The sequence below is a fragment of the Phocoena sinus genome, chromosome 17 (genome assembly GCF_008692025.1).
Source record: "Phocoena sinus isolate mPhoSin1 chromosome 17, mPhoSin1.pri, whole genome shotgun sequence".
In the NCBI taxonomy this organism is placed as follows: Eukaryota; Metazoa; Chordata; class Mammalia; order Artiodactyla; family Phocoenidae; genus Phocoena; species Phocoena sinus.
In genome coordinates, this window is record NC_045779.1 from 61,953,973 (window position 1) to 62,026,061 (window position 72,089).

The 72,089-nt window shown below is 40.0% G+C and overlaps 1 protein-coding gene and 1 long non-coding RNA gene across 2 annotated transcripts; one reads left to right on the top strand and one right to left on the bottom strand.

Annotated features, from left to right (window-relative positions):
- Nucleotides 1-5,027: 5,027 nt before the first annotated feature.
- Nucleotides 5,028-33,682, bottom strand: HAS2 (hyaluronan synthase 2). The gene is made up of 4 exons (XM_032610033.1): nucleotides 33,137-33,682; nucleotides 20,008-20,634; nucleotides 8,923-9,024; nucleotides 5,028-6,672 (listed from the first exon to the last, which is right to left on the bottom strand). Exons 2-4 carry the CDS (start codon nucleotides 20,632-20,634, stop codon nucleotides 5,743-5,745), a joined length of 1,659 nt encoding a protein of 552 aa, XP_032465924.1. The 5' UTR covers nucleotides 33,137-33,682; the 3' UTR covers nucleotides 5,028-5,742.
- LOC116742408 lies at nucleotides 6,942-21,319 on the top strand. Its single transcript, XR_004346453.1, has 3 exons — nucleotides 6,942-6,966; nucleotides 17,409-17,413; nucleotides 21,166-21,319. It is a non-coding gene; the product is annotated as an uncharacterized LOC116742408 (long non-coding RNA).
- Nucleotides 33,683-72,089: the final 38,407 nt, after the last annotated feature.

Below are 72,089 nucleotides of genomic sequence, written 5' to 3' on the forward strand. Positions count from 1 at the left end.
AGTCCATCCTTTATTCCTTGTTCTTTTATGTATTCATTTGCTTATTCACCAAATTGCTAGTCACTAAGGAGGATTCAAAAATGATGAAAATGTAAGTGTCACCTTCAGAAACCTTTTGGTCTACCAGGATATTAGGATGTGCACCGATATTCATAACACAAGGCAGAAGAAAAAGCCTGGACTGCATGACAGAGATAAAATGAAATATGAGAGTAAGGGGGAGCAAGAAATCCCTTTAAGTTGAGGCATTTGGGGAAGAAGATGGTAGTAAAATTATGCCTTGAATGAAGAATATAGAAGAATTTTGACAAATAGATATGGGGAGGGAAAAAGCCATTTCAGGTTGAGAGTAAAATGCAAGCAAAGATAAAGGACAAAGTGTGTGCAAGAGGGAGCAAAAAATCTAGTTTAGTTAGACAGCAAAAATAGGAAGATGAAGGCTTGCAAGAGAGGATATAAGTAGATAATCATCAACCCTGAATCTTTTTTTTTTTTTTTTTTTGGCTGCATTGGGTCTTCATTGCTGCACATGGGCCTTCATTGCTGCACATGGGCTTTCTCTAGTTGTGGAGAGCGGGGGCTACTCATCATTGAGATGCTCAGGCTTCTCACTGTGGTGGCTTCTCTTGTTGTGGAGCACAGGCTCTAGACACGCAGGCTCCAGTAGTTGTGGCACGTGGGCTCAGTAGTTGTGGCTCGTGGGCTCTAGAGCACAGGCTCAGTAGTTGTGGCACACGGGCTCAGTACTTGTGGTTAGCGGGCTCTAGAGCACAGGCCCAGTAGTTGTGGTGCAGGGGCTTAGTTGCTCTGTGGCATGTGGGATCTTCCCAGACCAGGGCTCGAACCTGTGTCCCCTGCATTGCCAGGCGGACTCCTAACCACTGCGCCACCAGGAAAGTCCCCGAGTCTTTATTAAACATTTAATGCTTTTATCTTGTTGACACTGAGATTAAGTTAAACCTTTGTATTCAGAGTTAGACCTTAGAAGGATAATTTTCACAGAAATGTAGAGAATCCATTGGATGAAACTGAAGTGGGGGAAAACGAAGGATTTAGGAAGTGTTTTTAACAGTTCAGGTAAGAAATACAGAACATCTTAACCAATGTGAGAGATGAATTTGAGGGACAAGGCAGAGGTGGAATCAAATGGTCGTAGTGACCTGCTGGTTACAGGGGGTATAAAAGAAGGCAAAGATAATATTTGGGCAACTGGAAGGTTGTGATGCTATTAACTGAGGATGTGAAACGAGAGGCAGATTTGGAGGAAATATGATGAGAGTAGCCAAGGAAGTGACTGGAAGAACAATACCAGTTTATTATAAGCACACTTGAACGAAATCATGTTATAACCATAATGTTTGTGTGGGATATTCAAATCCAAAACACCATAAAGTAGTTCAGTTTACAACAATGGTAGCACCCTATTCAAAAATATCTGCATGCACTACGATCTTTCAAATTTAAACATCACATTCTAGTGTTCCTCCCAGTTGGATTATTGTCTTCCATGACCCATCCTGAAATTTACTTTCTGTAGTTAAATCTCAACTCTTACATAATACACAGCCTATTAATTAAACTTGTCAATTCTGTTTTAAAATCACATATCAGAATCACACCTCTATTGTCCATATTAATTCCCATATGATTCTTTTCATCTAAAAGTCCCTAGTTCCCACCCAACTTTGCACATCTTTAAGAATCACCTCAATACCGTGCTATCTCGAAGCCTACCTTTACAGAACTAATTGTACATTTCATTCCTTCTTTTTTTATACCACTATTTACACTCCTATTATTTCCTTTTGTGTCAAAAGCTCATATAATTATATCACTCTTGCACAGTTATAAGCTTTTGGGGTATAGAGAAAATGTACACCTCTTGATTATGACAGGTGTTCAGTAAACTTAATTAAAACCAGATATCTACCAACATACATATATGATAATAAAAGTAGAAAAGTTCAATAGGAAAATACAAATTTTTGAATTGAGTTATCATAGAAATTATACTCAGTCTAAGGGAAACAATATAAAATACTAGATTAAAGCAACACTTCTCAAACTTGAATATGAGTAAGTTTTGGGGATCTTCCTAAAGACAGATTCCAGGGCCTAGCTTGAAATTTTGATTCAATGGGTCTGGGGTGGGGTCACGAAGTTACACTTCTAACAAATTCCCAGGTTATGCTGATGATTTTGAAAGAGGAAGACGTTTGAATAGCGCTAGTTTAAAGGGTCAGTCATCAGAATGCCTGGACTTAAATTCCACCACCACAATTCACTAGCTTTATGATTTTACGCCTCTCATTTAATTTTATCAGTGAGAACTATTGATAAAATAGTTGACCCATAAAATGTGTTTCTGGCAGTACCTGACACATGACACATGCTCAAAAATTAGGTGTCGGTGTGAGAATTCAATGGTACAAAGAAGTCAACAGATTCCTAAAGACCAGAGTGGTTAAACTGTGGCCTGCAGTCCAGATCTGGCTCACCACCTATTTTGGTAATGCTAGTGAACTAAGAATAGTTAAAAATTTTTTAAATGATTGAAAAGTACCAAAAGAAAAATATTTTCTAACACGTGGAAATTATACAAGATTCAATTTTAGTGTCCATTAAATAATGTTATTGGAATACAGCCACACAAATTTGTATACATATTGCCTATGGATGCAGAGTTAAGTAGTCACATGACAGACCATATGGCCAGGAAAGCCTGCATTGTATACTATCTGGCTCTTTACCTTAAAAGGTTGACAACCTCTAATATAGCACCAAGTGACTTTTATCAGTAAATTACTGGGACTAGAACCATCACTATTTTGGTGTCTAGAGTGGCAATAATGGTCAATGGCTATAGTGTTCTGTTCTTAATGTAACTGTACCGAGGTAATAAAGGATTCTTAGGAACCGAACAATAAAAAGGATTGGGAAATAAGATGAATTTGAGGGATAAGTAGTAAAATGAATTAATTACCACTAAAGCTCCTCAAACCAGGAAATGCTATTAGATGCCCCAACCCACTTTTTAAAGAAAGCAATATTTATTATCCTTTTCTGATTATAAAAGCAATACATGATTACGGTACTTGGAAAATACAAAAATGTATACAGAATATAAATCGGTCATATTCCCAAGAGTTGAGATAACCACGTTTAAACATTTTTGTTTTTACAAAATTGGGATGTTAACTGTACAAAATGGTTATATATTTTTAATGTAACATTTCTCCAACAACTTCATATTCTGAGAACATTATGTTTAATGGGTAATAATATTCCATTGTTTGGAAATGCCATAATTCATTTATTTATTTCCCTCATCATTAAATCTTATTTTAAGTTTTTGTTATTATTTGTAAATAATGCTATAACAAACTTGCCTATGACATCTCTGAAAAATTGGTGATTTTTTTCCCACTATGACAGATTACTATAGTAAAGCAATTTTAGCCTAAATTTGGGCTGTTTTCAGGGAAGGAGAAGAAAGAGAAGATTAACGAAAGACAAGGGTTGTGTTAATTGGGACTCTCTCTCTCTCTCTCTCTCTCTCTCTCTCATTTTTCCAGATTTCCAACTATACCAACTTTGGAGATTTCTACCTCCTGATTAGTAACATTAAAAAACTTCCATTATCTTTGACCAACAATGTTTATTTTTCTGTATACCCCATTCTTAAATCCATACCCTTACAATCAAAATAAAACATTTTGTTTCGTTTTGTTTGAATTCCCCCTTCCCTTAGAAAAAAAGGCAATAATCTTATCAAAAATATTTTATTTACAAAAAAATTCAATTATACTATACATCCTATACTGGAAATACATTGAATAATTGCTAAAATAAATACAGGCAATTAATTCAATCTTTTATAAGAATGAGAGAATTTGACATTTGAATGTTATCAAAGCTTAACTTAGAACATAAATAGTTAAAAAGGCAAACTCAAGTTTTAGTTTCATTTAATGGCATGGTCTGTTTGTTTTCCACAAGCTCCCCAATCAGTGAGAGTCTAAGTTGTAGAATGTTATATACTTTTTTGTGCTCTGAAGGTAGAATGTGTAGGTTTTTTCTTAGACAGGATGGATGAAATATAGAAGTCTACATAAAAAGGAAGCAGAAAGGCAGGAAGCACATGGTTGAACACTTCACATTTCTGCTTCATCACAATACTTTTTTCCTGCAACTCTTCATGTGTTCAATTGTTTTTAACACAGGTCTACACAGCACCAGCTACAAGGCAAGATGGGTCATGTCAAAAGTCAAACTGGATAACTGAGGCCCCGGAGTAGCTAAATTAACCAGGCCGAGGGTCCATCAATTTTTTTTATGTGCCAATTCTTGATACAACTATTAAACCTTGATATCATGTCTACTATGTAAACACATTTATTTAGGTCAAGAACAGAAGAGATGAAGCAATTATCTGTATAATTCAGAAAAAATCTTCCCTAGAAAGTTAAAGAGTACACATGGAGCTTGATTTGGCCAATTTTGAATCTATATGCTTTATCCTTATTATAATTTATCCCACTCACCCGTATAAACCTCATACTAACATGTAAAGTGAACTGACAATCTGGGAAAAAAAAGGTAGGTAAAGTATGTTCAACATATAGACAGGATCCAGTGAATACAGGTCACAGAACAAAATGATGAACTGCAGTGTATTTGTCCAAATTATACCGTCAATTTTTCCCACTTTCCTTTTTCCTTAGCCTGGGAAAACACTGTGAGAATCTCCAAAAACAATCTTTGATACCCAGATTTTGTCCACTGCTGGATGCCTAGTATTTTCTTTTGAGAACTGGCATTCCCTTTTTTTTTCAATCTTATGAAAAAATTGCACTTTTCTACCCCTTTGGCCTTGATTTTCAATGACTTCTTTTTTGTACACACAAGTATGAATTTCTACTCCCGAAGTGTGACAGGTATATTGGCCTTTTCTAAAAGAAATGAAAAAAAGTTAAAATATTGAGACTTTAAATACTTTTTCACAGAAATAAACTATTCAATTTTAAAGGTAGAGAGAGAGAGAGAAACATTTTATTCTTTCTATCATGAACATCATCAGTCAACCAAGCTTCACATTTTGGGTAAGAATTTTTTAAGTATGAATTTTTTCAGAACCTATTTTATTAAAAAAAAAAAAAGGAAGAACAGGTGTATTTTGGCAGAGAAGTAAAATATAAAATATGCAAAATTTGTTTTAAAATTGGCATACAAAATTTTAAAACACAGTACAATTATATAAAAATACAGCACAGCCAACGGCCTGTAAATTTCCTTTGGCATTTCATTTGGTAGAGTTAAACAGAAAAACCTTTCTAAAAAAAAATTAGCTATCAACACAGTACATAAGTTAGGTTGTATATGTTGAAAGAACTTTTCCTTGAGTTTCCAAAATCCTTTTCTTACATGATAACCCACATAAAGCATGACTAGTGAGGTATATAGGGCAAAACACTTAGGCAGATGTACAATAAGGAAAAAGTGCATAAACAAAGAATTCTTCCCATTTTCATAGAAATATCAGGTTAAATCTGAGTTCTTCTTGATGTATCATTTTACTTTGGCAGAATTAAAATAAACCCATACAAATGTCTTTGTTCAAGTCCCAGCAGCAGTGATATGTCTCCTTTGGTGGCATTATCTGACGCCACAACCAGACAGTCCCTAGAGGAAGTAAGGTTTTGTGTGTGTCTGCATCTGTAACTGCAAACATCAAATGTAAGATCATACATCAAGCACCATGTCATACTGTTGTCCCTTCTTCCGCCTGCCACATTTATTGATGAGAACCACATACAGTGTCAAAAGCATGACCCAATAGCATGCATACAGCAACGTTCCAACAATTAAAACTGTCTGTTTGGATTCTGAGAATGGCTTTTTAGATTCCTTATAAATGGTGAAAATCACACCACCCAGGAGGATTGTAAACCAAACTGATACTGGAATGAGTCCTATGAAATTAACAACAATGGTTTTCCTTCCAGATGTGCCCCACCCAGCTTTGTTTATCGTTGCAATTGCAAACATCTTGGCGGGAAGTAAACTTGACATGTATAACACTGAGTAGAGGGACATGAAGACCATGACGATATTTCCTCTAAGGCAGCTGGCAAAAGATGATTTTATGAGACCCACTAACTGGACAGTTAACAAGAAGAGGAGGATGTTCCAAATTTTACCCCTGTAGAAAAGCTGGATTACTGTGGCAATGAGAAAGAAAGGGAAGAACCCAGTGATGACTGCTTCATAGGTCATCCACAAGTGATGTTTATGAAACCACATGGCATTGTACAGCCACTCTCGGAAGTAGGACTTGCTCCAACGGGTCTGCTGGTTTAACCATCTGAGATATTCTATAGGTGTTTCAGTAAGGCACTTGGATCGAGCTGTGTATTTTGTTGCATAGCCCAGACTCAGCACTCGGTTCGTTAGATGCCTGTCATCTCCAAAACTACATTGGCTGCCCATAAATTCTTGATTGTACCAGTCTTCCACAAATTCATGCAATAAGGAGTTTCTGTACATTCCCAGAGGTCCACTAATGCACTGGACACATCCAAAATAAGACTGACAGGCCCTTTCTATGTTAAAAGCCATCCAGTATCTCACACTGCTGAGGAAAGAGATCCAGGAATCATACTTGTTTAAAATCTGCAAGAAAAATAAAAGTAAAAATAATTAAATAAAGGTAAGCCCCAGCTAAAAATTCCAGCAAAATCTGCACCATTGTGAGGTTACTACCTAGAGTAATGTTTGTTTTTGTTGTTGTTTTTTAATAAATTTATTTATTTATTTATGGCTGCGTTGGGTCTTAGTTGCTGTGCGTGGGTTCTCATTGCGGTGGCTTCTGTTGTTGCGGAGCAAGGGCTCTAGGCACGCAGGCTTCAGTAGCTGTGGTTCGAAGGGTCTAGGGCACAGGCTCAGTAGTTGTGGCACACGGGCTTAGTTGCTCCATGGCATGTGGGACCTTCCCGGACCAGGGATCGAACCCATGTCTCCTGCATTGGCAGGCGGATTCTTAACAACTGCGCCATCAGGGAAGCCCATGTTTGTTTTTTTTATCCTTCTATTTAGCCTCTTTCCTTTTTTTAACACAATTTTACATTATTTTCTTTGATTTTATATACTATATTAATTTGATAAGTCGGGTGTACGTGTTGGGACTTCTTGACAATAATTTTTTTCTACTCCATCACGCTCTGTTCTCTTTTGTTATGTGTTTTTTTTTCTTTTTCTTGTTATGTTATAAGATTGAGATTTTTTTAGGCTTTGGTTCTCAGCCCTTAAATTATTCTCCCACTGGCAGTCCAGTGGTTAAAGATTTCGCCTTCCAATGCGGGTGGGGGGGGGGTCCATCCCTGGTCGGGGAGCTGGGATCCCACCCACACGCCTCATGGCCAAAAAACCAAAGACATAAAACAGAAGCAATATTGCAGCAAATTCAAAAGAGACTTTAAAAAAAATGGTCCAGGGCTTCCCTGGTGGCGCAGTGGTTGAGACTCTGCCTGCCAATGCAGGGGACATGGGTTCGAGCCCTGGTCTGGGAAGATCCCACATGCCGTGGAGCAACTAGGCCCGTGAGCCACGACTACTGAGCCTGCGCGTCTGGAGCCTGTGCTCCGCAACAAGAGAGGCCGCGACAGTGAGAGGCCCGTGCACCGCGATGAAGAGTGGCCCCCGCTCGCCACAACTAGAGAAAGCCCTAGCACAGAAACGAAGACCCAACACAGCCAAAAATAAATAAATAAATTTATAAAAAAAAAAAAAAAAAAAAAAAAAAATGGTCCACATCAAAAAATCTTTAAAAAAAAATTATTCTCCCACTTTCTTACTATCTAATATTTGAAAGTTTTTAAGTCCTATGCTCTTCTCTTTTCAACTCATCCAACTCTATTATTCTCCTTCCTCCCCAGTTTTAGCAATGCCAGTGATAAAAGGGTTTGCTCTGGCTTCACCCCAAATCTGGAATCCTGAAATAATGCTTTACACAAAGGCTATTAAAATTATTAGTTTTGGGGGGCAATATTTCTTAATTCTCTCCTCTGTCTCAATTTTGTTCAGTTTTCATCTGGGTTTTACATGCTTCCTTTTTATCACCAGGGTATTTCTTTGTCCATCTAGTGTACTTTCTTTGCCTTCACTATTACCATGCATATAAATATGGGTTATACAGCAACACAATACCTACATTTAAAGTCAAAATTCCATGTGCTTCTCACATCTTTTGCTAAAATCTAGTGCACTTTTGCAAAGGGCTCATTTTAATCTTCATATATTTTCACATATTTGTTTTCCCATTCCATAAATTTCAAATCACCTTCATTAATATTTGTTTCACTTATTGTTTCTCTATTGATAGCAAAGAATGGGAAATAAATAATAATTGGAAAACTCACTTAATTGTTCCCTTGACTTTCTCTCTAGTGTAAATTTGAGTTGCTGTTTCTCTATTTTTTCCTTTGTATTCCAATTTGGATTTTTGACCAACCATACATTGTTCAGCTTTTAAATACATAGTTATATGACATAGACTCCATCTCCTGCCATACCTCCATTTTTTAACCCTTGTACTAAATGAATTCCAACATCATTTTACCAGAACATTAAGTTGTGGCTCAAGAAGATATGGCAGAAATTATTACACATTTACATTATATTTTATATAACTTATCAGCCACTACATACTTGTGTCATAACCCAGGATTAAGCAAAGAAATCATAAGTTACTTCAATTTAGACAGCAGAAGAGGTATAAAGTGGGTCCAAGGCACATTCTAGTATGTCTCTGGCACCAGAAACAATACCGGGCACAGATTTGGGTGTATAATAAATGTATGTTCAAAGAATCAGTGAGTGAGGATACTACTAAAAGTGACTCATGCAAAAAGTGAACTCATGTACCTGGACATCTCCCCCGACACCTCCAACCATGGGATCTTCTTCTAAAACTTTTACCATCTCCACAGATGAGGCAGGGTCAAGCATGGTGTCTGAATCACAAACCTGCAAAGAAGAAAGTGAGAAATAAGTTAAAGAAGAGAAGATGATGAGTGTACTCCGTGTAGTCAAAAGTGGGCATATATATTATGCCTTCAGCCTATTGTCACAAGGCCTCAATAAGCGAGTAACACAGGGATGAGCGTTTGCTACATGATGGCCAATACAAAGAACCTGCAAACTCAAATATTTAAGCTAATGACATGGCTGGATAGAACAGCTAAAGTGATGACCTAGGCATGTCATGTAGGGTGACCAGGTTTGCCTGGTTTGCCATGGATGTACACAATTTTGGCAATGAAAGTCTCATGTCCCAGGTAACATCCTAGATTTCCAGGACGTGGAAAACATCTTGGGTTGGTCACCATAGATATCTCTTTTTTTAAAAAAATTGCCTTCAATAAGGCTTTTAGATATCTTATCCCTCAGGTCTGAATGATGATAGGAAACTCCTATGACAGTATTGAAAAAAAGGCATGTTTAACAGTGATTATTTTTCTCTATTTTAATATGGTGATTAAGACAGGAAAGCAGTTCTACTAAGGCTGGTTGTATAATTAATTCTGAAGCAAGAGGTCCATTTGACCTGGGCTTAGCAGATGACATTCCATTAGAAAGGAAGCTAGCCTGATGGTCAGACCACCTTTTTATTTTAGAGTATTAAGTATTCGTCTAGCTCTTTATATACAGAAGTAGATGTTAAATTATCTTAAGCTTTTCTAGAAGTGCTAATTATTATTCTTAAAAACAAACTTTATACAGGACAAAAAAACAATTTTGAAACCAAACCAACTACAACTTTAAGAAAATTATTAGGATTTGTCTATACCCATTAGCCGCTCCCAGAAATTTCTACTGGAGGCCAAAGGTACAGGGTTATAAATAGTACTTTTCTTCCCAAGCTGATTTATGAACTTATTGAATGAAACAGAAAAATAAAGGAGAGGAGAAACCAAAATATTACATGTATACTCGTAAAGCTGGTATGGAGAATAGGGCTTATATCAATGGAGCAGCAGACTTTGTAACTATGTTCCCCAGAATTAGACTGATGTACCAATTCCAAATAGCATCGAAGTGGGACTAGTTTCCTCCTGAAGACAGTTAATGCCCCTTCGAAAGGTATGGCAGATGCCTGCTCCTTCATGGCAGCTCACTTCTAGAAGAAAGGGGCAAGAAGGAGCTAGGCTACCCCTTACTCCTCCCGTACTCACCAATCAGATTAAGTCACTTCTCTTAGGGAGATATTAGGTACGTTACACCTGTGGATGGAGCTCCTTCCACATGATCAAAGAAAATCAAAAGTAGGAAAAGAGCTGTCACCTCTCTATTCCTGGTTGATATTAATAAAATAGTATCCTTTTCTGGAAAATGCAGCCAGGCCCAAGTAGACATAAAGTGATGAAAATTGACATGTAATGGACCAGTTTCACATCACCATCTAAGCAATAAATGATATGATTGGCAGAGACGGGAGTGTTATCTGCAATTCCACTGTTTTTCTATGTAGTCTGGCTACATTTATGAATTTAATCAAGATTTAGTCTCTTTATTTATATAAAAAGCAAGTATTTGTGCAGTTCTCAGAGCTGCTTCATAAAAGTAGTATGGATTTGGAATACCAGTTTTGAATGAAAATAGTATTTAGAAGTATGAACTCTGAGTTAAAGGGGATTTTATATGTCGGAGGAGTCCCTCACATACATAGCTAAGAAGTCTCAACATTTAAAAAAGAGTGCCTATCTTAATTTTATTAATAGTTTTTTTTCTGAAAAACATTAATATACATTAATAAAGAATGTTGGTGAAAAGAGCAATTTAAATGCCTTATTGTAACATGACTTAAGGAGTATATAGGGTATCCAATTATAAAAAGTGAAATCATCACCTCTCTGGACTCAACTAATTATAACAATTTTAAAGTTAATTTCTGAATTTTGTATATTACTTTACCTATTTAGAAACAGGCATTTTCTAAATAACCTACTGCCCCATTTTTTTGGGGGGGGCATTCTATTTTGGTCGGCATGGTCTTACTTATTTTAGAGGAAAAAAATAGACAGCAGCTAGGCATTAGTATTCCATTAAAAAAATAGGATTTTTCTAATACTTCAGTTTATACTCAAGGGTCCCAAGCCTCAGAAACCTAAGCAAATTCCTCCAATAGCGATATTTTGCCTCTCTCGTGCCTTGTCTGTCACTGTTTTGTATACGGCCAGTAACTAGGGTAGTAGAAAGTGAAGGCATAATTTCAAACCCACCTTTCAACCTCTCAGCATCCAGAGTTTATGGTCACACCCACCTCTATTGACTCAAGCTGGGAAAGGTAAAACCAGAAAGCTAAAATAAGACTAAAAACAACAGGAAGGGGGCAACCTAGAATTAATGTTCAAGTAACTCCGCCTGCTTGTAAGATAAGCAAGCCAAGGGAACCGCCTCTGTGAAATGACTAAACTTGAACCAAACTTCTGAGGTTCTGCATATTTAAATTGGCCCTGCCCCTCCCAGTTTCCAACAGCAAAGTGCCAGAAGTTCTCTGAGAGAGATTGTTCACATGGTGAGTTTAACTGTCAGAAGGGAAAGCTCTCAGAAATCTCCTGGGAGGGGTTTGTTCTAGTGAGATCAAAGAGTTTTCTAAAGAAGTTCAATTTCTGGATGTTCTTTGGTGATAGAATGCCAACTAGAAAACCACCATCGATGACAGTCTGTGAAAGCATGTATATTCATGGATATAACAGTATTAATTTGTTTGTGTGTAAAGGGTATAACTCTAGCCCTTCTTAAAATCAGTCTAGTAGGAACAGGATTTCTAGCTGTCTTCTCACCAATTAATGAGAAATGTGTGATTTCACGAAGGTTGGCTGTTTAGCTCTGGGCTAGAAACTGTGGGAGAAATACACCAGTTCACAAGGAGCTTAACCTCACACTGGGAAAAACCACAGGACTGATTTGCACACAGCAAACAACTGGAGAACAAATCAAAATGTCTTTCTGTCCACGCTGAATGTATCACTGTAATTTGTTTAAACTACATGATCGCCAGTCATAAGATTTCTCACTAGGAGATATGGAAATGAGGCAAAGTCACCAAATTTTGACTAAAATGAGTGGAAAATGTCAAGACAAGAAGACGTTATTGGGAGGAACCAGCCACCTCAGTCTTAACCACAGAATCATCAGCTAAATTGCTTAAGACCATGGCTCCCCCTCCTTCACTGTTCTAGCCAAGAGACAGTGCCGCCGTTTTCTCCGTATCTAAAACAGGAGTTGGCGAACTAAGGTCTACGGACGAGTCTGCCTTCCCACCAATTTCTATATGGCCTGGGGGTTTAAAATAGCTTTTACCTTTTTAAATAGCTGAAAAAAAATTGAAAAAGAATTTTTTGTGACACATGGAAATTATATGAAATTCAAATTTCAGTGGCCATAAATAAAGTTTTATTGGAACCCAGTCATGCACATTCAGTTTCATATTATCTATGGCTGCTTTCACACTAAAACAGCAAAGTTGAATAGCTGCAACACAGACCATATAGCCCGCAAAGCTTAATGGTTTCTATCAGGCCTTTTACAAGCAAGTTTGCCAACCCTGAGCCTAAAAGAATTGGTTGGGGAGCCGGGGGTGGGTCTCTTTCATAAAAAAACAAAGAACAAACTAAAAGAACAAGTTGAGATAAAGTATGTTCTAAGTCCCCACTTAACTCTACTAGAGGTTTTTACGATTGCCTCTCTCTCCTATTCTTATAATAGGCCAAGATTTGACTATTATAACAAATCAAGAGGCTTACTACTTTTATGACCTTGAACAAACTGTACCATCATCATGATACCAGAGTGACACACTGTATGTAAAAGTACTTGGTAAATTACAAAGGTTCACAGAAAAGTCATATATGCCATTAGTATAGGGTAATAATCTTTAATTGTTTATTCTTGCTAAGTAAACCCACTTATTACCATGAACAGGTGACTCAGTAAAGAGAATCACCAAAAGGAACATGAGAATGGATTACATATCAAGAATATTTTGGGCTTCCCTGGTGGCGCAGTGGTTGAGAGTCCGCCTGCCGATGCAAGGGACACAGGCTCGTGCCCCGGTCCAGGAAGATCCCACATGCCGCGGAGCGGCCGGGCCCGTGAGCCATGGCCGCTGAGCCTGCACATCCGGAGCCTGTGCTCCGCAACGGGAGAGGCCACAACAGTGAGAGGCCCACGTACCGCCAAAAAAAAAAAAAAAAAAAAAAAGAATATCTTATCACAATGAACAAGTTCCAATGTATCCAAAACACCTACAGCAGTTAGATATATAAATTGCTATAAATGTGTTAAATAAGCTGTTAGACTGTAAGTCCATTCCAATTTATCTCACTGATCTTAAAGTTAATCTACCTCACAACAATTTAAATATCCTGTAGAAATATTGTTAGTTATTCTACCATATGTTTTTCAACTTCTAAGACCCAAGTCTAAAATGCTGAGTATCCACGTTTCACCTTTTTTTAAACATATTTCCTTTCAGACTGACTGGTGGATTCTCCACCTCTGCCTGCCCCGCACCACTTCAAAGGGCTCTGAGAGCTACACAGCAAGAGGAAGGCTTAACTATTCTGGCTGCCTTCGATGAGGAAACAGGCTGAAGATAAATCAAGACTCATTCTGTTGCTACTGCTTTCACCCTTTGCCTGCTTGTAAACCTCAATCCTTTCTTAATCTTGACCCTTCATCTTAACCTGAACCCAGGGAGATGATTTATTTCAACCATGTTTGAAGTTTACTATTGGTCATGATCTCACTGCCCAGTTTCCCTTCCAAAGCTTAACCACATAGTAAATGGAAAGTACCCCCTACCCCCTCTTTCCCCCAGGACATTCCCCCTAGTGAAAAGAAGTCAGCCAGAATTTTAAAATTCACCAATAGTTATTTACTGGCAAACACAAGATGGTGCTAGCCCCCAGAACTCATAACAGTACAATGCCAGAGTAAACACACTACTGAAAGGAAAAGAAAGCACTATGCAAAACCTTGGAATCAGACAGATCTGAGTCCCAATCCACAACTGACCAGTTATATTCCCTTGGACTAGCTTTGTAACCTTAAACTCCTTACCTCACCTTTCTAAGTCTCCATCTCTCAGGTGAAAAATATGGATAAGCACATCCACCTCATAAGTTTGCTGTAATGGAGAATTAACTAGATAATGTATGTATAGCAGTTATAAGGGCTAGCTCATAGTAAATGCTCATTAAAAGGAAGACATATCTACTAAGAAGTGATCATCAAAACCAGAGGCACCAACTAAGAACACTAGTCCAATGAGGGAAGGGGTCCTTCTTATCTGTACTGCAAATAAACCATGACTCGCTCAGAGAGCAAAAACTAATGCCTTGTCCAATGCCCAACAAATTTAAATTAAACAAGCTGGATTATTGAGCAGGCAATATAAAAATCCTTAGATTGGGCTGTCTACTAGGGAAAAAGATTAGAGAGCAGTTTATGGCAGACTGTGAATGGCAAAAACAAAATCATAAAATGTAAGAATTTTAGGACTAAAAAGACCTTTTGAAATTAATCAGTGAAACCATTCCAGGAAAAAATAAATGCCCTCAAAGAAAAATACAGAAACTTTTTTGGGGGAGAGGGATGGGGGATAGGGAAGATGATTCTCTCATAGTAATTTTGTTTATGGTATAAGACCTCAAATCTAGCCAATAAAAAGCCTCTAAATCATAAAAACCTCAACAATTTGGCCCTTATTTGTTGCTCTTTTTAAAAGGAATTGGGAAGATATATACCTTTCTTGTTAGAATGTGTTACCCAAATTGTTATAAAGTGACATTTGCCTTCACGCAACCTAGAATCTTTTTAAGACATTAAGGAGTCATTTGGTTTTTCTCTTTTCTTTTTCAGGAAGGCTTATACGCAAGTAATAGTTGTAGGTGTAAAGCAAAGGTGACAAGCCAGCTGGAAAAATGAGAAACCAAATGTTGTCACCTCTAGGCTTAAGCCAGGAAACACCCTTATTCCAAATGGTTGGAAATCACGTAATGGTTGCCTTAAATCAGGGTTTACATTCAAGAACCCAACTTTGAGGGAAAGTGTAGATTAAAAATGAAAAGAAAATTCTAATGCTATACTCCCTTTTGTGTTGTTGCTGTTTGTTGTTTTTGTTTGTTTGACCCCAATCTTGAAAAGCATAGATATGTTGCTAGAAAGAAATTAAGACAGTCCTAAGTTAGAGTCTTTAGCTAAAAGTGATCTCAGAAATCATCTCTTCTACCAGTTGAGGCCCGTAGCAAGTAAACAGTTAAATCAAGAATTCAGATTTCTCCATTCTTATTTCAATGTGCTCAATTTCATCCTCTAAGATGAAGCATACAAAGTCACATTAACATTCTCAACATGACCCTTCAGAAATTTTCAGAAAATAGGAACCAATCAAATGTTATACGCAGTCAATCCTCATTATGCACGGTAGTTATGTTCTACAAAGCTTCCATGAACAGTGAGTTAGCAAATACTAAAAAATTGCTTCTAGCGGACATATAGAGTTAGGTTCCTCAAAGTCTCTGGTCACAGCATTTTTGTCTAGTGATCAATACCTAACCTTGTTGTATTTGTGCTTACTTGTTTATTTATTTATTTATTTTTTTCCTGCGGTACGCGGGCCCTCTGGTTGCGGAGCACAGGCTCCGGACGCGCAGGCTCAGCAGCCATGGCTCACGGGCCCAGCCGCTCCGCGGCATGTGGGATCTTCCTGGACCGGGGCACGAACCCGTGTCCCCTGCATCGGCAGGCGGACTCTCAACCACTGCGCCACCAGGGAAGCCCTATTTGTGTCACCTTATTTAACATGTATTGTTGATTCATTAACATTGAACTCATGTCCAGCAGCATTGTAGCTCATGCCTGAACAAAGTTCATCTAACAAACCTATTTTCTCCATGAGGCAATTATAGCCTTCTTGTGTTACTACCACTAGACAACATTTCAACACTACACTTGGGGACCATGTTAAACAGCTACATCAGCAACCAAAAGCACAAAAATGTGAAAAACATGATATTAAACAGACTAAAGAAGCTACTTGTTTACAGTATAAAAGGTAAAACAAAAAGGCAAAGCATAATCTTGTGTGACCTCAGCTGGGAACATGCACAGCAGATGACTCACTTTTTTTTTGCCATTCTGCACATGTCTGCAAATGATCCCAAAAGCACTGCAGCTACTGATTTTCGGGTAATAAATACATTTTAGTCAGTAGGTTAACTTGGAAATACAGAATCCATGAATAATAAGGGTCAACTCTACTCTTATGAATGATTTAGTCTTAGTTTCCTTCTGCTCAAAGAATCTTGGATAGCTATGGTACTGCCAGATTAAATTAGTAATAAAATTGCTTCCTATAATCTTCCCTTTTAGAAAATGTTCATACTTATTGTATAAATTTTACCTGGGAAATTCTTAATACACACACCAGATGATACTGTTTTTTTCCTTTGTTATATAGACTGGTGGCCACTTATGTGGAAATATTAATGTTCAGTGAAAAGAGATATGAATAAAGCAATTATCTAATCTAGATATCAAAAGACACTTTAAAAGTCTTCTGATATTGTTAAGTAAAAAATACAGAAAAGTAAACATGATATAATCTTAAAATTGTTTTTAAAATAAGGAAAAATAGAAGAGTACATGCTGGAAAGTATTAAATTTGATAATCTATATATGGGTCATGTATTCGCTTCAGATGATTTTTTTTAATTGAAGTATAGTTGATTTACTATGTTTCATGTGTACAGCAAAGTGATTCAGTTATACATACATACATATCTATTCTTTTTCAGGTTCTTTTCCATTATAGATTATTACAAGATATTGAATATAGTTCCCTACACTATACAGTAGCTCTTTATTATCTATTTTATAGATAGTAGTGTGTACCCATTAATCCCAAATTCCTAATTTATCTTTCCCCTCTCTGCTGCAGATTATTTTAATTTTGCTCATTGCACTTTTCTACATCTTTGAAAAAGTTTCTCCAGAAAATACTTTGATTCAAAATAAAGAAAATCTTCCTCATTCACCTCCTTATTTCTCATTCGCTGTATTTGATTTTCTCACTTTAGTTTTCTTCTTCTGCTTTTCTATCTTCTCTACCTCTGGAAGCAGCCACTAGCATCATAGATGAATTTCCTACCATGCTGGCTTCGTCTTAAACTAAAGCTTCCCTCCATGTTCTATGTCAGCATTTATTATTTGAGAGGCTACAAGGCTGAAAGAGTAATTACTATAGAAGACTAGAGATGAGAGAGGAGAGATATAAGAGGTGGTGATGGAGAAAGGCTTGCTCTGAAAGAGACCAGAGGGAACCAACCCAGAAGGCTCAGGAGTGCAGGTAGAAAGGTTAACCTTGAGATAGGAGGTGAGGTGTGGTACCCTTGAAACTGTAAGCAGAAGAGAGTCAGATCTTGACGGCCTTCACAGCCTGTACTTTTGCTGTTCTCTTCTGTAGAAGGCAAGATCATCTGTTTGTAGTTAAGCAGGGAGGAGTTTGGGTAAGGCCCTAGGAGAGTGATGAAGATCTGAAATAACAGACGCGAGAGGAATAAGCAAGACATCTATTCAAGATCAAGCGAAAAGAGTGCTGACTAGTGCTGAGGATCCAGCTGCAACTGGAAACCAATCATTTTGGCCATCTCTCTGCACAGTTAAACAGTGTTCTCTAGCCAGGTTAGCAAGTATGAGCAGATGGTCAATTTCTTCCCCTAGCCCCCATTCTCTCTTGGGTATTAGCACCTGAATTTTGCTTCCTTCCATCCCTAACCAACTTGAACTCCACATTCAATCACTTGTAATATTCAGGAGCCAACATCCTCAAACCCCTCCCTCTTTGTCTTTCTGTGGCTTCTGCTCTGTAACTCTTGGACCCTGGGTCAGTCAGAAGGAAGGATGAGAGTACTATATTGGATTGAACTTTATGCAATTTCTATTTTTACAGGGCATAGATGAGGCATGGCAGGATAGTATTTACTAGTTTCAGAATGCCAAAAGGTTTTTTTACCCCTGTTTGAGTGCTCTGAATGGACTGGAAGTCTCAAGCGGATTTGGGGCCCAGTTAACAGCTGCTGCTAGGGTCAGTCTATCTGGAGGCTTCAGCCTGAAGGAAGGAAAGTTCTCAAGCCTGATGAGGGCACTAGCAAAAAGCCTACTCTAAAATTTTATATTTTGTATTAGTTTTTCCTGGACAGGCACAAGTCAAGTCGTCAAGGATAAAAACAAAATTCCAAACAAGATGTTGGGAGAAGGGGCTTTGGGAGAAGCAGGTTAAAAAACAAAGAAGAAAAATCTCACAATAATGTCATGATTAGAAAGGACAAATGTAAATTGTTTTAACTAGAATTAAAGGCAAAACATCAAAACAGATGTTTTCTCATTTTAGGCCCAGAGCTTCATTTTTCAAATCCTCTGTAAGTTCCCTAGCCATTCCTTATTTAAAAGTTTCATTTCATCCTCCCATCTGGGCCTGAAGTTGCAATAGGTAAATATGTAAAAATGTCTTGGTTTAGCTAAAACAGCCTTATTTGTGAAAGTTCTAGAAATTAGGAGACACTTGGGGTTGAAACTCTAATCAACTCCCTTTTATGCAGATGGTATGAACTGAAGAAATACCTCAAAATTCTTCAGATATTAGCTAAATTAACAACATGTTAATTAGCAATTGACATGTAGTATCGTTTTCAAGTAAGGACTAGATAATCATATAAGAAATAATACTTTAACAGCAAACGCTTTAATAATATTAACAATGCCATTATCAACAACTTTCGCTAAGCCCCTTTGGATACAGAATTTGAAATAATTTTCTCAAATCCCTTGTGAGATTGGTTCCTTCTAATCAGGTAACTGAGGTTTGGGAGGTGGTCTTGCTCAAGGTCAACCAGCTACAAATTGTTAATTAGAACCTCAGTCAATTGACATTGAAGCCAGTGGCCACTGCCATCCCATTACACAGAGAGACACACTGGGCATCACTTTGCCTTGATAAATCCCCTAAAACATATGATGGGTCTTCCAAAAACAAGGATTTCACATTTAAGAAAAGAGGAAAAGTGTCCGGATGGATATTTGAAGCCAGAGATAGTTCTCCTTTCTCAATATCATCATGAATAAAATCTAACTAAAATATCTGCACAAAAGTACAACTAGAAAACTCACATGCACCCTATTAATGTTCTAAAGAAGAAACTTTCAGTGAGAACTAGAAGAGGAGAAACCGTAGAATTAGCAGTCAGGGAACTAATGAGAGACACAGCCTGTCTAATTTTCATGCAAGCAAACACCATCACAAATGCTTTCAAAGGTCAAGTTGCATGGAGTGAGGTAATGCTGTTTGGGGAGTGAAATAAACATGACTTAGATTTTGTTCTGGGAAGGTTGTTTTTTTGTGTTTGTTTTCCTTTTCCCTTTTTCTTTTTCTATGTGTTTCAGTTTTGAATCCCTACACTTTTAAATCAAAATTGTTTTTATCGCCCCCATTTTGCCTAGTCTCTGTGAAAAATATTTTATAGCTTTCCCTTGGCCCTGCAGATTTTCTCAAGCTCCTTCTGCTGGAGCAAACACTATTTTCTTACAACGCTGGAGATTTTAAGAGTGTGGAAAATGGGGTTGGAATTGATTTGGCAGGACCAAGGGGGCAGAGAAGGTAAGGGAGGGGAAAAGAAGGAAGGAAGGGTCTCATGTTCAAAATAATCTTGATTTCCAACCAATAACACTGCACAAGCTAAGCATTTTCATAGATAATTTTAACCGTTTTACAAGATTTTTTTTCTCTCTCTTTCAGAATGTGCTTTCAACAGTCATGCTGTTTTCAGATGAACTGAAAGAAGCACTGTGTCCAGAAGGGACAAGGATGGACTATAGCATATGACTGGAGAGATACAAAAGATGCTTTATTTAAATGTGTTTGTCCTGGCAGATGCGGAAACCTACCTGTACATAATCCACACTTCGTCCCAGTGCTCTGAAAGCCGTGTACATGACTTCTCTTTTTCCACCCCATTTTTGCATGATGCAAATACTCTTGTTGGACAAGACCAACTGGGTGACATGTTGTGAGCTTTCTTTATGTGACTCATCCGTCTCACCAGGACCTTTCACGTGAAAGTTGTTTTTCCAGATATAAGTGGCTGATTTATCCCTGCCCATGACTTCGCTGAAGATGTCCATCATGTAAAGGTCATCTTCTGAGTTTCCATCTATGACCATGACAACTTTAATTCCAGGGTAGGTTAGCCTTTTCACAGATTGCAAACATTTCCGTAAGTAGTCTGGATCTTCTTGATACGCAGCAATGCAAAGAGCAACAGTTTTGTTCAACTTAATGGGGGTTTCTAGAGATTTTTTCATTTTTCGGTGCTCCAAAAAGGCAAACAGGCTTTGGATGATGAGGTGTGATGCTAAAAAGGCACCATATAGTCCAAAAGAGAAATAGTAATTATCTGTTTGGATAAATTGGTAGCCAACAATATAAGCAGCTGTGATTCCAAGGAGTAGAGAAACTCCAAAAAGTGTGGTTCCAATTATTCTCAGGATACATAGAAACCTCTCACAATGCATCTGTAAAATAATCACATGATATACTTGGTTAGCCACTCTTGTCCCATACTTTTTGTATACATGGTATCTCAGGGAGAGCATTGGACTAGAAGCATTCCAGGTGTTCTAACCTTGAGTTTCTCACTTAACTAGTTGTATGACTTTCTACATCTCAGTTTGCTCATCCACAGAACAGGGATAAGGATGCCCTCTCTGCATACTTCAGAGAACTCTTTCAAACATCAGATGAGCAGCGTGCCATTGAAAACCGTAATGCACATATGCATTATTTTTAGGACGTTAGATCATTTGTCTAAGGACGCACTTTATGTATGTGGTCATAGCTAAGCGTAAAATCTAAATATTTTAGTGAGCCAGGCACTCTTTCTTCTTGTGCCATCGTGTTCCCTCACCCCAATACTGACCAGTGAAAAATCTACAGGTTTTGCTAAATTTCTTATGTGTAGTTTTTTTTTTTAATACATTTATTTATTTTATTTATTTATTTTGGGCTGTGTCGGGTCTTCGTTGCTGCGTACGGGCTTTCTCTAGTTGTGGCTCGCGGGCTCTAGAGCGCCGGCTCGGTAGTCGTGGCGCACGTGCTTAGCTGCTCTTCGGCATGTGGGATCATCCCGGACCAGGGCTCGAAGCTGTGTCCCCTGCATTGGCAGGCGGATTCTTAACCACTGCGCCACCAGGGAAGTCCCTCTCATGTGTAGTTTTATCTCATCTCCAGTGGAAATCCCTCAGCTCACACCTTTCCCATGCAGCTAGCCAAGGTTGAACATGAGGATACGTGGATTCTATTCTTCTAGGTCTTCCATCAACTAGCTGTGTGACTTCGAGCCAGTTGCTTTTCCTCTCTGGGCCTTAGTCTTTAAAAATCTGTTAAATGAGGGCATTTAGACTCAATTATTTCCCAAGTCTCTGTTGCCATTAAAATTTCTTTATGCATAGATATCCTACACAGACATTTATCAAAGCCCCTGAAATTCTGTATTACATTCCTTTGTTCAAATGGCTGTCTCCCTCATCCACCATTAATACCAGCTGGTTCGAACCTGGTAATCAGGAACTTTACTGGAATACGGTAGGAACACAATAAATGTTTGCAGAAATAAATCATACAATTAGAGAAGAAATAGCATCATGCTTCATTTCAACAGGTAAATTTTCTTTTGTCTTAAGAGCTTTAACACATTAGACCTAAAAACACGTCCCAGTTCTTAATGATATACGATTTTGTACACCTCCCTAGCCTTTGTGAATCTCCTGAAATATTTTGAACTAGAGTACAGGAGGATCATATATTTCGTATTTCTCAAAGCATCTCCAATTATGAGCATAGAAGAGGTGCTTGGTAGACCTTTAAAATTTGTTTCTTTTTGGTTTCCTAGACCCAGTTCCAACATGTGGAGGAGAGGGGGTTTCCTACACGTCACAAACAATTCTGTGGACACCTGCTGGATGCCTGACAATTAAATCAACGTTGATATCATATGCCTGACAGAGTCAGATTCCACAGGCTAAGAGGTCCGTCCTACAAGACTGCCCCCCACAAACACCCACACTTCAGATGCCAGTTGCAAGCCCAGGTTGTTACCTGTAATTACGATAAACTGGGTAAAAATCAGAGGTTCACAAGACCCCCTCCTGTGTTCAATTAATTTGCTAGAAGGAACTCACAGAACCAGGAAACCTGTTTACTCATTAGATTACTGGTTTATTATAAAAGGATGTAACTCAGGAACAGCCAGATGCACAGGGCAAGGTATAGGGAAAGGGCATGGAGTTCCAGGCCCCACTCTCCCCAAATCTCCACATGTTCATCGATCCATAAGCTCTCTGAACCCTCTCCTTTGGGGTTTTTACAAACTCCATTATATAGGCATGATTGATTATATCATTGACCATTGGCAACTGAACTCAATCTCCAGCCTGTCTTCCCTCCTCAATGGTCTGGGCAGGGAAATGGAAGTTCCAACCCTCTAATCACATGTTTGGCTCTACTGGCAACCAGCCTCAACCAGGTGCATTCCAAAAGTCACCTCATGAGCATAACGAAAGACATCTCTAAATTTGCAGGTAACTCCAATTTAATCTTTTCCCTTAATTCAACTAGTTTTTGAAAGCTAAGTAAATTTATTTTCAAAGTTACTTTGGGCTAAGCAATTACCTCTGCAAAATCTCTTATTGGATATGCTATTTATATTTCCCTATTCCACATTAAGACTTAAAATTGAATGTTGAGGACTTTCCTGGTGGCGCAGTGGTTGAGAGTCCGCCTGCTGATGCGGGGGATGCGGGTTCGTGCCCCGGTCCGGGAAGATCCCACATGCCGTGGAGCGGCTGGGCCCGTGAGACATGGCCGCTGAGCCTGCGCGTCCGGAGCCTGTGCTCCGCAACGGGAGAGGCCACAACAGTGAGAGGCCCGCGTACCGCAAAAAAAAAAATATTTAATGTTGACATAAAACCTATTAACATCTTGGTTTACTAGCTGTGTGGCCATCACATCCCTCAGCTCCAAGTGCCACCATTCACATTCTAGCCCCTGTGGTCATCACTGAGGTGGTCCTGAGTGGGTATGCATTACACTTTTGGGTAGCTTACTGTAACTGCTCACCAACTGTGTTTCCACTCCTTCTGAGCAGACTGCTTGATGTGGCCATGGCATCCCAGCCTTTGTTAATCTGAGATGTGCCACGTCCAATAGGGCTTTTAAGGAGGAGAATGGGCCTCCTGCAATATCTCTTTTCCCTCCACAGTCTTGATGTACATATCAACAGGTCCTAAGGGATTGCAGAGGCCAAAGATAGAGGGAGCTTGGTCCTTGAACTGCCACATGGAAGGAAGCCAGCCACCAATGCCACCAATCAGGAATACCTGCCTTGGACTCTTATGTTAACAAGAAATAATTTTTGAGTTTGTGTTTGTTTGTGTGCCCATTACTCATTTTGGGTTTAGTTTCCCAAACTCATTACAATCTAAGTAATGCAGAGCAGGCTGGAGACCAGGGTTTGAGCTCGTGGACGTTATTTTTCTTCGTGAAATGGAGATGATGGTACTTGTCAACAGTCCTTCACAGGGCTACAGTGAGGAGCAAAATCAAAGTGTTTGTGAAACTCTTTTTAAAAAATCAGAAACACAATACAAAGTATCAGCTAACATGGAAGCTAAAAAAACAAAGCAAAACAAAAACCAAATGTGCGTTCCACTTTTAGCACGTATATAGGATTTCATAGAATGCAACAAGTACCCTGATAAAGGTAATCACGACACAAATGGAAAGTTCAAGCTGCTGGGCAATGGTGAAATGCTGAGTTTTCAGTGAAAGGCAAGAGAGCACAGCATCCCTTGTTAATTAAAACTTCTGATCGGATGCTGAAAACTCCCAAAGTGTACATTAACTAATGCCTAAAGGTGCTGGGAGCACCAGACTAGGAACTTGTCTTTTCCAAGACATGAGTCATTCTCCCAAGAGTGAAAAATTTCAAGGCGACTAAAACTCTCTGCCTGGGAGAAGCTTAAAAGTGCGTTCTGCTTGTGTTTCAAATCAGCACAGCCAGCAAAAGAACCGCCTGCCATTCTTTTCCATTATTCACATTTTCCTTGCTTTTATCAGCACGTGTGGACACAGAGAGTGTTCGCATAGTTCGCTGGCCACTGCTGAAGTGGGAACACCCTCTTACATCATAGGAGTCTACAGAATGTCCTTTTGCAGCCTGGGAAAAATTGCTAGTAAACTGCAGCCATAGAACCTTTCTATTTCTGCAAGGTATCGCGTTGTTGCCTAGCACGACACATGTAGCATCTCAGTACAGGCCAAAGGGTTAAAGAGCCAGCTGCATTGAGGGAATAGATTGATCTCAGGGGCTGACGCACAGGATGTTTCTTTATAATTTCAGAGATATGGGCACCATATGTGTGAGACTTTCTAAGACAATCCCCAATTCAAATACTCTGTTTCATAAGCAAACCTTCCTTCTCAGACATATGGTTTATTGCTAAATTGGAAAATATGGTTAGTTTCACCCTAGATCATTTGCTGAGAGAAGACTTAGAAATCTACCTCCCATAAAGAGTGAAAGTATAATACTTGGATTTTTTTTTGCCCAGGATTAGACTTTAGTCTATTAATTGATTTTTAAGTTGCTCTTGGACTTGATACCAATTATTCACCAAGGACTAGCCTTCACAGAATTCTAGGCCAAACCAAGTGTTAAAGAATAGCTTGGTGCACCTTAATGTAAACTCCACAAAATCAACAGATTTTATATATTTTTTTCCACTAATGTGCCCCAAGGACATAGAACATTGCCTGGGTTATGGTTGGTATTCAGGAAATATTTGCTGAATGATAGATGTGACTTTATTCCTAAATATCATCATTGGAATCATTATTATGTCAGCTAACTTTTACTCATCATTTACTAGGCTCCAGGCATTGAAGCAAGTTTTGTTTACTTGAACAGCAAAATCCTATTTAATTTTAATAACTTTAGTGGTAAATATACTGTTAATCTCATGTTACAAGTCACATATACATATGACAAGGCAACCAAGACTGAGTATTTAGGTAACTTACCCCAAATCACACAACCAGGAGTAGGGTTCACATGGTGGCATAATGCCAGGTGACTAGACTGTCCTCAGTAAATAAATGTTGGCTGAACAGATTTGAACCTTCATGACAAAATAGGCAACATCCTTTTGCTTCTGATTAATAAACATGTTGTGTAAGGAAAGATTAGAAAAGAACGTTGAAAACTGTTTTCCTGCTGTAATGGAAAAATGGATATCATGTACGCAGGTACAGATACAACACCAGCCTGTACTCAGAGAAGATTGCTGGGGTCCTATACCTTCCTGTGTGTGTACAGTCAAAAGGGACCTGGAGTGATGTTGTCCGAAAGGGAGCTGGCTGGTGGTTCCACCTACGTGGCATCAGTGTTGCTCTTAATGCCAACAGTCAAAATCCTGTTTAACCATAAGAGAGGTGCTTCGGTTTCCGTTTGTTTCATCTGTAGAGCAGATATAAGCCTTTCTGTTTGCTGGTATACCCCAAGTGGGACTCTATAGGTCATTGGGCATCAGAGCCTTTTCCTCCCCTTGACCTTCCTTGTATTAACCAGACAGCAAATGGCAGATGAGAGAGAATACCAGCTGCTCTCACTGCCCTAGTGCAGTGGTGAGAACTGAGTTCTCTCAGCTTTCATTAAAGGGGCCTTCTGTTTTGGATCAGGGAGAAGCTAAAGTGAATTCAAATGAGTCAAGTCAGCATCTAGGAAAGGCTTCAGGCATTAGGCCAAGTGATACCTCTTCTGAGAGGCCCTAGCTTACCACTACTTCCAAAGTGTTTCCTCCAGTAAATCAACTATACTCCAAAAAAAAGTTTTTTAATAAAAGGAAACATTTTTTTAAAAAATGACTCCTCCACCCTGCCCTCTCTTCACTCCCTGTCACTCTCTCTTCTGACCCTGTTTGATTTTCTAAGTTACACTAAGAACACTCTTTGGCCATAGGGACTTGCATATCTCAATTAGCTGTGTATTCCTGTATCATAAAACAAGGTGTGGCACATAGTAGGTACTCAATAAACACATTTTAAATAAGTGAATAAATCATGTGGACCCACGTTGTCAATGCAGACTGACAGAGCACAGGGCCCTCCTCTATCTTTGCTGCAGGGGCAATGAATATGCTGAGCCCTTAAGGGTATCCTTCATCCAGCAGGTTTTTTCCTTCTTTTAAAACAAGTTCTATGGTTTCTTGCCCAGCTATTTAAAGGTCATGATTGTAGAGGGTACCAGACAGGCTCTACAAGACCTTTGGGTAACAGACTTTAAAAAGGCAAATGGGGGCTTCCCTGGCGGCGCAGTGGTTGAGAGTCCGCCTGCCGATGCAGGGGACACGGGTTCGTGCCCCGGTCCGGGAAGATCCCACATGCCGCGGAGCGGCTGGGCCCGTGAGCCATGGCTGCTGAGCCTGCGCATCCAGAGCCTGTGCTCCGCAACTGGAGAGGCTACAACAGTGAGAGACCTGCGTACCGCCAAAAAAAAAAAAAAAAAAGTGGTCCCTAACAGCATTTCCTGAAATTATAAGTTGTAGTCTGAGCAATATTATGAGTTCAGGGGTCAAGTTTGGAGCATGAGGGATAATGAGATCATCTTTTTTTCCATTTAAACTCTAGTTGTCTTAGAATATTTATTGTCCATTAATCTACACTCCGCTTTGTGTTTAGTGCCAATGACTTGTGAGTGTGTGTGTGTGTGTGTGTTTGGGTGTACACACCCACATATATTGGCCTCTGGAACCAGACTGAGTTGGAATAGACTCCTGACTATCTTTTAATGGTTTCTTTTAAAGATTGGGTAACCTCGAACAAGCTACATAATACTTGTCATCTTCAGTTTCTTCATCTATAAAATGGAACTAGTCATATGGACTTCACCTAATTATGAGATTAAAAGATAGAGCCCATTTAAATACCTAAAAAGAAATCATCAGCAGAGCTCAGTGATGTCAGCTCTCTGCGGGTTAATACCCTGCCAGTACCTACCTAATCAGCCTGACTCTCCTCCCCTTTAAGCTGTTGTTTGTTAGTTAACAAGGGGTAACTCTGGCATAATGGAAAGAATAACAGGGCAGGGGAGAAATGGATTCAAGCCCAAGTTCTGCCTCATATTAACCATCCAACTTTAAACAAAGCACTTGAGGGGTCTGTGAATGAGAGCCATGTGTCCTTGGACAATTAATATCCCTGACATCAAATATTTTGGGGTATAATTCAATTTGTTCATTTTAATGATTTTAACCAGGGCTGAGTGTCTAGAAGAAGGATGGATGCAGGCTGCACTGTGGGCAGTCTCATCACAGTCACCTGAACAAGGGTGAATGCAAAGAGCGAACTGATATTGGGATCTACTCTCTGAGCCTCATTTCCTCATCTGCAAAATGGGAATGATACCTTTTGCAGGCTTACTGTAACCAGGTAAGGAATACATATATTTATTGCAGCTTTAATGGGATATTAATGGCTTCAATATCTTAAAATAAAGGAACAGTTACTCTTGCACAAGTAACACTTGCACTTTCTATTTCTGCGAGGTATCTCGCTGTTGCCTAGTATCACAGTACAAAGGGATAAAAGGCACATTTAGAGTAAGCTTTACTGAGGGAATAGATTGATCTCAGGGACTGACACGCAAAATCTAATAAAGACAAGATCAATGTCCTTTTACTTGTAGCCAATATTTAAACAGACAAAAGCACAAAGGACAACAGGAGATATTTTTTTAAATGTTTGTTTAGTGAATGCATGGCTCAAGATCACATCTAATATAAATAAGTAGCAGAAATGGTTTTAGAACACAGGTTTTCTTTACTCTTAAACTGGTGTCGTGTGGGAGGAGGGGGAAATAGGCCTCAAGTCACGTAGAATGATTAGAATTAGGAATATTTACTTAGGCAGGTGACACTAGCAAGGCATATGGAAATGTACTTCTTTGTAACAAGACGTATTCTGCTTGTGGCCATTTGTCTGCTAACAGTGGATTAGAAAGCATGGTGAGCCAAAGATCAAAAAGCAGTGGTTCCCAAATGTTGATGTACATCCAAATCACCAGGGAATCTGTAAATATTACTGATGTGTGGCTTCTGAAACATTCCCAGTTAATTGGCATGGGGTGCTACAAGGGCATCAGGAGTTTTTAGATCTCTTTAAGTAATTCTAATTGTGACAAAGTTTGGCAATCACTGGGTTAAAGTCTATGAAAACTTTCATGATCTCATTTGCATTGTTATACATTCCTCAGGTGTATTGCCTCTGCTACCGTCCTCAACTAGAAATCCTAAGAGAAGTACCCAGATGAAATCTCCCAGCACTCTACACGTTAGAGCACATGACCCTCCCCTTCTCTCTGTCTGACCTCCTCTCCCTCTCTGGCTTTGAAGCTGGCCTTTGTCTTTCCAGTCCCACTGCACTTACTCTAGCAGAGACCTGGACCAGAGCTTGCAGGGGTAGGCAATACACCTTTCGAAGACCTTGTCACCTGAGCTGTCTCTGGATCCAGAACTTTACGTTTCAGATTTCTCTTCATTTGCACCAGCTGTATTGATCAAAGACTTTCTAAGATGTCCATTCTCCCAAGTGCCCTATTGGTTCCTGAATTTTGCCATCCTAAACTTCATCCTAAAGTTCGCTGTGGCAAAGAGGGAAATTACAGGAAGACTTAGCATGGAATCCTAGCTCTACATGGATCCTCCATCATGGGCCCTGTCTCTATAGGTCATTCCCTATGTAGCCATATATACCACAATGCCAAATTTCTTCATGAAATCTTTCCTGATCTCTCTCAATCAGATGTGTTTTCTCTTCAGTGTGAACCCCCGTAAAACTTGACTAACCCAGCTGCAGTATAGTCCAGCTCAAGGGTGTTATATTCAAGAATTCCTGTATTAAATTTCATCCACTCTCCTTATTAACACTGTGACTTTGAGTGGGTTACTTAAGCTTTCTGAGGCAAGGTTCCTTTTTTTCATAAAGTTTTCTTTGGTGGGCAGGAGGGATACTAGATATAATGTATGTCAAGTATCTACTTCAAGGCCTGATACGTATTAGACATGTGATAAATAGTAGCTATTACTTTACTTCTTTATGGGCCAGATTGCATTTTGCCTTATACTGTGGTTATTTAAAAACTTCTTTCAGGGACTTCCCTGGTGGCGTAGTGATTAAGAATCCGCCTGCCAATGCAGGAGACATGAGTTCAAGCCCTGGTCCGGGAAGATCCCACATGCCACAGAGCAACTAAGCCCGTGCACCACAACTCCTGAGTCCGCGCTCTAGAGCCTGCGTGCCACAGCTACTGAGACTGAGCTCTAGAGCCCGCGAGCCACAACTACTGAAGCCCGCGTGCCTAGAACCCGTGCTCCGCAATAAGAGAAGCCACCGCAATGAGAAGCCCGCGCACCGCAACGAAGAGTAGCCCCCGCTCACCGCAACTAGAGAAAGCCCACGTGCAGCAACAAAGACCCAACACAGCCAAAAAAAAAAAAAAAAAAACTAAACTTCTCTGAGTATGCTTTTTCTCTGATGAATTCGATTTAGATATGCACTACATCTTGTTCATTTTTAAATAAACTGCAGTACAGATTACGCTTTTAAGAGACATTCATTTCTAAATATTTTATTATTTAAATTGAAAAATATTTGAGTTTGACCTTGTATTTATTTTGACTCATATATCAGTGACATTTTCTTAGATTGTAAGGCAGTATATATATAAACTCCACATGTTATAGCTAACTAAGTTATAGGTAACATTCAAAATATTATTGAATTTAAGGTATATGCAGTGGGATGATACTAAGTCTATGCAGATTGCTGCTACATAGGAAAGGATTAAAACCAAATTGGCGTGATGGAAATGATTTTCCTGCAAGGAGCTGTCCCCCCATTCAGCTGTCCTAACACTGCCACTGGTTCTGTCCTTACAGCCTCTTCGTGGAACACAGCTTGGGTATGCATGGATAAAAAGAGAACCCAGAAAGGGACAATGGGGTTCATGCTCTATTCTGCAATTACATTAACTCATAGCTCCCACACTGTATAAAACTCAAGAAGTTAATAATGTAACATGCTATTTGTTCTTCGATTAAAAATATAACTGTGTAATACAGCTTTGCTAAAGGGGATCTCCCCATTAATCCACAGATAAGGCCTTTCTTCACAGTGCCAATGATAGAAAATAAATGAATCAGTGACGGGCAAGAAATATTTCTTCAAAATAAACTTAGCTGATAAGGAAACCATGGGCAAAAAAATATTTATGAAATTCAACATCGTGGGACTATTCTACAGACTTAACATTAATGATTAGTTTCAATATGACTTACTTTCTAGTAAGTCTGTTACTCATTTGTTGCACAATTCTTGTTTTCCAGAAGGTAGCTGACTAAACGTTTTGTGGAGAGTGACATTCAAATTTGATGCTAGTCACTGATTTAAGACCTTGAATTCTTATAAACACCATAGCTTTCTCTGATAAGAAAGGATTCAGTTCTAGGTACAATACAAGTAATTCCAGTAATTTACATGTCAACACTTCTACAATAAGCTTTTCTGTTCACCCAACTCAGATGTTATATAAATAAGAGAAAGAAAACAGGAGAAATGATATCCTCATTATAATGCTCTAATCCAGAAAGGTCTCAGAATTTTGAATTATTAGCCCCAATATTGCTTAATACATACACAACTATACATACTAAAATTTGTACTTCAAAGAGTTAAACTGTATTGAAAATTTAAAAGAATAGCCAAAATATTAGGAAAACCTTTGGTGGGATATGATAAGTATTAAAAAAAACAGTATTTCAGCTGCCTGAGTAATCTTATTTAGCTTCTAGAATAATGCAGTGAAAACTAATGTAATGAATGATTCAATTTGCACAAATTGGAAGGAAAGGAAAAAGAAGTTTAGAAGTGAGTTCTTTTCAAACCGATTCTGTCACATTTTCAATTGTATCTACAAATAGTTTGATGGGAATAACTATTTGTTCTACCCAATTCTATATAAATACACATTTTAATTTTTAGCCTTTCATCATTGGCATGTTTGAATGTGTGCTGACCTTTACAATATTTTGTTAAAATGACCTTTTCAAAAAATCTCAATCCTGTTTTAAACCTTCAAAGGTACATTACCCTATGCCTTCACTACAATAAGAAATCTGCTGGGAAAAAGCCTTGAAATCTACAATGGGCCGTGAAGTTGTTATCTGTCGCTTCCCTTTTCCAGCAATGTTCAACTACCGAATTCCTTGGCTTTACTCTAAGGCTGAGCTGAAAGTGTATATATACTCAGGCCTCAAGTTGGGGAAGCCCTCGGTCGCCAATCAGGACTTCCCGACCTATTGCGTCACACCTCCCCCCTAGGTGTGACGTCAAAGGCAATCCCAGGCCAGTCACGTGGGTTGGAGTAGTGTAGCCTTTCTGGGCAGCTGTTCGGGAGACACCCGGCAGCAATGGCCCCCAAGGGTGTGGAACCGGGCAGAGAGGAGCCAGCAGAGCTCCTACACCCACCTCCTGGGAGCAGGGCTGTAGCAGCTCACTCCACCCAGAGGCGCGTGGGGCTGGTGACTCCCAAGTACTTAGCGCGGGCGTCTGGGGATTGGAGGGAGCGGCCGCGGGAAGCTGGCACCTAAGGCTGCGTAATAGGACCCAGGTCTTGAAAACCCTCCTCCCCAGGCACCGCCTCCCAGCTCCCAGACTCTCTTTCCAGCCTTAATTATCCCTTCAGAGCCACTTCCCCTCGGCTGCGTATCCTCAGCCTGAGGAAAAGCCTCTAGTCTCTCAGTCCTCGCTCTCACACAGACCCTCCTTTCAGACCCGCCCTCCGGTTCACAGGGACCCATTTTGTAGCCCTTTCTCGCGCTGGGCGGGAACCACCGTGACGAATTCCGCCCAAGGTGTTGATTATCCATCCCAACCTAGCCTCTGGCTCGCCTCCCACCTTCACCCCGGCTCCCACAGCCCATCCCCCACCCGGGGCTGGGCGCTCGGGAAGGCACCCCCAAATCCCCACCCGACTGTGTCCCGCGCTGCAGCTGCGGGAAGAGGCGCCAGCGTGCTCGTTGCCACGTCGGAATTGGCTCCCGGGACGCTGCAGCTGCTTGCGCGCAGCACGCGGTCCCCGCGCACGCCCTGCACTCGCGGGCCGGCGGGCAGCCCTGCAGCCGAGAGGAGGGATGCGCGCCCTCCTCTCGCTCGGGTCTCCGAGTGCCACTGCTTGGGTCAGGGACCCCAGACCGTAGTATGGCTTCTGGAGCCAGGCTGAGCCCGGACAGACCCACAGTGACACTTTAATGGGGTGCAGGGAGTGCAAAGGAGGGGAGGCCAGGGGAAGACGGGGAGTGGCCGAACGAGGCCGGTAGCTTGCGAGGAGGTGGCGAAGGACCCTCCTTCTCTGGGGCCAGAGCTGGGACCCAGGATCGCTTTAACCCTTTGCATTCCAAGTAAGAAACAGGCTTCCCACTTGGAAAACGCGCTAGGCTGTCCAGGGCTTTCCTTCCTACAGAGAATGTGTAGGAAAAAAAGAAGAGAAGTGATGGGAATAAGGGGGAAGGGGGAGGCTGCGCGGAATGCATTTTCCATACACAGTGGAAATACTTGTTTCCTAACTCGTGAGCCCCTCTGCAGCTCGGGAAGATGCGGAATGGAAAAGTACATCCAGGAACTTGCAGCCTTTCCCAGGCAAAGAGGTTACCTGTGTTCCAGAAAGGCAGCGGATTTCTGGCGAGCGCCTCAGGGATGGGAGAAGACAGAGGAAATGTTGCTAAGCCTGACACTGATCTGAAATATCCCCTGCTTTGCAGTCTGTTGGAAATTTTCAGACCTCAAACTTTTCTGTCGAAAACTGACTTAAATTTGTTTTTAACTCTTAACGTGAATAATGTCTTCCCTCTCCCTGGCCTATTCGAGGACCCTCACCGTTCACCATATCGCGCCAGTGTAACGTACCTTGTTCAGCTCTTGGTCATAAAGTTGTCCTCAGCCTGTCTGTGTGGTCCCGGAGGGTCGGTGGCGGGCAGTTTCCAAAACTGAGGTAATAGGAGATCAGATGAATTTGAGACGACCGGCCAAAAAAAATAAAAAATTTAAAAACAACATTTAAAAAGGATGGGGGAGTCTTAAATGCTTAGGTCTCCCTCACTTAAAAAAAATCACTAGTATTTTTTAATATTTCCGTTGCACTTCAGTCTTCTAACTCTTAAAGAAAATGTTATCTGTGCTTTGAAAATAAATTAACTTTATTTTATTTTATGCTCTAGTTCCCCCTCCCCTAATATCGGAAAGTCTCTTCTTCGTACAAAAAAAAAAAAAAAAGCCTGGTGAAAACTCAGCAGAACCCAGGAAGCGTAGAATCGGGAGAAAGTCTTTGGCTGGGGCTGGTTCAAGTCCCTGGTTCAATGGGCTGCTGGAAGCCAGGACTGGGTAATTCTTTCCAGACGTCTTGACTTCTCCTTCCTCGCGGTTGTTGCCTTTCTGCCTCCTCCAACTTAAGGGGGTCTTAACAAGTGAGCTGGTGGGTGTTTTAATAGGGCGGAGGAGGGAGTGGGGGGTGAGGGGAGTGGAGAAGGGAGGTGCGGACTGGGGAACCCGGAGGGGAGGGAACTGGGAGCGCGGGCGGGCGGGAGACGGGGAGGAGGAGAGGGAGAGAGAAATTGGCCATTCAAAGCTCTCTCTGAACTAGCGACCGGTTCTAAACGCCAATGAATTCAATTAACTTGATTGCAAACGTGTGCAGAGAAATGTTGTGCACACATGCTGGCCACCACCTGATTCCCTCCTTTCCTCCAGCAGTGGAGCCGGGAGGCCACGCTGTGTAGACTGACTCCTCTGAGCTACAAGGATTCCCACTTCGCGATGCCCTGCCAGTTCTGTTTAAGTAATTTGCTTTAAGACCAAATGGTGCCCTTAGGCTAAGTAACTGCCCTGGGGAGAGAGAGCTGGGAGGTGTGTGTGCGTGTGTGCGTGTGTGTGTGTGTGTGTGTGTGTATACACCTGGAGCCTCCGAAAGCCGGCTGAAACTCTAAAAGATCCGTGACTGCTCTACCACTTGTTAACCCTTTCTTCCCACCAACTCAAAAGTTTCTGAGCTGATGTCTAGTGTCAAAAGTCCCTTTTACATGGAAGTTTCACTTTGGGTGAGCGAAAAAGTACAAAAATAATTGTATTTTTTCTTAACCTGGTCCCCTAACATTAAAATACGCCAACAGCGAGCATTATAAAGAAAATAAAACAAAATAAAAACCATCCTCAGAGGACTCCAAAATAGCGCCCTTAAAAAAAGCTATTTTAAGGGAATGTCTTAAGTGACTTTTGCTTCTCGCGAGCCTTTAAAAAAGATAACGAGTCAAAATACTTATTTTTGCTTCGTAATGGTCTTTTCTCATCTTCCTTCCAATGACCCAAGGCTGGGAGTTAATTTTCTCTGTTCTTTTTTCCCCTTTCTTTATTTCTCTTTGGTCCTCGCCAGCAAGCCTCCTGATGACTTCAAATGGACAGTAGGTGGCACTGTTTAGGAAAAAATGAAAGGGAGCTTACAAATTAACTGTTTCGGCTTTTGGAGATTTCCTGGAAGTTACTATAAGATAAAAGAGATTTCTTTTCTTTTCTTTCTTTCTTTCTTTGTTTTTCTTTTCCTCCAAGGTTCCTCTGAGGAGTGGACTTCCTTCGAACTCGACTAGGCCTTGAAAACTGAGTTCTTGCTCCTTATCATGTATCTTCTACAATAATGAACAAGCCAAAACAGAAGAGTCAGTAAACTGGGAGCGATGCTTTTCAACACGTCTCACAGGATGTGGTGTAGGGGGCTGTGATTAGAGGTCAAGAATTTTACTACAACACCAGGTGTCAGCCCGTCCCCAGGGACCAACCTGCAAAGTACTACGGTTTCCGACGCCCCCACCTTCACCCTACCTCCACCCCCTCACCTCCACCCTACCTCCGCCCCATCACCTCCACCCTACCTCCACACCCTCACCTCCACCCTACCTCCACACCCTCACCTCCACCCTACCTCCGCCCCATCACCTCCACCCTATCACCTCCACCCTACCTCCACCCCCTCACCTCCACCCTACCTCCACGCCATCACCTCCACCCTACCCCCACCCCCTCACCTCCACCCTACCCCCACCCCCTCACCTCCACCCTACTTCCAACCCCCTCACCTCCACCCTACCTCTACCCCATCACCTCCACCCTACCTCCACCCCATCACCTCCACCCCCTCACCTCCACCCTACCTCTACCCTCTCACCTCCACCCTACCTCTACCCCATCACCTCCATCCTACCTCCACCCCATCACCTCCACCCTACCTCCACCCCATCACCTCCACTCTACCTCCAACCCCATCACCTCCACCCTACCTCCAACCCCATCACCTCCACCCTACCTCCACCCCATCACCTCCACCCTACCTCCACCCCATCACCTCCACGCTACCTCCAACACCATCACCTCCACCCTACCTCCACCCCATCACCTCCACCCTATCTCCACCCCATCACCTCCACGGTACCTCCAACCCCATCACCTCCACCCTACCTCCAACCCCATCACCTCCACCCTACCTCCAACCCCCCTCACCTCCACCCTACCTCTACCCTCTCACCTCCACCCTACCTCCACCCCATCACCTCCACCCTACCTCCACCCCATCACCTCCACCCTACCTCTACCCTCTCACCTCCACCCTATCTCCACCCCATCATCTCCACCCTACCTCCAACCCCATCACCTCCACCCTACCTCCAACCCCATCACCTCCACCCTACCTCTACCCTCTCACCTCCACCCTACCTCTACCCCATCACCTCCACCCTACCTCTACCCCATCACCTCCACCCTACCTCCACTCCATCACCTCCACCCTACCTCCACCCCATCACCTCCACTCTACCTCCAACCCCATCACCTCCACCCTACCTCCAACCCCATCACCTCCACCCTACCTCCACCCCCTCACCTCCACCCTACCTCTACCCTCTCACCTCCACCCTACCTCCACCCTACCTCCACCCCATCCCTCCACCCTACCTCTACCCCATCACCTCCACCTTACCCCCACACACAGCAGTTACACCTCTGAGAAGTATTATCTTGGCCTGATGACTTCACACCTCTGCAGGGAAACTCACTTACTAATTTTCTCCTGCAAACCTTGAAGCCTTCAGGCTTTGTTTGAACCCTACCTTAGGTGGTCAACTCTTGAGAAACTGGTTTAAATTTCAGAGCCCAAGTTCGTCTCACTGAATCAGACTCCGGCTTTGTGATTTTTAGTTGTATGGTGATTTTTACATGCTAAGTTATAATTTAAAATATATTATCTAACGTATGTACTCTTACATGTAATGTGAATTAAACTCACTTAGAAGTAGGGTGGAAATTGTGGGATGTCAAGTGTCTAGCTGTGGGTCCCCACAAAGGAACACAACCTCACCTCTAAATTTCCATGAATATTATATGTAATGCAAGATCGTTCATTATTTCTTGGTAGTATTTAACTGTTTCTGTGCTAAGAGTTCAAGCAATGAGAACGTTCAGTAAAATTGGGTTTCTTTTCTTAAACACACACTTGTTGTTTATCCCCTTCTACTTGTAATTCATGATTCATAAAGCAAAAGTAAAATGTCCCCTAACTATAGATGAATATAAAAGCTAATTACACATTCATGTATTTCTATCAGTCTCTTCCCCCTCCCCCACCCGCAAAAGACGAGGGAAGAGGATAGCACAATTTAAAGCCAGAGGTGAAAGTTCCCTGAAGGCAGAACATTGTATCTACCAGATTTTCTTAGGGAGGGGATCCAGAATAAGAAAGACCTTAACTTCAAATCCCACTTTTGATGCAAGATTGCATGATCCATTTGTGTAATCCTGAAATCATATTTCACCTCTCTAGACCTCTATTTCCTAGCTGATAAATGGAGAATACCTGGTTTACAGAGTTGTTACGATTATAGAATGTGTTAAATTATATTAAGAGATTAATGTGGTGCCTCTCCTTTAGGTAGAGCTTCCTAATGTAACCCAATGGTTCCTAATATAACCACTGTGAGTATTCAAAACAATAATAGTACCTTTCTCCTGGCTTTCTATTCTTTATATTATTCTTGATAAACATTAACTAAAGCTTTACCCTATGCTCACTTATTGGACCTACTTCAGCTTTCTTCTGCCCCCTCACTGACTCTCATAGGTTAAATTCTTCTGTGTGCCCACAGATATACCCCAAACTTTCACATTTAGCTGAAATTCCTTTCTGAGTCCCGGCCTGACTTATGGCTGTCAGCCATCTAGTACTGACTCATAGCAACATATTAAGAGACGTGAGATCCAGTTCACAAACAAGCTATGACACCAACCAATTGAATAACGTTCGATAATTAATTTTGAACATGAGCTGCTTGGAGCAGAAGATGATAGGTGTTTCAGGTTCTGACATTCTAAGACCTACCATATCCAACCTGTATCTATTACATTTTCAACTGTACAAGACAATGTAGCAAGGAACTGCAGAAGTAGGAGATTTGCTGGAGTTGATGTGACCTGCTACTGATCTCGTCCCTCCCACAACACGAGCAAGTGTTTATGTGTCTGAGAGACAAGGTTTCCAGAACAAGGATTTAAGGATTTATTTTCTTCTTCTTTCTATTTTGGCCGCGTGGCGTGGCTTGCAGGATTTTAGTTCTCCGACGAGGGATTGACCTCGCACCCCTGGCACTGAAAAAGCTCAGAGTCCTAATCACTGGACTACCAGGGAATTTCCCCAGAACAAGGATTTAGTACCTTCATAATTCTCTGCATAAGTGGGTCTCAAACATTTTGGTGTAAAGTACCTCTGTACACTCTTAGAACTTATTGAGGTCTTCAAAAAACTTGTGTATATGGGTTATAGGCATCAATATTTAGCATGTTAGAAATAAAAGCTGACACAACATTGTAAATCAACTATACTCGAATCAAATAAATTTTTTAAAAAGCTGACTAGAAAAGTTTAAAAATATTTTTTCCTTCTTTTTTTTATACAGCAGGTTCTTATTAGTCATACATTTTATACACATCAGTGTATGCATGTCAATCCCAACCACCCAGTTCATCCCACCCCCCCCACCCCCCCACCGCTTTCCCCCCTCGGTGTCCATACATTTGTTCTCTACATCTGTGTCTCAATTTAAAAATATTTATTAATTCATTAAAAATAATACACACAATGACTTGTCAACTTAATAAAATATTTTTTTGAAATGTGGCATTGTTTTCCATGTTTTCAAATCTCTACTATCTGGCTTAATGATAGGAGGATTCTCATATCTGCCTCATCATTCAATCGTTTTGATTGACGTATATTAAAAAAAAATCTGGCTTCAAACAGATATGTAATTAGGAAATGGAGAAGTATTTTAATAGCCTTTTTAGTTATTGTTCTTTGATGCTATGTCAAAACTTGACAAGCAGTAATTTTTTAAAGGTAAATTGCAATGTTGAATCTAAAACAATAGGAATGAACTTTGTGTACTCTGTCACATTAAAATCTGCTGGTTTATCTTACACTTTAATTGCATCTTTGACAACCATTAATGAATTTGTGACATCATGTATCAATCATTTATAAGATATCAGTTCACTAAGTTATGTAGATTTTCCAATTGTTGGTATATTTCATTATTCCATATTTTAAAAAATCACAATCATTGAATCACCACCAGTCTTATCCAAAAAAGTCTTCCAATATTGGGAAACCGTCACGGTCATGGTGGCAAATAAAGTTTACTGAAATTCTAATTTTCTCTTGAAAGCTCAGATATCTTCACTAGCATCAAATAATGTCAGTAACTGTAGTTTTCATTGTAATGACAAGTTCACTTCACTTATTTTTCAAAAAAATAAAATGTCTTCCAAAATACCTAAGTCTGAATAATAGTCGTTTGTCTATGAGTTGTTCTTGTATTCCAGGATAAAAGTGGCTAGCTCAGCTCACAACTTAATCACGTGAAAGATTTTCCTCCAGAAAACATGATAGCTTGGTGTGTCTTCACACAGAATGTTAAAAAGCATACACTCAAGAATTCACATTTAATGAAATTAATAATTTTTTACTGCTTTATCAAGAACTTTCTTAAATGGAATTTGCTTTTTATTTCCTGTAAATGTATGGGGGTAAAATATACAAAGACTGATAGCACAGTTTGATGCACTGCCTTGTTTCATGCTACAGTATAAGCAGCTTTATTCACCATTATTTTTGCATCATCAGTGTAAATGTCAACATATTGAAAGATGAAAATAATTTCTTAGTCTTATTATTATAAAAATAGTGTTAAGCTTGGTGGTCCCCTGAAAGGGTCTTGGGGTTCCCAAGCATCTACAGACTCTGCTTTGGAAAATGCTCGTTTATATTAAGCATACCAGATGCAGTAGTGTATAAATCTGAGTGTTTTACTTTAAGAACACAGGCAAACTGTTTCACATTGAGTAGAGACCTAGCAGTGGGAAGATGAATCTTAATAGTAATCCTGTCATATGAAACATGACTATAGGAAATAGAAATGCCTAGATTGACAGAAAAGGTTCAGAGAACCTAACAGACACTGGAAAACTTTTACAGTGCTGGTATACACATGTGAGATTTAAGATATTCTCTATGAGCTTAAGACGGTACGCCAATAGGGATTAAAACACAATATATCTCAGCTTCATAAAAGGTAGAATTTTGTAAGAATCCGAGTTGTGCAAAGATGGAAAGAGATTGCTCTGGAATTTAGTTTTCCAAATTGGATGATGTGAAGAAGTTTCTAGTAGTTCATAGAAATTGGACTGCTTACTTTTAATGTTAATTCCAAAGCTGAACTCTTGAGGCTCTAGGATTAATTCAGACCAAATTTTGAAGAAGCTATGGCTGTGTTTTTCACTGTGGGTAGAGGGAGATATTGAAGCATCTATCAGATACCCAGGAAATTAGAATGAACAGGTTGGAAGAGATCAAAATACTTATTGACACACTTATATAGGTAGAAGAGGATGATTTTACTTCTCATCGTAGTTTTTGAAGATCTCACTATATCAGATAGAATAAATTGTCAATTGTTGATTATTTTAAATTAGATTCTGAGTATTATTAGAGTTGTGCTTCAAAGGTTACCCAAATGAAAGAAAAGGGACAAAAACTCCCTTTCCTCATCATATACACTCTTTTTTTTAATATACCTTTAAAAATTTTTTATTTTCTTATTCAAGAGCCATACACATTCAATGTAGAAATTTTACAAAGAGCAGAAATGTGCAGAGAAAATCCTTCTTAATCCAATCACCTGGAGATAAACTCTTTTAAACATTTTGATAATGTTCTTTCAACCTTTCTTTTTTTTTTTCTCTTTCTTGTTTGGCTTCTTTTTATTATTTATTTATTTATTTATTTATTTATTTTTATTTATTTTACATCTTTATTGGAGTATAATTGCTTTACAATGGTGTGTTATAATCGTCTTTCAACATCTCTTTCCATGGGTGAGGAAACTAGCTTTAAAATATTATATGACTTAGTCTAAACCCTAAAAGATGAATACTCAAAAAGTACCTGAGACTTATGACTGTGATTTGATTGACATCAAAATTCCCAAATACAACCATCTGAATGAATTATTTTAAAAAAGAAAAGAAGGGAAAACCTTATATTTTAAAACTTTACCTTAAAGCATTGAATATGTGGGAGTTTTCCTTTCATGTTTTTGGACTATTTAAATTTTAAGAATTAGCCCTTGGGTCATATGTGTTTCAAATTAGAGAGGGATAAAGTTATTTCAAACAGCCTAAATGACATTTTTATCACTTGCCTTTTCTGATCCAGATTACAGAAAAGGACAAAACTGTTTATTCTCGATTTAAATACCAACAATTTCTGTCAGCAAGAGTTTATATTTTACATGACAAATCAATAAAAGTAGAGAGCACTGCTTGAGGGGAAGTGTGAAACTAACTGTCCTTTGATATTTTAATAGTCTTCCTTATAATGACTAAGGAGAAGATTTTGAAATGGAAGTGCCCACAAGCAATTGCTAATAGTTGTAATTGTGGAAATAGAAATACATAATTTAAATCATCTTCTTTGGGGATCAGGTGGCATTTCACCTTTTTCCTGAAAAGCTTGACAAGATTTCCAGCTTTTAAAAATTTTGAAGATATGCTTAATTTCCGGAAACTAATGTATTTCTTATTAGAGGGGATAGTTAAAAGTTTTCTAGGTAGAGGAACCTTTTTTATTGATAATTAAGAAAAAAAATGACTGTGAATATACGCTCAAAAATGTCCATAATTTCAGGGGCTTCACAGATTGCTTTCCCTCAAATCTGTTCATGGACAAATTAAAATTTTCCTTGTCCAAGAGAAGTATTGTTCAGTTTTCGGAAATACTATGAAACTCTAAATCTTTTAGTTCTTTAGAGACCACATCATATAAAGTTTTTTTAAAACACAAGGGCGGAGGGGGAACTAAGTAAACCTTTTATTTTCTCTAATGATTCACACTAATTTTTTTTCGTGCCTCAATTTGGGGGAGGTAAAATCTCAAATTAAGGGAATCAGGCATTTGGGAGAAAGCCATCCAAGGGTGATAGGAAATCGGGAATATAAGATTTTTAAAGAATCCATTCGTTTCCCTTTCCTCGGGCATTGAAACCTGATTTTATACTTTTAGGAGAACAAGAAAATCTAAATTCTACTTCAAGCTTTTGGGGTAAGAAGCCTGCCTTCAAATACAGGTGGCTGAAATCCTTGAGAGGAAAATCTTGAACCGACTCAGTAAAGTGGGACTTCCTACCTTTGTCCAAGCGAGGTGTTAGCTCCAAAACCCGATTAGCAGAATTACCATTCCAAAGGCACCCGAGGGCCGGTACTGCTGCTGTCAGCCCTAAAAATGCCATTAAGAAGTGTGACTGTATGCATTGCCTTAGTCACATCCTGCCTACCTTAGACTTAAGGATAATGTGAAGATGAAAGCAAAGTATTGTCATGCTAGTCAAAGGAATGACATTCTCTGCCATAGCATTGCTTTCCAGTATTTTAAAGTTTCCAAGTTCAACCCAGATCTGTGTGGGTCTGAGAACTTAGTATGCAGTGGTGCCAACTATATACTATGCTTAAGCGAAGGACTGGAACGTATTTTGATTCTGTTCCCGATTCTCTTCTTGCAGACGGCACCTGTTGTTTGTTCACACTGAATTTCTCAAGACTTCTAATTAAGCAAATGGGGAAGTTGCCATGTTGTTTATTTTGAAAAGCCAGGTGACTCCAAGAATCAGAGGTGAAAAGAAACTTAAAGACGTCTCAGAGTGTGGACTGAGGGCAGCCTGCAGCGCAATTGATCTCGGGTGGCCTCGGCCTGCAGCGGCTTGGAGCAGGATTTCGGTTCCCAACCAGAGATTAAGGTCGGGAAGTGGCAGTGAGAGCATTGAATCCTAGCCACCAGACCACCAGTGACAAGGTCCTAGCCCATCAGCTATGAAGGAATAAATTTCCACAGAGAGATGGAAAGTAGTGAAGCAAGTAAAGTGTCCATTAGGAGGAAAAAGGGTACAGTATGTGTGGATAGACACATGGCGGGGGCGCTCAGAGAGAGAGTCGCACCCCATGGCAGTTTGAATCACTTTTATGGGGCGTTTCTTCTGGGTTTCCTTTGACCAATCATCTTGCTTTGCCTTGTTCTGAGTCCGCATCTGGTATATCTCAGGGTCCTCCCCTGTGTGAGTGGGCATCTCTTAGCCAAGATGGATTCTAGTGAAGAGGTCTACGTGTAGTTGGCATCACTTACTATGAAGTGGCGCCCACTCCCTTTTTGACCTCCAGGGAGTCTTTCTGAGCATGTGTGGTCAGGGAGGTCTCCCTGACTTTGAGAATGAGGAATATGTGGTCTCTTATCTTCTATCTGGGCAGGGCCCAGCCTCCTCCATTATCCTGCTTTTGTGGAGTTTCTGTCCACAGGGGAGAAACGTTCAGCCTGGGGCCCATCTATCTCCTGCCTCACAATCACCTGGCTGCTTTTAAAAATACAGATTCTGTGTCCAAACCACAGACCTAGTTCACCAGAATTTATAGTGGTGAGTCCTGAGAATACACCTACTTGGAAAGCTTCCTCAGGTAATTCTTATGCACCCTGAAGCTTGGGAACTTCTGCTTTAAGAATATTGTAGACGAAGACATTGGTTTCTTGGGCTTTCTACACATAACTCTTTAAAATTAGATTTTTGGTCTTTACTTGGAAAACAAAAGAGCGAAAACTCTTCTTTTGCAAAATACAGTTGAATTGTGAATTCCAAAGAATTTCTCTGTTCAATGACAGTATGATTACCTGGAACGTGATGACGTTTGTATAATCAATAGGTTATCAACTGGCATGTTAATCTACTGATTTCGACCACGAGTGAGGCAGTATCACGTGTATACCTGAGGGCTCTGGACTCAAACTACTTGTTTTGGGTCCCCATACAGTTACTACCTGGGTGGTCTTGGGCAAATTGCCTGATCTCTCTAGGTCTCAGTTTCTCTCTATGTAAAATGTGGAAAGTAGTAAAACTTTCCCTTAGAAGTTCATGTTGGAAGTAAATAAAATTATCCATGTAAAGCTCTGATAAGTGTGCAGTAAATGTTAACCGTAATTACTGGTGTTGTTGAAAAGAAAGTGCCTAAGAACTTGTTCCTCCCTTGTCGTGGAGATGTTCAATTTCTCCTGTTCCGGTTAGGCTTCCTGCTACTGTAACTTCTAGACTATGATCAGAATTCAAAAATTTAAGAAGCTGGTCAAATCTTTTTGAAGATGTAAAAGCTACAGATTTGGCTTTCAATTCCTAAAGAAAATCCTTTTAAAATACTTACTGAGCGCCAGCAGTAAGTAGAAGGTATTTGATATATGAGTATTCACTGAGTTTACCTAAATTATAAAAAGCCGCATGTTTGAGAATTAAAAGCCAAAGCTAAAATACTTCTTTGAAAGAGCTGAATGTTCTTTTTTTGGCATAATGTATTTACCCAAGGAAGCTAACTTAGATGGAGCATCTGGTTTTCAGCATATTCTTGCTTTACACCTATGTTTCCAGCTGAAAAGCTCTGAGGTGAAAAGAGGTCAAATGAATTGCCCCACATCACACGCAATGAGTCAGTGATTCAGCCCAGAATGAATCAAGGATTTTTTGGCCAGGGCTTCTGACAAGTTTCTTTGGTAGGAGTGTCCAAAAATAAATGGTTAACTGAAAATAAATCTTTACACCTCTGCTTTTAGAGCAAAGAGAAAGGATATATTTGCTATTTTTCATGTCTTTATTTAATTTAAATTCCCAAATAAAATAAAAGATATTTCTAAATATAACAACCTGAACATGACTTCTCAACTCTCTTCCAAATAACTGAATTTGGGCTGTTTGACAATATGGAATTGAAAGTATAGCAGAAAATTTTCCCTCTTAGAAATTCTGGCCAATTTGGTTTACTCTCTGTCATCTCTCCTCATTTGGAGTCCTTGTGTTCATTGTTGCCAAGCATTCATCCACCAAAAGTTGATTGAGCATCTACAATGGGCCATCTACAGCTTCACTGCTAACATGTGCAGAACTCAGCACAGGAGTATTAATAGAGGCTCACATGCCATGTGTCTAAATGCTTGATCTTTATAAATCAAGCTGGCAAAGTAGTCAATGAAATTAGCTCCTCTTCCTACCTTGAAAAATATACCTTTGTATAAACTTGCAAGTCTTCAAAGGTAGAGTTCTCAAAAACCTTAGCATTCTGTGCCAGAACAGCAGTGAAAAAACACACTACCAGCCACCAGCCACCTGGCACCAGTCTCCTGCCTCTCGTCCTGAGACCATCCATGTTTTTTTCCCCACTCCTGACTATATGCCATAATGTGATGGGCCTTGCAGACATGCATTGAATATACCAGCTTACACATCCAAACACATCCATAGTTCCCCAAATCAGGCACCCACTGCACAATTCTTTGGACCCCTGACTTCCAAATCCAGGGTAGAAGCTTATGCTGGCCCTGAAAATAGGCTCAGAACTGGGGGCCTTCATGCCTGGGTCTAAGGGTTGTACTCCCAGTCAGTGTGCCAGGGCATCCATATAAGGTGAAATCGTTACACTGTGTAATCTGAACATACCATTATTCTATTCTAGAATATCACCACTTTCCATTGTTAACTCAGCAAAGGCCCAACTCTTTAGTTTGATGTTTCCTTAAACATTCCAATCTGATAGCAGACCTTTCCACGTGAAGCACACTAGGTTAAACAACTTAGAGCACATTTCCATCTCAAAACCTTAGTCCATTTGTCCTTTCTGCCTAAAATACTCTTTTCCCATCTCTGCCTGTATCGGTATTCTTCTTATCTCTCCCTCTTCTCATCTCTTTTGATGCTCCATTTATGTTTGTATACGTAATCTCTCCTAGCTTTGGCTGTAGAATCTTTGAAGACTATCGTGCGCTAGTTATTTATTTTCAGTTCTTTGAAAATAGCTTTATTGTTTTTGTAGAAATCTTTATTCATTTTAAATGAGCAACACCACAAAAGAGTACAGAAAGAATAAAAACTCAGAAATGGTGCCAGTTTTTACATATAGACACATGGATCGATGTACAGAAGTTACAAAAAGAGGAACATTTACTTTTTGTAAATTTTTCTTCGTTTAACTGAATATTTTGTATATTTTCAGTTAATGATCTAGAGATCTACGCAATCCTTTTAACGACTGTATATGGTTCTATACTAGTAATACTTCAAGAGTGTATCTAACCAATCTCTCTTGCTTGATAGTTTATTTTGTTCTTTCTTATCTATTATAAAAGTGCTGAAGACATGACCTTCATTTAAAATATTTTCAGGTATGTACAATTGTCCCCTTGGGATAAAGTCTTAAAACTAGGGTTTCTGTAATATCAAAGGAATTGTGTCATTCTCTTCTGTATCTCTTGGAGCACCTGATACAAAACCTTGAAAATAACAGGTATTTCATAAATAGTGGCTGAATGGATAAATTCAAGAGTAAAGTCACGGCTGGTTACTTTGTATCTCTTTATACAACTGACCTAATGCAGTACTGTGGTTGGATGTTCTGGGAGGAGCCAATCCAGATCTAAGCTACTTTTTTACACAGACAAAAATTTCAAAAAAAATAAAAAGGAAATAATAAGGCATGAAATAAACGGAGTAAGAGACATTTGCAGTGAACGTGATGTGTGTTTATTTGTTCTTCCTTCCTAGCAATGCTGAGAGGATAAAACTGCTACCACTGCATCCATTCTGCAGATAAGAATCTTACCATCAGGACAAATTACTTGCCTTTGGCCAGGTGACTTAGAGGAGGAACCCCACTTTGTCTTACCACAAGTCCAGTGTTCTCTTGAACATGCCCCTCTGCCTTGAAGCTAAATAACAGTTTTCCACCATTTCATCTTAATAAAGAACTCTGCGTCAGGAACTGGTTTCTTAGAATAGCTGTTTGTACAGGAGGATCCTCCCTTTACCAGAAAACATAAACTGGAGAAGACTAACAACCTGTCTTTCTTCAGTGACCTCTAACTGACCAGCTACACCTGAGCATGACTAGGCATTTTTACTAAGAAAGCTGCTTTGTCTTTTTCCGGTTGTTGAAGATGGCAAGATTGCTGAAACACTTGTACCTTGTTTAGATGAGGAAGGAATGTGTGTCCTGCCTATTTAAACACATGTAGTTCACCGTAGGTAGGGACGGAGTCTACCCCATTTTTGGATTAATCCTTAGCACCAAGCATACTGCCTGGACCATGGTAGATTCAAAAAATACATATATTTATACACAAGGAAAGGAGGAGGAAGGGAGAGAGGGAGTCTAATATCTTGTACAAATATTATTCTTCAACGATGACTGTCATTTGGCTTATTTTTGTTTCGATAGATGAAATTTTAATCATCCCAAAACCTCTGCGTGACTGACACACTTAAGATTAAATCAGCCTTCAAGGGTTCTTTGTTCTTTTGTCTCTCTCCAAAGGGTCCTATTCATATTTTCAAATATGAGACCCAATCTAAAAGGCTAAGAGGTTTTGTGTTTGTTTGTTTATTTGTTTGTTTTGAAAGGCAACATTAAGGTCAGTGAGAGAAAATAATTGTGGTTTAAAAATAATTGTTTAAACAAATTGACATAAATCATGCTTAGTCTAACTTTTACAAATATTCCTTTCCTTTGTAGAGATAAACTTAAAATGTTTTCTATTGCTAAAAAATTTTATTAATAAGTTGAAATAATTATACGTTCATCCTCCCATCCACACATATATTTTTAAGTAAATTGATCACATAGTGAGGATTTACTAGGCAGTTCCAATTTCAAATATTATAAACACTTATTCACTTAATATATATCATACCATTCATGCAAGTCTTGAGTTTAGGAGAAAAAAGTGGTGTCAATGCCTACAGCTAATGTAAATAATGTGTTCCTGTAGGACAATAGTGAAAGTTATTGGTGTATATCAGTCAGCTGAGGCTAAATTATACTACAACACAAAAAACAACCCCAAATCCTAGTGACTTATGAAAGCAAAGGTTTATTTCTCACTGTGTTTCATGTGATTGACTGAGGCTCTGGTTCATGACTCTACTTCAGGATCCAGGCTGAGAGAACAGTTTGGGACATGGCTTATCTCCGATCAAAGAAGAAAGAGAAGATGGCAAACTGGGCTGGATTCAGGAAGCTTCTGCTCAGAAAGGACACATCACCTTTCTGCTCATAGTACATTGGCCTGAACAAGTAAGAGGGACAAAGCTGACATCAGTGGGGTGGAAAGTGTAATTCTCCCACAGGGAGGGGCCCTGAAGGTTCAGGACATACAGGAAAAGAAATGGAACATTTGGTACAACCATACTACATACATCTATTGTTTGGTGATACCCTATACTAAGTCTTCCCAGTTAGAGATCAAAAAGTTATCCTTTTGTCTGCCACTTCCCTCATTCAATTAACATTCAAATTATTTTAAATTTACCCTCTAAATATTTCTCAAGTATAATCTCCCCTCTCTATCTCACCTACCATTCCTTTTTCTCAGGTCCTCGGTATTCATAAATAGGTCTTCCAGTCATAAATTAATTCCATGTAGAGCCACCAATGTGAGGTATGCAAAGTGCACAAATATAAAATGTCATTTTTCTTTCCACAAATGTAATTGTATGATAAATAGAATATATGAAATCGGAGGTAAAAATCGGTCCATTTATAATGACAATATAATAAATATAAATACATGTATTAAGCTTACTTGGATAAAAAAGACATTTCCATTCTATCACACACACACACACACATGCACACACACACAAGATTCTATTTTTTTCCCTAAACATCAAAAAAGAAAGCCAAGCCAAAAAAAGAAATTAAGAAGAAACTAATAGAAATTTGGAAAAGATGAACGATACACAGCAAACGAAAGCCAGTTTCATCTAAGTTGCTACTTTATTCCACTACTCCTAAACTGCAGGTACTTCTATGTTTCTCACATTTTTTATTTGTTTCCATTTCAGCAATTAGCAATATCCTTTTTTGTCTTAGTCATCTAAATTTGTAAATTAGTAGTAGTAGAATAAAGTAACAACTGGTAGGATTATAAGAATATATGGATTAATGTAAGTTAATAGTTAGATATATTTTTTAATTTCTCTCATAATTATTTAGATATTTCTTCTTTTCTAATGTAAGAATGTAAAACTATACATTTCCCTCTTAGCAATGTTTTAATGACATCCCACATGTTTGGATATACTGTATTTCTATTTTCATTCAGTTAATTGTACTTTTTGATTTACCTTGAAAGTTCTTCTTTGACCCATGGATTATTTAAAAGTGTGTTGTTTAGTTTTCATGCATTTGGTGATTTTCCTCCCTTTCTGTTAACAATTTCTAGATTCGAGTTCATTGTGGTCAGAAAACACACTCTGTATGATCTCATTTCTTTTACACTTTTTGAGATTTGTTTTATGGCCCATAATGTGGTCCATCTAGGAATGTGTTCTGTGGGTACTTGAAAAGAGTATATTCTGCTTTTGGTGTGTGGAATGTTCCACAAATGTTGATTAGGTTCTGTTGGTTGATGCCATCCAGTGCTATTAATTTGCTGATTTTCTATCTGGTTCTTTCAATTGTTGAAAGATGTTGATGTTTCCAACTATAATTGTGAATAGTTCTATTTCTCCTTTCAATTTTATCAATTTTTCTTTCATAGATTTGAAGTTCTATTGTTTAATCCATATACATTTAGGAGTACTATGTTTTATTGTATTATATGTCTTTTCGTATGTGATATTTTTTGTTGCTTTGAAATCTACCCTAGCTGATATTAATATAGCCATTCTTGCTTTGTTTCCATGTTTCCATGATACATATATATATATTTTTAAAGGTTTTTTAAAAATTAATTTATTTTATTTTATTTAGTTTTGGCTGTGTTGGGTCTTCGTTGCTGTGCGTGGGCTTTCTCTAGTTGCAGCGAGCGGGGGCTACTCTTTGTTGCAGTGCACAGGCTTCTCATTGAGGTGGCTTCTCTTGTTGCAGAGCACGGGCTCTAGAGCACGCGGGCTTCAGCAGTTGTGGCTCATGGGCTCTAGAGCGCAGGCTCAGTAGTTGTGGCACACGGGCTTAGTTGCTCCATGGCATGTGGGACCTTCCCGGACCAGGGTTCGAACCCGTGTCCTCTGCGTCGGCAGGCAGATTCTTAACCATTGCACCACCAGGGAAGATGATGATATATATTTTTTTAACTCATTTACTTCTAACCTGCTGATATTGTATTTGAAGTGAGTTTCTCATAGACTGCATATACTTGCATCATGATTTTTTTTTAATTAATTTATTTATTCATTTATTTTTGGCTGCTTTGGGTCTTCATTGCTGCGCGCTGGCTTTCTATAGTTGCAGCGAGCCGGGGGCTACTCGTTGCTCTGCAGCATGTGGGATCTTCCCGGACCAGGGGCCGAACCCGTGTCCCCTGCATTGGCAGGCATATTCTCAACCACCGCGCCACCAGGGAAGCCCGCATCATGTTTTTTATCTTCTCTGCTTATCTCTGTCTTATGATTGGTGTATTTAGACTTTACATTTAATGTTATTATTGGTAAGTTAAGGCTTAGGTCTGCCATTTAAGTCTGTTTTCTGCTTGTTCTCTCTGTTTTTCATTTCTTTTTTCTCTTCTCTATGGGTTGCTTAAACTTTTTTTTTTAATTCCATTTTGTTTCATCTATAGTTTTTCACTTTATCTCTTCATATAATTTTTTAAATGGTTGCTCCAGGAACTACATTATATATATATATATATATATATGTATAATTTATCACAGAAAACTGGTGTTGAGATTTTATTAGCTTGAATGAAATTTTAAAACCTTACTTCCCTTTATGTTCCTTTAACTTTTACTTTTTATGATAGTTTTAAACATTTCCTCTTCACAAATGTTAGATTTGTGACAATCCCACAGGTTCTTGGGCTCTGTTCATCTTTTTTTCCTGTGTATTATATTCTTTCTGTTTTTCAGAAACAGACCTTCAAGGTCTCTTTTTGTTTGCCTTACATATAATTTCCAAGGATTGTAGGTATACTTAGTATGAGGAGTAGGGAAAAACATATCTACTCTATCTTTTTAGAAGTGGAAGCTTATCCGTTTTTGACAGCTATTATGATTACTTACTTTAGTAAATTATACATAAATTAACAAAACAGTGTGTGTGTGGGGATTAATTGATCTATAAAATATTGTTTGAAATTATTGTTATCAAATTAGGTATGGATGAGAAAAAGTATTTGAGGTTTCTGCATTGAGATTATGTTCCAAGTGTTTCCAGAGTTCTCACTCCATTCTAAGGAAACCAAGACTGGAAGTTATAGAAATTGCGTTACGAATATGGCTTATAAAAGATAGATGGGGCTTCCCTGGTGGCGCAGTGGTTGAGAGTCCGCCTGCCGATGCAGGGGACACGGGTTCGTGCCCCCGTCCGGGAAGATCCCACATGCTGCAGAGCGGCTGGGCCCGTGAGCCATGGCCGCTGAGCCTGCGCGTCCGGAGCCAACGGGAGAGGCCACAACAGTGAGAGGCCTGCGTAACGCAAAAAAAAAGATAGATGACACAGATTAGTTGATATATGCCTCCCATCTCCCCCAAAATGCCCTAACTGTAAATCAAAAGGCTGACAAATTAATGTGCATTTATATGCAAAGTTAAAATTACAATATTTATTGTTATTTTTTAATACTCTAACTTTTGAAATCTTGATTGGGAAGTATGAGAGGTAAGCATCCTCTTGATTTGACTGAATTTGGTTTTCTACTTTTAAATGTATTCCTTTCAATGAGCTGAGTTAGAAAATTTAAGTTTTCCCTTAGAATGTTTAGGTTTTTTGTACAAGACCTAGATTATTATTGACTGAAGGATAAATAGCTTTGACTGGTAATAGAAAAATCTACCTGAAGAGCAATTCTAATTGAATTTCAATGTTTTTATAACTTACCTTTTTAAGTATGCATTTTATAAGATCTGGTCCTTATTGTGCATGTGGACACACACACGTACAAACATGAATGTGCTTCATAAAACAAAGCTAGCTATATCCTTGCACCTGCAACTTCTGGGTGGCAATAACCTGAATTACATTGAAACCCATGTGATGGAGATGTTAATTTCTCCACTCTCTTTGGACAGTGGAACAGATGCTGTCTTGAACTTCAAAGGGATTTGACTACTTTCTGAGTTTCATTAATGAACAACAACTTTTCACAGCCTAGTTTTTAAAAAACTCTAACAAAACATACAAAGGAAAAAGATCAATGAGGAATTCATCAGTCTTTTCCTCCTGAAATGTTTTTTAGGGATAGAAAGGAAGTCAAATTCAAAACATTTGATCTTTCCCAGGAAACTGAACTGCACTGTATTTACTGCTTTTCAAATCTGACAGTTCATCCTGTGGCCTCACATCATGGTAGGGGACCCAATTCTACCAGGAGAAGATGGGCTTTGGGAGATAAGTTGTTAAAGAGATTGATAGAAAAAAAAAAAAAAAGAAAACCCAATTGGTGATAAATATTTTTGTTCTCTACGACCTTATCTAATTCTGGCTCTTGAGTTTAGCTCAAGTAATGCACCATTTGTGTGGCCAGAAGACTTGGTTCCAGGACCTTCTGTGTCGTTAACTAGTATAAGATAACAGATAAGGATGGAGCTGACAGTTAATACTGCCTATTGTTCAGGCACTGTTCTTAGCATTTTACATATGTTAAGTAATTGAATCTTCGTATCAATCTTACACATAGATGTTATTATCATCCTCATTTTACAGATAATTAAAAAAGCACAGAAAGTTTAAACAACTTCCCTAAAGTCACAGAGCAAGCAAGCAGTAGCAGCAAGATTCAAAGCCAGGCCTTCTGCCCCTAGAGCCCATTCTCTGAAATACCAAGCTCTATCTCCTCAACACTATTAATATGACGTCAGCTCTCTGACCTCTGGTTTTCTCATTTTTGAAATAAAAGGAGAATAAAACTGCACATTGTAATTTACTTGATGTTACACTCATAGAATCTGGGCAAATAGGACTTTAGCAGTTACATAGTCCAGATTAACATGTTGTAGCTAAAGAAACTAAGTTCTAGGAATTAAGCAACTTAGGGTCACACAATTAGTGACAGACCTAAAACCTGGTCCTTTGAGACAATCCTCACTGAATGGCAAACAAACACATCTCATGAGGTTACACATATTAATATGGTTGGACATAGCCCAAATTTCATATTTTGAAAATAAATAATAAACATTAATTTATCACTGTTTGATATTGGGTACTATAATGGAGGTGTATGATAGAGGGCCATACAAAACTGAGGACAGTATATTTAACACTGCTGGGAGTGTGCGGGCAAATAGTAAAAAACAGAAAGGAGGTAACTTTTCTGGGGGGAGGGGGGTTATGCGGGCCTCTCACTGCCGTGGCCTCTCCCGTTGCGGAGCACAGGCTCCGGACGCGCAGGCTCAGCGGCCATGGCTCACGGGCCCAGCCGCTCCGCGGTATGTGGGATCTTCCCGTACCGGGGCATGAACCCGTGTCCCCTGCATCGCTAGGCGGACTCTCAACCACAGCGCCACCAGGGAAGCCCGGAGGTAACTTTTGAACTGATTTTTGAAGGATAGGGAGGAGTTGCTTTGAAGACAACGAAGAAAAAGCCCATTGAATCTGAGAAAAATTCTTGTTCAGGCCACCAGTTCAGGACAGCACGCTCAAAGAAAGGGGTCCACTCTCCTTGTCGGTAAACTTCAAGCCACCTGAGCTCCCACTGGAAGTTCTGTGGTTAGTGTAAGACCACACACGTCTTTGGCAATTAGAAACTCTAGTCTTTTAACTATCAAAATCAAGAGAATGTTTGGGTCAGCTGGAGTTTCAGAAACATAAAGATTTATGTTCAGAAACAGAAACATAAAGATTCCAGTGCCCAGGTTTCCTGGCTGTCAGTCTTTAGAAGATAATTTTAATTCTTCCCTTGGTTTCTTCTAAACCAAGTGGGAGTAAGGACAAGATCCTTTTTCTTATCTTTATGTCATCATGGCCTGATACAGTGCCTGAAACAGAGTAAAATTTATTTAACAATAAAAAGAAATGTTTATTGTGCATTTACAGATGTCAGGCACTGTGCTCAGGGTTATATGTGCATTTTCTATTAATCTACACATCTGCCCTATGAGAGAGTAATCAAGATTGGCCCAGAAAATTGGAAACTTAGACTGAGAGCATGTCCAGGGACCCCCTGATGATGGAGGGAAACAGACTTGATACAGTCCCCCTGCCTTCAAAACCTGCGGCATTTTCAAAGTGTGATGAATTCATTTACAGTTACTTGCATGATATTAATGTGGCTCATAATTTTCCCAATGCAAAATGTATCTTACGAGTATTGACATGTAATTTTAAAAAGATGACTTTGCATGGAATGGATGAAAGTGTTTTAAAGACAAAAATCTAGAAGCAGTCGCTATGCTTTTCAAGAAAAAATTAAAATATGACACCAATGTGCACTGAGATATTTTTAATGTACAAATACTTTTTAGAAATGTAACAGAAGAGCATTTTTCTACTTTTTAAAAAAGAAATCATTAAGCATTTTCTTTTTAAGTATTGCCTTTACAGAAAACGATTATCATATTAAAAGCTCTTTTTAAAAAGCCTTTAAAACACTGTTAAGTGCATGTAAATTCAAACACATGTGAACAATTGCAGTCTTCTTTTATTCTGCTTGCTTTCAAAACTGAACCTATGGATAAGGCTAGGCTCTCCCACAAGACACTTTCAGAATTAGAAACATCTAGAGATTAGGGAGTTCATCCATATTCCAGTCAGCTTGTTGATTAAGCCAGCCCTTGTGTTCAATTCATCAGGTTGACTCCTTCTAAAAGAAAAGGATAGAAACTTTACAAACTCAGAGAATTAGGTGGGTGTAGATTCTCCGTACTGATTTGCATATCTCTACAGTACTGCCTCTAAATCTCTTATAATCACTCTTAATGCAGCCCCACCCCATTCAATCCTGTTTGCTGTTCTGGGAATCTCAAGAAACGAAACTGACAATACAATTCCAGTAAGAGGTAATTAGAGTCACTTGTCTCACGGCATGTGGGATCTTAGTTCCAAAACCAGGGTTCAAACCTGCACCCCCTGCATTTGAAGCACGGCGTCTGAGAAGTCCCTGAGTAAATTGTCAAATTAACCAGGATTTGAGAAGCAGCAGTGGCAAATGACTCCACAAACTGCCATCCAATTAGATGCCAGTTCCAATTAGATCAATCCAGTGGGATCTCATCAAAGGGGACAGAGACCTGCCATGTTCCCTATGCTGGGAAATAAAAAATAAAGAGGGCTCTGCTGGCAAGAGGTTTATCATCTAACAGAGATAAACCATAACAACCAGTCAGGCCATTATATGCAGTGCTGTGAGGAGGGTGTAGACGGGGTTCCATGACGTAACAGAGGATGCAGAGACATGCACTCTATCGCAGCTAGAAAGAGTAGAGAAGGTAAACCTCAGACTGGGACTTGAACCCACGTGCCAGGACTCGAACCCGGCAAATAGCCACGGTCTTCCAACCGAGATCACACACCTGGTTTTAGGACTTAATGAAGCTCAGCTTCTTGATGTCTCATCGCAGAAAGAATTCTTTGAAAGACAAAATGATAGGTTAGAAGTGGATTCATTTAGAGAGAAACACATTCCACAGACAGAGTGTGGGCCATCTCAGAAGATGATAGCGGCACCAGGGTATGGGTTTGTCAGTTTTTACAGGAGCGGGTAATTTCATAGGCTAATGAGTGGGAGGAATATTCCAGTATTCCAGTGGCCACCGCCCACTTTTTGATCCTTATGTTCGGTCTTGGAACTGTCATGGTGCCTCGGGGTGTGTCATTTAGAGTGCTGATGTGTTACAACGAGTGTATACTGAGGCTCAAGGTCTAGTGGAAGACGATTTCTCTGTCATCTTGGACACATTTGGTTCTAATCAGTTTATGTCATGTCCTCAGGCTATGTCATTCTTTCAAAGGTTGTGCCCTGCACCCTTCCCTCCTGTTTCAAAGGGGGACTGTGGAAGGCAGATGGGGGAGATCAAAGAAAATGTCTCAGGGGTCTCTGAATTTAGTTTATATCTTGAAAGGAAGGCACAATTTCTAAAGGCTGAAAGGGAAGAAGCATTCAAAATGGAATGAAGTACTTGAAAAAGGTATTGTAATTACAGTGTGAAGGACACATGGGGTGGCATAGGTGAAAGTGGTTTGACTAGAGTGCCCTTAAATGAAAGTCAGAGAGTCCCAGGACCCTTGCTCATCCAGCTCTTAGTCTAAAGGTTAAATAATATCAAATTACTCATACATTTTTCTGCCAGTTATTTTATCTCCATGTGATATTTAATAATTATTTACTTATAACTATCAATAAATATGTAGAATGTATTGAACCCTTAATATATGCATTGTTCATTTTATCCCCAACAGAACACTGAGGAAAGCGCTATCGTTATCTCCATTTCCCAGAGGAGGAAATAGAGCTGAAAAAGATCAAATAACTTGTCTGAAGTCCAAAGGTAGCAAGAAATTTTGGATTTCACATTCAGTTTCTAGAGCCACAACCTTGACTCCTGATACACACTGAGTGCCCACGACATGCCAAGATGTTTGCTCAGAGCTGGAGTTAAACACATGACCAAAAGTGACACAGTCCATCTTCTCTGGGACCTCTTCTTGTTCCTTAAAAGTTTCAGCAGCTTAGTTTAGATGGAGTAATAAAGCCACTAATAAAAAGCCAGTTATAAACGCTCCCTACTCTTTGGTACAACTACATGTAATTAAGTGGTTAAAAGGAGGAGGAAGGAAGAAAAAGAGAGCAAAGAGGTAAAGATGTCTGTCTCTCAAGGGTAGGGTGAGCTAACCAGACTGGTAGGATTGTAGTATTTATGATAGGCCCTCCTGAAGGATAGAGAATAAGCATATGTGTTAAACACCTGATATATTGCAAGGTACATTTTTTAACAGGCATTAGCCCATGTAAATCTCACAACAAACTTGTGAAGTAGGTATAATGATCCCATTTTATAAATATGGAAATTACAAGGTTTGACTGGTAATTTGAGACCACGTTATATGAAGCCTTGAAGTCTGACATGACCATACCCCTTCCCTCCCCTTAACTGGTAACCTCTCGGTTTAAACCTTCTGCTGCATATTAGAAATGAGTATTAGAAACCATGGCAACTCCAGAAACATTCAGAACATAACAGATATATGTGGGATAGACGTGTGTCCAAGAACACAGCACAATTCAGGACAAGAAGGTCTGAGGGGCACTTCCTGGGAGGAACCAAGAACTTAAGTGGAAGCTTCAATATGAGTTCCCAGATGGAAAAGATAGGATTTCTTATACACAGAAAAGAAGTTTCCCTGCAAAAGTTGGCAATGAGTAGCTTGACTATCTGTAGAGATATGATTCAATGAGCTGCACACTCAACTTCAAGTTGACAATCTGTCTTCCAGATATTTACTACTGACACTGATAATAATAATGACTATTTATTTAACACAGACAGTGCCAAACCCCATGTTGGATCTTTTCCATACATTATCTGGAATCCTTTTGTCAAGCCTACAAGGTGAGAATTATCTCTGTTTTATAGATGAAAAAGCTGTGGCCCAGAGAATTTAAGTAACTTGTCCAGTTTACCGGAAGATGAATAGAGCCAGAATTAAACTCATAGGAACTTCCTGGTGGCTCAGTGGTAAGAATCTGCCAGCCAATGCAGGGGACACAGGTTTGATCCCTGGTCCGGGAAGATCCCACATGCCACAGAGCAACTAAGCCCGTGCCCCACAACTACTGAGCCTGCGCTCTAGAGCCCGTGAGCCACAACTACTGAACCCACGTGCCACAACTACTGAAGCCCACATGCCTAGAGCCCATGCTCCACAACAAGAGAAGCCACCACAATGAGAAGCCCGCACACCGCAACGAAGAGTTGCCCCCGCTCGCCACAACGGGAGAAAGCCCGCATGCAGCAGTGAGGACCCAACACAGCCAAAAATTTTTAAAAAAATAAAAAAGAATTAAACTCATACTCTTTCCACTAGGCCATCTTGCATGCATTAGACACTATTATTTCATTTAACCATGCTCCCTGGTGACACAGTGGTTGGGAACCTGCCTGCCAATGCAGGGGACACAGGTTTGGACCCTGGTCCAGGAGGATCCCACATGCCAAGAGGCAGCTGGGCCCGTGCGCCACAACTGCTGGGCCTGTGCTCTAGAGCCCGCATGCCACAACTGCGGAGGCCCACGTGCCTGGGGTCCGTGCTCTGTAACAGGAGAGGCCACTTTGATGAGAGGCCTGTGCGTCACGGCAAAGAGTGGCCCCTGCTCGCTGCAACTAAAAAGGGAGCCCACACGCAGCAACGAGGACGCAACGCAGCCAAAAATAAATAAATAAATAAAATTTAAAAAGTGTTTATCTCAGGTTCCTAAAGCCCCAACAAGTGGCAACTAATTGAATAAAAAGAAAAAAAAATTACCTCAGCTCATACTGAGTGGCCCAGTGGCTCAGTGGCCCACACTGAGCTGAGGTAATTCTAGTCAAAAGCAAATAAATTATGTTTTGGTTACCATGCAGATATAGGTGCTACAGGTGGCAATAAACTGAGTGTACTGAGATATTGAGACAGGTGTCCGATCTCTATCCTTGTACTCTGTTTGTGAATACATCATTGAACTTGGATTAGGTTTTAAACCTCGAACTTTACCTATGTCTCAGTTTCATCGTAACACAAACATGTTGGATTTGAAATCTAAGGTTTGTCACGACTCTGTGATGCTCTGACTCTTAGGTGTCATATTCCAGTTCCCACGGGATGGAACCTCTCAACTGACTGGGAGTTTTGGATTTCAGGTTCTGGACCTGTGATTTCTTAAGAAGACTTAAGTAAATAAAGGAGCATTTTCCTGTTTGCAAAGGTAGTTTTTCTCCTTCTTCCCTTGAGGCACTGTGCTTAACTGCTTCTCTCAGGCTGAAGAGGCGAAGGAAAAGCTCCTGGTTATCTTTAAGTTACCTAACTTCGTGAGCTTATCAATTTGCCCTGTTTGATAGTTCTACCGTCCTAAACAGTAAGTAGGAGCTTGTGGCTTTATAGCTACCTCACAAATCATCACATGTGAAATCTGGAAACAGAACAGAGAAAATTATCTCTTTTTCCTAAGAGATAAGAGAAAGTTCTAAGAAGCTCATCTGTCGAAAAGCCCTTAAGAGCACATCTTAAGGATGCTCGGAAATCCGCATTCCAACGTGACTCTTCAGATCTACCAGGCTGCATCTGAAGGGGGTGCAGTCTGCTTCCTCTCCTCCACACCCAACCGATAATGCAGAAATGCCCAAGTTGAAGCAACTGGCGGCATGCCTATATCAGGCTGTCTCAGAATTAGGAAGTGGGAAGAGGCCATTCAGAGGGTCAAGATATAATCTAGGTTCAATCGGTACCAGGTCTTCAACCAGATTCAGGCTCAGCCATTGTCTAGACGTCAAAGCCAAGTTTCCATCAACTTTACTGTAATTAACATGTGCACAGACAGCCATTTCTTAGTAAGAGAGCATGAAACCAAACAGGAAGGTAACTAGCTGTTAGAGCTTAGGTTTCATTTCTGGGTAAATCAGTAGTCATCTCACAGAGTCATTCTTTCTTTGTATAATCTCAAACCAGTTAAAACAAATGGAATGAAATAAGAGAGGGTGTGTTAGCAGCTGCTCTTAAATTTCCCCTGGTTGTCAGGATTTGTCTTAGTTTGGGTTTTAGACTTTGTAAGTTAGCAGTTGCCATGTTCAACTTTAGATAACCCCATAAATCCGGAAATAGCTAATATGATTCATCTGGGAATCAGTTATGGCAATGATCTGTGTCCAAATGTTGGTTTTATAGTCATACCTATTCCAAGAGCTATGTCCTGTGAAAGGATACAAGTCATGCTCTCTGCAACCTTGAATCACTGCTCCTTAACTACATAAAACCTATGATCTCTGCTGATTCTGAAGTTGGCCTATCTTTTAGGCTCCTGGCTAAGTGTGGACCTCTGGGGAGGGAATGAAGGTGGACACGAGGGGAAGAAGGAAGTTCTGCTCATTGAGATGACTAAAAAGTGGATCAGCCGTTAGTAAGAGGACCTTTGAAGGGTTGCAAAATTACAACTGTGCTAACAAATTATTAATGTAATCTGCCTTTGTGATATAAAGCCTGAGGTAATTTTTGTTAAGATGAAAGATAGTGAAAGTTCTAGCAAAGCTGACACAATTTCCCCCCACTTCCTCCTCAAAAACTTCATCACCTTTATCTCAATTCACCAAAAATATATTGAAGATCTGCTTTGTAAAAAGCTCTCCTGTCAGAGGTTATAAATGCAAAGAAGACAGAGTGCCAGCTGTCTCAGGGCTCACAGTCCAGTGGAAATACAGGAAAATACACATGTAATACACATGGAAATACACATGTAATTCTAAATCAGGGCACACTGGAAAGGGGGCAGAAATCATTTTCTCTTATCATCTTTCTCTAGCCTCCTAAATGTGGGTCTATGACCCCTCATCTGAACACCTACAACACACTGTATTTGTGGCAAAGAATGTCCATCACTAAACAATATCCATGCTCCCCTTCTTCTTAGTAACAGAACCCTGATTTTATTTGCAATAACACTGTACACACTGGAATAATATACTTCCCATCATCCTTTGCAGCTAGGTGTGGCCATATGACTAATTCCAGGCCAATGAAATGTGAGCGTAAGCACTCTTTGGCACCTCCAGAAAGCTGCTTAAAGGAAGCTGACTCAGCTGGGAGAAGTTTTCTTTGTACCCTTTCACATTCCTCCATGAGACAGCCTAGAATGCGGGTGTGTCAGATGTGTGTTCAAGAACTATCTTTCCTGGTGGTGCAGTGGTTAAGACTCCAAGGCCCCAAAGCATGGGGCCTGGGTTCGATCCCTGGTCAGGGAACTAGATCCCACATGCATGCTGCAACTAAGGAGCCCGCCTGTGGCAACGAAGACCCAACACAACCAAATAAATAAATATTAAAAAGAAAAGGGCCATCTTGGACTGGAATTCCCTGGTGGTCCAGTGGTTAGGACTCCACACTTTCACTGCCGAGGGCACAGGTTCAATCCCTGGTCAGGGAACTAAGAATCTGCAAGCTGTGGGACGTGGCCAAAAAAAAATTTCCTTCCTTAAAACTCCTAGATGAAATAGGGAAAAGATCCCTGGCGTTGATTTTGGAAATGATTTTTTGGACTAGACTCAGCACAGGCAACAATATTCCACTGAGGATGCAACTAATTTAATTAACTATCCCCCTTTCCCCAGACATATACTCCTTGCTTATTTTGAGGGTGTTTTTTAAAGAAATATGGTTTCATTTGGATTATTACTTTAGGTTAGATTGATTTTTTTTTAATTAGTAAGATTAATTAGGGTCAAAGAAAATGGCCTGTATTTTTTTAAACGACCAATTAAAAATAGAGTACAGGGCTTCCCTGGTGGCGCAGTGGTTGGGAGTCCGCCTGCCGATGCAGAGGACACGGGTTCGTGCCCCGGTTCGGGAGGATCCCACGTGCCGCGGAGCGGCTGGGCCCGTGAGCCATGGCCGCTGAGCCTGCGCGTCCTGCGCTCTGCAACGGGAGAGGCCGCAGCAGTGAGAGGCCCGCGTAGTGCAAAAAAAAAAAAAAAAAAAAAAAATAGAGTACAATTTTTTTTTCTAAATTTCAGGGTCAGAGAGAGAGAGCGCTAGAGGAAAATTTCAGAAATACTTCATTTACTACGTAGGGAAACAGAGGGCCAACGAAACAAATTGACTTGTTTAGTGTTACACATTCGATTATACAATAGATTTAGATTTTATACAATGGATTAGGTGGCAATATCGGGACCCAAACCATTATGAGCATCTTTAACAGACTTTTAAAAAAGAATCCTTTCCAATACTTTAAAAATATAACCATTGAATTAAACAGGTACTCAAAGCATCTTGACTCTTTCCTGTCACTTTTACAGTAAGCATACTTTGCGTAAAAATGGAAGGTATATTCTAGCATTTTAGAAAATTGGGGCTGGATGACAGAAGAAAAGTATATACAAGCATAAGAAAAGACATGAATTTTAAAACTGATCATTTTCTAAGTGAAAAAGAAGTAGGTTATTTGGGTCACATAGAAAATGGTACATATATCCTATCTGGTATCGTGTTCTGTTAAAGCTCTTCTTTGTCAAAATTTTGCAAATATCTTTTTATGCACATTTCTCCTCACTAGTGAGGAAAGGGGCCAGGAATTTCGCCTTTACTCGTGATGTCAGAGTGCCACATATTTCTTGATAAATCCAGAAAGGAAAGAAGTTGATCGAGATTAGCTACAGTGAAATCAGAGTCATGTTATACGCCATGCTTTGTCAATTATGATACCTGTACACATAATGTTTTTTTAAACTAAAATAGAGCTAAAAGGTAGAAGATATATATCATCAACTTTATGATAAAGTTATGCTTTTTGTCAGAATACCTCTGGATAGATGTCTATGCCATAAGGATAGATTAAACCAGAAAAGTGGGTCAGGGATTGTCCTGGCAGGTTAAATAGTTGTGATTAGGAAAATCTACTTGGGAAACAGTAGACCTTGTGACACGTGGAAAAAAATGAGAAGGGAAATGATTTTTCAGGAGACAGTAATCATCCTAAGAATCCATTTATACTTTCACTCATGAAAATATATACTGATTTACTAAATGTACTAATTTACAACATTCTAAGTGCAATGCTCTAAGTCCACAGATGCATGCTACACCATATGTTGAACTGATGCCTAGGACAGGTTCTAGGTCATCTAGCTGTAAAGTTGTGGAGTTAGAATGTGAACCTAACTTCTACGATATAGAAAAAAATTCAGCAAAATCTATTTTGATATCCTTGTTCTGAAACACATTCCTTATGATTTTCCAAAACTTATCAACTCTTCAGAGCATAAATTCTAATTCAAATGATTAGGTTGCTGCTTTGATTTGTTTGTTTTGCTTTTCATTTCATTTCATTTCATTTCTTTTCATGTTCAAGGACATATTCTTGCTACTCTAAGTTATTTCTCAGATGCCATTAGGAGAACATCTACATACAACACTGTAGGGTTTGGGAGATTGGGATTGACATATATACACTAATATGTATAAACTAGATGACTAATAAGAACCTTCTGTATAAATAAGTAAATAAAATGAAATTTTAAAAAACAACACTGTAGGATGCTGGCTGCTGTTATTGAGCGAATCTTACTCGTTTGCACACCGTACTGAAGCACCTATGTTTTGGGAGGGAATAGCAGAGATAAAGGAGGAGATCTAGGTGATAGTGAACTTTTAAGGCACTGATGAGAAGTATATATTTGATCTAGAGCAGACTCCCTGCAGCACTCCTCCCTTCCTGCACCATCTCCAGTGCTTTTTGTGAGCAAAGTCTTCTTAGCCTAGACCTGGAAATAAGCAGGAGGAGGTGGTGTAATTATGGGGTAGTTACGGGGTATGACTTCTGAATAAATCAGCGGCCACAGAAGAGGAAAAGGGTTTTACTACTATGGGAATCCTGTAAACTTCAGAGAGATGTGATAACTAGGCTTAGAGAGCAAGCAAGGAAACTTTACATCTTTATCAGTAGGTCTTTGTATTAGGCAACACTCTTTGAGTGAAAAAGACAAAATCCAATTAAAAATTGTTTAAGGAAAGAGAAATTTTCTGGCTCATGTACTGGCAAATTTCAGCTGTGGTTTTCTTCATTTACTGTTACATCAAAAGACTCAACCAATGTGTTAAAAGATAAACTGAAGCATATTAAACCTTTTAAGAGCTTATTTGAGCAAAAATCGATTCCAATTGGGCAGCACCAAACCACAAGTGGTTAGGAGCGCTCAGTGACAAGAACCAGGGAAAAGACGTATGTAGAGAAAGTGTGGCAGCAAAGAAAGGACATTACTTGATTGGCTATAGCTTAAAGCTTGTTTGGTTGTTTGTGACTGGTTGCCCTTAGCATTTTGATTTTCTAACCTTGAGGCATTTCTACGCTTAGATACTGGTTTGCTTACATAGGTCACCAAGGCATTAGAGCCACCCCAGCTTAATGGCCTGCTTGTTTAATTAACTTTACAAGTGTCACCAGGTCTCTGTCTCTCCCTGTCTTTCTCAGCTGAACTGTTGTCTCAGTTACTGCTTTGCAGGCAGCCCATCTGCCTCTGCCTAGCACCACCATGGTGGCAAAATGATGACAAGCGCTTCGCTATCACAGTGGGAAAGTGGCTGCCTCCTTTCCAAAAGTTAGGGAATTTAAACGCATTAGCATGGCTTGAAACCTTATCTCTAAAACAATTCCTGTTAACAGGATAACAGTGGAAACCCCAGGGTATAAGAAGGAGAGACTAATCCCAGTGAACCTATAAGATTAGATTCTGGGGGTTAATGAATGTTGAATGGGATGGAGGTATATAGGACAGGAGTATTTCTTTTGAGTTATTACAGATAATTCTCTGAATAATCTCCCAAAATGATTTTTTTATTTTGTTTTATCTTAACTGTCACAGAGTAGGCAAGAAACTTCACTGAGGTCCTGGTCCCACTGACTCTACAGCTTCTCCTTTTCCCACTGTGCCATCCACTTCTGACGGGAAACCCTGAGTATTGCTTGATTTTAATACTAGTTTTGCTGATATTGAAGAGAATAGAAAGCCGTCAGGATCAGCTTTTATTCCCCTTCTTGCCCTCTCTGAGAACTTGGCCACTCTGGTTCTTGCTAAACCTTCTCTCCATATCACCTTGCTCCTTAATTTTCCTGATGTGATTTTTACTGGTCTTATATGGTCTATATTAAGAACCAGCTGGTGGGGGTGGACCTTGAAGATGGCGGAAGAGTAAGACGCAGAGATCACATTCCTCCCCACAGATACACCATAAATACATCTACACGTGGAACAACTCCTACAGAACACCTACCGACGGCTGGCAGAAGACCTCAGACCTCCCAAAAGGCAAGAAACTCCCCACGTACCTGGGTAGGGTGAAAGAAGAACCAGCTGTCATTATATTCACAGAGTTCAAGCTTGGGTACTCCTGAGTCATTGACCAAGGTGATCATACAATTAAGAACAATATTCACTGGCTACTTGCTATACACCCAACACAGTTCTCAGCCCTTTGCCTGCATTGTTTTATGGACTCCACCAGAAACTCCAAGATATATATTATTAGCCTCAATTTACAGATGAGGAAGATAAGGCAGAGAGAGACAGAGGTTAAGTAACGTGCGTGAAGTTGTAATGCATAGAGGGACCTGGATTTTCGTGCAGGCAAACTGGCATCGGAAAAAATGTTGGATAACATTGTTTCTCATTGTGTCCAAGAGGCCGCAAAGGGAGACTAGGCTGCAAAAAGCTGGGAGGGCAGCAGGCCAGAAAGGTGTTTCTAAATGGAGAGAAGAGCATGGATCCACTCTCAATGGGTAGGGTGGCCTCCGGGGTAAGGAGACAATGATGGAGATCCTCTCTGTATGAGATCCAACACCAACCGGAGAGCCAGAGGAAATAAGCCAGCAGAGAACAGAGTGTTCCAGGATTGGGAAAGTATTGAATAAGCCATCAATAGACATGGGAAGTCAGATTGGAAAGTCAGGAGGGCTAGCTCAAGAGAGGAAAGGCCATGACTTGTCACGATAGTTTCATAGGGACCACATGGTATATCCAACATCTTACCTCAGTGAGCAGGGAATTCATGGTGTTTAATGTCTGAGATGTTTAGGTTTAGTCTGAGGGAAATATCTCTTTCCAGCATTGGTGTTTTTATAAACCTAAACTCCCGTCAGTGTGAAAAAGTAGGCAGTTATTTCTCTGTTACACCTGCAGTTCTAATAATGTTATTTTCTTCCTTTAAGCTGTATGCTTCCTAAACTTCACCTGTCTTTAAAACAGCTCACACTAAGATCTAAAGCTTGTTGCATCTATGACTTTATTCTAAATGTGTCCCTGAGCATCTGGTAGATAACAGTACGAATTCAAACAACAAAACTACAGCTAATAATCACAGTGCACTATGCTATAAAACATGTGTCATGTCATTCCAAACATCAAGGAGGGTTCTTTTCTCCTAAAAGCTGTACTGAATATAGGATCTTAAAATTCACGTCTTAAAAGAAGAAAATCTAGGGCACTGAAAATTATATAGGACTTCAGCTTAAAAGGGAATCCTTACTTCTCAGTTGTTGGAATTATTAAAAACAATTCATTGGGAAAATTATACATTTTAATCCTTCCCCTTGACATTTAATAGTTGAGTTTGCACACACAGGCAGACATACACGGGCACACACACGCACAAGCCTTAAATTTAATTTACAGTGAACTAGTTTGCAGTGTATAGTAGGATCAAAGTTGTTAAAAAACTCAGCTTAATTAGAGGTGTATTCATGAATTTCCAGAGAGCCGTTTTCAGTAATATCGTTAGCATCATCAATATTATTTGAGATGCTGTAGAACATAACCCAGGTATGCAATTAACTTTGCATTAAGATTTGAAGTGATGCAAGCTTTGCCTGTGAATATCATCTCTCAACTTGTAAATCTCCAGAGCATGGTGACAATTTGGCCTGACTACAGCTGTGTCTGAATGAAGTAATTTTCTTTTGTGCAATCAGTACCCTACTAGTATGAGAACTCCTTTTTCTCCTTTCAGTTTATTTTCAAAATCATTTATTAAGTTTCCCTCCCGTAAAAGTCATTCCAGAGTTTGCCTTTTCTTGCTTTCTTTTTTTTTTTCTTTTGAGGAGGAAGGGGTAAATTTTCAGGCAGTTTCCTTAGTCATTCTAGGCAGCTAGCCAATGAGATATAGACTAAACAACACAGAGAATATTAATTCCACCTCACAATGCATGCACAGAGCCAGTGATGCATAAAGCTTCATTCCAGAGCTGACAATAAAGGGGTGTGCAACTGTCTAGAGCGCAACGCCACGAACAGTTTTCTGAGGGAGTTGGAAGGAGATAAGAGAACAGACCTTGGGGAATACGCTTAAAATGGCTAACTAGTGATGGCAGAGCCAAATTCATACCTACATTAGTGGGTGCAGAGAATGAATCTGAGAATCTTTAATGCCGAATTTTAGAAAAGAAGTTTCAAAATGAACCTAAAAGGAAAAAATATATATATATTGGGTGTTTACTGGCAGTAGAAGAAGCTGGGTAAAAAGAGAATTAGAAGGAAAATCAAACTATCTATTGAAGGATAATATACATACAGAACAACTTATAAAACCTAAGTCTAGAGTTGGTTTATTTATTTATTAAGGCTGGATGACTTTTTTTTTTTTTTTTGACCACGCCACGCAGCTTGCGGGATCTTCGTTTCCTGACCAGGAATCGAACCCGTGTCCCCTGCAGTGGAAGCGTGGAGTCCTAACCACTGGACTGCCAGAGAATTCCCTACAGCTGGTTTAAAAGTGAACACACCATAAATGTAATTCTCAGGTCAAGAAACAGAATGTCACCTACTTCCCAGAAGAAACGCCCTTACCGCCATGTAGCCACTACCTTCCCACAGGTTAGGCAAATCCTAACCGCTATCATTAGACTAGTATTGCTCATGAACATTACATAAATGGACAATATAGTGTACACTCTTTTGTGATTGACTTTTTCTTAATTCAACATTTTATTTGTTATGTAAGTGTGGTTCTAGTACTTTTATGCTCACAGCTGTATAGTATTCTCAATGTGTGAACATACCTCAACTTCTCCGTTCTCCTATTGAAGACATTTGGATAGAAAATATTATACCTTTTTTATATCGCTGAGCTCGATCTGCTAATATTTTCTTTAGGACTTTTATATTAATATTTATAAGAGAGATTGGCCTGTAATTTTTGTTTGATGTGATTCTTTTGCTATGTTTGGTATAAAGAGTATCCTGGCTTTAAAAAATTGCTCAGAAGTGATGTCTCTGTTTCCATTATCTGAAGGATTTTGTGTAAAATTAGTATTAGTTCTTCCTTGAATTTTTAGAAGAATTAACTGGCAAAGCCTGGAATATCTATTTCTTATTAACCATGAGAGATAATAGGAATTTTTATTCTGTCTCTGAGAGGTGTTTGACTTATATTTTTGTTCTCCTGAATATATAATTGCAAAACTTGACCGATGTCTTCAGGAGGAGACAGGCTCTATGTTTCATGTCCTTTAGTTCTCCAGGTTTGGCATTTCTGTTACTTGCAACTCCCCAGAGCTGTCCTGATTTCTCTGTCCCTCAGTAGGACCTTTCTCAGGACAAGCTCAGTTTTCTACCCTGTAGTGTATTCTAAGATCAGCAAATGCTCCAGGGAGAGTAGAGATCACTAGCTCGCCTCTGAAAGGTGTTTTCTCCTCTGGATGTTTCTGCAGATCTCTGATATTTTCAAATGTATACATTTATCTGGTGTTTTTGGTGTTACGGAGCATAAGTTGGTCTTCCGTGAATTACTCCATGCTCTTCAGAAGTTGAAGTTGAAAGACGAATTTTTAAAAACAGTTTCTGTCATATTTGCTTTGTGCTGACTGATTATAGCAAGAAGTTCTGGCACCATTTAGGGTGCTGACAGTCTAATACGGAAAATAGAGACTAAACAAACACACATCTAGAGAATTTATAATTGCATATAGTAGTGTATCATTAACTCAGTCAACTTTTAAAATGATAACTCCACTTAAGTTGTTGCCAAGAACTTTCAAACATTGCTACTTTGAAAGGTAGTGATCCTTGGAATTGTTATAAATTTTTTTGCTTTTCAATTAAAATCATTTTTAAAAAGATAATCCGAGCAATAAATAAAAAACTAAACAAAATGAAAACTTAACAACTTTTCTTAGAAAAATGAGGTCACAGGGCAAAATATTGTCCCCAAATTGGAGACACCAACAGGTAAATACAGCAGAGACTTCAGTAGAAATCTTTGCAGGAACCAGGGCCAGGGTAGGGAAACCTGAACTGTGGTTGATGAATTGCTAGAGGCTCAGTGTAGACAAATCTGAGACACAACTCCAGGGAGACTTAGTCATCAGGAGAGCCACACACTTTTGCGAGTTGTACCTTCAGAGTTCTATCAGGTTCTCACAGAAAATATCAGAGAAAAATCCTCTTTTGCTCTGGAAGGGGAAAAGGAACCATTTTGAAAGATTTCAGAGCAATCTGTTCTTCTTAACATGGTCTGCCTTCAGTAGAAACTATTTAACCAGAGCCTAACATGCTGGGGTTTTATCAGAGCCTAACTGAACTGGGGGAAGAAAATACCCAACTGCTAACCTTCCACATGGGGGAAAGGGAAATGCCATACTTTGGCCCACTCTAGTCATCCTGTACCACCTAAGAGGGAGGAGAAACTGAGAAGCATGTGTGAAGTTCACAGGTCAAGGGCACTGGCCCACTAAAATATTGAGACCTAATCATTAGACTGTAGATTGTGTTCCCTCCCTCAACATCTTACCATCACTAATTATGGCTTATTTTCAGCAATTTATTTTACCCAGTATATCAAGTTCAGATATAAAGGAAAAAATTGCAAGACATACTACAAGAAAATACAGTTTGAAGAGAAAGCACTGGTGGGTGTTTTACCTTGCTCCTTCATCTGCTGTGTGTTTCTCTGTCTTCTCATTTTGCTTCCTGTGTTTGAGGTCTCCTTTTTGCAGGCTGCAGGTTTGTAGTTCCCTTTGTTTTTGGTGTCGGTCCCCAATGGGTAAGATTGGTCCAGTTGGTCGTGTAGGCTTCCTGGTTGAGGGGATGGGTGCCTGTGTTTTGGTGGGTGGGGCTGGATCTTGTCTTTCTGGTGGACAGGGCTGTGTCCAGTGGTGAGTTTTGGGTTATCTGTGAGCTTATTATGATTTTAGGCAGCCTCTCTGCTAATGGGTGGGGTTGTTCTCCTGTTTTGCTAATTGTTTGGCATGGGACATCTGGCACTCTATCTTGCTGGCTGTTGGGTGGAGCTGGATCTTAGCATTGAGGAGGAAATCACTGGGAGAGCTCTCCTCAATTGATATTATATGGGGCCAGGAGCTCTCTGGTGGTCTAGTGTCCTTAACTTGTCTCTCCCAGCTCAGACCCTCAGACCTGACACCAGGCCGGAGCACCAAGACCCTGTCAGCCACATGGCTCAGAAGAAAAGGGAGAAAAAAAGAAAGAGAAAAAATGAAAAATAAAATAAATAAAAATAAATACAACATAATTAAAATAGAAGAAAATTAAAATAAATAATCAAAAAGTAATAAGTAAAAAAAAAGAAGAGAGCCATCAAACCAATAAACAGATCTACCAATGATAACAATCACTAAAAACTATACTAAGATAAACATAAAAAAATAGAAAGAATCCAGTCACAGACAGCAAACCCCAAGTCTACAGTTGCTCCCAACGTCCACCACCTCAATTTTGGGTTGATTCATTGTCTACTGAGGTATTCCACAGATACAGGGTACCTCAAGTTGATCGTGGGGATTCAATCCGCTGTTCCTGTGGCTGCATGGAGAAATTTCCCTTTCTCTTCTTTGTTCGCACAGCTCCTGGGGTTCAGCTTTGGTTTCGGCTCCTCCTCTGCCATGTGTGTTGCCTTCAGACATCTGTTCTCACCCAGACTGGACGGGGTTAAAGCAGTGGCTGATTAGGGGACCCTGGCTCGCTCAGCGCGGGGGAGGGAGGGGTCGTTATAATTGGAATGCGGTATGAGCCTGCAGTGGCAGAGGCCGGCGAGACGTTGCACCAGCCTGAGACACGCCGTGTGTTCTCCTGGGGAAGTCGTCCCTGGACCGTGGGACCCTGGCAGTGGTGGGCTGCACAGACTCCCGGGGTGGGGGGTGAGGGGCGTGTGTGAATTGTGACCTGTGCTTGCACACAGGATTCTTGGTGGATGCAATAGCAGCCTTAGCACTTCACGCCTGTCTCTGGTGTCCGAACTGATAGCCACGGCTCGCTCCAGTCTCTGGAGTTTGTTCAGGCGGTGCTCTGCCTTCTGTGGGCAGACAGGGAAGGAATCCCCTCTCCTCGTGCACCCCGAAACAATGGTCTCTTGCCTCTTAGCAGGTCCAGAGTTTTTTCCTGGACTCCCTCCCGGCTAGCCGTGGTGCACTAGCCCCCTTTAGGCTGTGTTCACGCAGCCAACCCCAGTCCTCTCCCTGGGATCTGACCCCTGAAGCCCAAGCCTCAGCTCCCAGCCCCCACCCACCCCCGCGGGTGAGCAGAAAAGCCTCTCGGGCTGGTGAGTGCTGGTCGGCAGTGAACCTCTGTGCAGGAATCTCTCCGCTTTGCCCTCCGCACCCCTGTTGCCGCGCTCTCCTCCGCGGCTCCAAAGCTTCCTCCCTGCCCATGTCCCCTCTCTGCCAGTGAAGGGGCTTCTTAGTGTGTGGAAACTTTTCCTCTTTTACAGCTCCCTCCCAGAGGTGCAGGTCCCATCCTTATTCCTTTGTCTCTGTTTTTTCTTTTGCCCTACCCAGGTACGTGGGGGAGTTTCTTGCCTTTTGGGAGCTCTGAGGTCTTCTGCCAGCGTTCAGCAGGTGTTCAGTAGGAGTTGTTCCACGTGTAGGTGTATTTTTGATGTATTTGTAGGAAGGAAGATGATCTCCGCGTCTTACTCCTCCGCCATCTTGAAGGTCCCCTGTATGGGAAGTCTTCTGCTCAATTCTCCTGTGAACCTAAACTGCTCTAAAAAAATCAAGTCTATAAAAAAATTAATGTCCTTGAAAGTACTTAAGTATGTAATGCAGAAGAGGAATGGAACTTCTGGGAGAAAATCACTAAGTATTTTGAGATTTGTAATAATTTATTCATATGTTATTAATGCAGTTTTAGATGTGCACACATTTAAGTTTTTATTTATTCTGGATACTTGTGAATACTAATATCAAAAAGGAGTATGTTATTGCTGTGTATGTTACTTGCTCACAGTAACTGTTATAAGTAACTGTTCCCCCTCAACAACCTTAAATAGCATATTATATATAATTCAATGTGTTTCTTTGGTTGTATAACATTTTCTTATGTATATGTGGCTTCTAGAAATTTAGCCATTTTTTCAGCACTTAGTGATCAGTGTGTCAGGCACTCTGCCAGTTGCTGGGTATTGAAAGATAAAAACTTTAAATTCTGTCTGCCTTCCAACTATTCACATTTATTGGAGAGCACAGAGAGTCGCATAACTGTAGGTTTTTAAGAGCTTTCAGGGACTTCTCTGGTGGCGCAGTGGTTAAGAATCCGCCTGCCAATGCAGGAGACATGGGTTCGAGCCCTGGTCTGGG

Excerpts from the sequence above, each read along its gene's own strand:
- HAS2 (XM_032610033.1), bottom strand. The coding sequence starts at position 20,634 with ATGCATTGTGAGAGGTTTCTATGTATCCTGAGAATAATTGGAACCACA. Across the intron at positions 9,025-20,007 it reads GAAGTGTGGATTATGTACAG|GTTTGTGATTCAGACACCAT; the intron begins GTAGGTTTCCGC and ends TCTTCTTTGCAG. Across the intron at positions 6,673-8,922 it reads GTGTCGGGGGAGATGTCCAG|ATTTTAAACAAGTATGATTC; the intron begins GTACATGAGTTC and ends TTTTTCTTGCAG.